At 45.8% G+C, this 72,089-nt stretch overlaps 2 protein-coding genes across 2 annotated transcripts; one reads left to right on the forward strand and one right to left on the reverse strand.

Moving 5' to 3' along the window:
- Nucleotides 1-15,113: 15,113 nt before the first annotated feature.
- Nucleotides 15,114-30,407, reverse strand: LOC142908042 (uncharacterized). Its single transcript, XM_076058200.1, has 2 exons — nucleotides 19,548-30,407; nucleotides 15,114-19,347 (listed from the first exon to the last, which is right to left on the reverse strand). Exon 1 carries the CDS (start codon nucleotides 22,468-22,470, stop codon nucleotides 20,584-20,586), a length of 1,887 nt encoding a protein of 628 aa, XP_075914315.1. The 5' UTR covers nucleotides 22,471-30,407; the 3' UTR covers nucleotides 15,114-19,347; nucleotides 19,548-20,583.
- Nucleotides 30,408-37,013: 6,606 nt separating this feature from the next.
- Nucleotides 37,014-51,924, forward strand: LOC116958001 (aerolysin-like protein). The gene is made up of 2 exons (XM_032980466.2): nucleotides 37,014-37,093; nucleotides 50,018-51,924. The coding sequence occupies exon 2, from the start codon at nucleotides 50,032-50,034 to the stop codon at nucleotides 50,971-50,973; it is 942 nt and encodes a 313-aa protein (XP_032836357.1). The 5' UTR covers nucleotides 37,014-37,093; nucleotides 50,018-50,031; the 3' UTR covers nucleotides 50,974-51,924.
- Nucleotides 51,925-72,089: the final 20,165 nt, after the last annotated feature.

The raw sequence follows: 72,089 nt of genomic DNA on the forward strand, positions 1-72,089 counted from the left end.
CCAATTCGAGTATAGCGTAGCTGGGGACGGCCAGGTTCTTTCATCACGGGGGGGGGGGGGAGGGGGGGGTGATGTAGTGGAGTAGACAATACACATTGGTAAGTTGGCCATATACAGTACCTACAAACAGTGCGAGCCATGTAAGTTCGATCAGGTGATGAAGTCACGGGTGGCGTAAACAAGCCAAAGTAATTAAGGGAGTCAAGGGACGACGGCTGTGATTGGTCGAGAGGCTGATAGCATTAAGTGGCGGCGTCACGGAGTCTGGGCCGTTGGACAGGTGCGGAGCTGGCGGGAAAATGCCAGCGAGGCACGTGGGAATTAATTAAGGCTGATTGGAAAGGGGATAAAAACGCTAGGTGATTGGGACGGTGGGGGAGTTGTCGAGAAGTAGAGACAGCAGCGGGTAGAGAGAGATGCGAAGAGTGGAAGCCGGTAAGTGTTAGTGGGAAATAGATTGAGAGCCGAACCCAGAGGACAATAAATAGCAATAGCGAGAGTTAGCGTTAGCAGAGTGGAGATTACGGTATAGGTAGGTACAGGGAGAGTTAGCGACAGACAAGTCACTGTGTGTGAAGAGATAGAGAGAGAACCACTGTGTGTGCGGTGAGAGAAGAAGAGACTGTGTGGAGACAAGGAGTATGAGCGGATGGTGCTGAGGGGAATTCGAGTGTTTGAGTTGGCGGAGCGCGGAGAGGAGAAATTATAGTGTGTGGAACGACGGAAATAAAAGTGACAGTGGAAGAAAGGCGATTGTCGTCCGAGTGAATCCAAGGCACTACATTTAGTTAGTTTTTTATGTTTAGCTTTTTTAAGTGTGTCCTTCCCCCGCAAATCCAATTAGCACGTTTGGCTATGTAAGGTGCAAAGGAAGTCCAACATACAATATAAGTACAGCAAGTGTGGGTTTTCTACATATAAACCTGGTACCTCTACCTCATCAAGTGGCTGAAATTATCTCAGTAAATATAGAACTGGGAGATTGTTGTTCTATGAAGTATAAAAACTATCAATTGTTTTTATCAACCGAGAGGATGGTTTTAAATTAAGCAATCACTGGAAAGATGTCATAACCCAAGTCAAAACTTCAGCTACATTATAAGCGCACATCCTTTTTTTAACCATTTTTTCATTGCCCCCGTACAGTGAACCACCGCTTCCCCCGAACCTTCAACATAACAAAAGACGGATTAACTTAGCCTCGTCGTCGTTTCCTGCTTGGCTCCCCCCCCCCCCCCCCACCATAACCTGTATATAAGCTCGAGGGTCTCGGAGCTCCCCAATTGATGCAGCTATCTTGCTGTGACTGTTCCATCTGAAGATGGTAGCTTGTGTTGTCTCCGAAACATCGTGATTTAATTTAGTTGTTTTTATTTTAATTTTATTTTATCTACGTGACTTTACCGAAAAAAACAAAGAGTATGAATCCTTGCAGTCACGAAAGCTTCAAATCTGGAATGATTTTATTTTACCAGGTAAGACACACTGAGCTATGTAGCTCTTTTCAGAAGCGACCTTGCTATCATAAATGATAGCTTAACGAAGTGGCTTATCACGTGAAAATGTGTTGCAGCCAAATACTCTAATCGCATGTTCATTCTAATGTGGAGAGAAAAAAACGGACGACCCGGAGAAAAATCCACGCGCCCACGGGTAGAACATGCAAACTACAAATATACAGGCGTCAGGGTCAGGATCGAACCTACGACCTGCTGCATACAAAGCGAGGCAGTTAACATCTCGCCACTGGGGCGAGTTTTTGCGATTCTTTGTGCCTCTGAGTCATTCACTCTTTAGAGGAACCTACCGTTTTTTTTGGTTGGCCATCAAACAAAGACGGTCAATGCATCGTGCGCTTTCAGATGCGTTTCTGCAGCTGTCTGGAACGCTCTTCCTTCCGATATTAAGAAGCCACCAGAGCTATGAATCATCTAGATTGATAACTAATTTATTATAAACTGCATGTTGTGTTTAATTTGTTGTCCTTCCGCACCTCCGATTAGCGCGGTTGCTATGTACGGTGCGAAATAAGTTCAACATACATACATCGTTAGCATCATAATACCACCAGTTTCCTAAGTAGCCCAGTGGCACTTGGATACTTCCGTGTAATGCATGTTACCCGTACAACTACGACCTTGAGATCAGGAAGTTGATTGTGTCGCCATGGTACAATTGATAGCACAAACAAATATAGCCTCCATGTTGAATTTGTTTGAACTCGAGGTGGTCGGGTTGAGCGTAGGTCAAAGTGTTGAACTGTGGCACCGCTCAGATCCTGGGTTGGAATCCAAACAGCCACTTGTGATGAAGCCGAGTTCTGAAGTGTAAGGACTCGACAGTTTAGCCTAATCGCCAATGACTCTACAAAACAATCGGTTCCATTAAATTTAGTTCTCGACTTAATTTTCTGTTCGAAAGGAATACAAAAAAGTGGCTTTGACTATCATACAAAGTTTACTTTTCGTGGCAGGGTATATGGAAAGAATTGCCCCCAAGTGCGTGAGCCATATAATTTGGTATTTTGGGACGTTTATTCCAGTCTCAAAATTATTAACCAATCAAAATGGGTTTTATCCTGCCTGGCAATAAAACAGGAGGTTGTAAGATGGTTCAAGGCTGCATTAACTGCAGGTACTTGTGCCAAAACATGCATACAAACAAACTTGATTGATAATATACTGATTGTTGAATCGAATTATTTGGTGTTACTGTGTTGGCATTGGTGAAAAGCACAAATAACAACAACAAACGAATCGCATTGATCAGTAACGCTTTCTTAAAAATAAAACATACACAATAGGTCACGTTTTAGACAATCACCTTTATTCACAGCACATCGAGAGGCCAGAGAAGTAGAGTGGATATGAAGTGCACTCAGCAATTTATACACCGCGGGGCCTCGTAAGAATCATACAACATCATAAAAAACATCTCCCTAGCATCCTGACGTGCGTGATTGTTACCCCTCATTCTACGGCATTGAGCAGGGTTCGTACGTAGTGACGTCATCACGCCTCCCCCCATCCCCCAACTATCCACCCCGACAGAATATAAAGACAAATGTTTTGCTGGCTGGCTGACTGGAGGAAGAGTAACGTCGACAGGACGCGCTGGCTGATAGTTACATTATATATAGTTAATGATTAATAGTTTTTACATAATCCACTGAACGAAGGATTCCTGGCTTCAAATCTAATTTCAATAGTGAAAGGAAGTCCACAGAAATCGTCCTGATCACGGAATCTGTATTGTTCCCTTCAACACGAACACGACCGCGCATAGGGCAGGGCATCCTTTTCTTAGCCTGTCTCACACCTCTTATTAAACCTCTCTTCCTCTCTTATCTCTTCCTGCCAATGTATTATTTGGATTTTAGCCCAAAGGATGCATTAGCGGCATCCTTTAGCATCTCGCCACCACACTGCGGTAGCGAGATCTTATCTCCCTCGCCTGGTATGCAGGAGGTCGTAGGTTCGATTCTGACGTGGATGCCTGTATATTTGGAGTTTACATGTCTCTCTCCCCATAGTCGCGTAGATTTTTCTCCAGGTGCAATGGTTTTACCCTCCACATTTCTAAATATACGTTTAGAGTATTTGGCTGCTATAAATTCTGCATGATAAGCCACTTCATTGGACTATCATTCGTGGATAGGTCGCTTCTGAAAAAAGCTATATAGTTCAGTGGTCCTTACCTGGTAAAAAAAAGATAAGTTGTTTTAATAGTAAAAAATCCCACATCCCCTTCTCGCACCTTCTTGCCTGTGCCGTTCTTGAACTATTTTGCTGAGAGTGAAATTTCATTCCTTATTTGACCTCCACATTTAATCGCGACTGAGTCCTTGCACGACCCTCAAAACATTCACAAGATAGTCGCATTTGGTGCTTGATAATTCCACCCACATTGATCTGCACTATTCGCGGTGATGGACTAATTGGACGGCGAGTGTGTACTTGAGGAGCAGTCCATTTGCGTGGCTGCCATCACTTTATTGGCCAGGGACGACCGTATAAAGGTCACCGGTTGATGTGAAGGTAGCACGTGTTGCATCTTCTCCAATTACATGGAAGGATGTCTGGCATACTATCATTGCTGGCGCTTCACATTGAGCTGTGTACTGCGGAATGCACGTAAAGTTGGTCCCTTAACGTCGATGGCAGTTTGTGCTCCTCAAAACCTCATCCTCAGTGGTTCTCGTTTGATTAACTGTACAAACATGAAACTGCCCCCCATCTGGAAATTCTAACTTCTGATTGTGACCTATGTGATTTCCTAAACACAGATCTACTTCGCCAGATTAAAGCACAATTTAAATAAAAGTTAGATCAATTACTTGGATGTCTTGGATATTTTCAATGTAGCATTAGAACTGCTTCAGCCAACACGCTTTACTCTTTGGTTCATTTGGTAAAGTCAAGTAGAAAAAATAATAGAATACGACGTGTCAATTACAGCACAAGCAATCGTCATCAGGTACAAATGAATGAGAAAACAAACCTAGTAAACTTAGAAATATAATGCAATACAAAACAGAGAGTCGGCTAACATAGCAGTCAACACCCTACCTGGTTGATTACGTTCTTCCAAAGATTGCTAAATTTGAGAGAGACAAAACACGGACACGGAGACACATAGACAGACACATAAGCAGAGAGAGACAACACATATACACAGAGACACACACATGGGCATACAGAGAAGCAACGCCTCTGTGTCGAAGGCCTTAAATAGAGAGGGGGGGGGGCAGAGAGAGGGGGGCGGGGTAGAGAAATGAGCATGTCAATGAGAGATTTTTTGAGCTTTCGTGACTGCAGGAATCACTCTAGGTTCTTTCAGTAAAGTCACGTAGAAAGAAAATACCTTAAATAAGAAAACAAACTAAGTAAAGTTTGGAAATGTTTTGACTTATATTAGCTGACTCTCTGTGTTGTATTGCATTATATTTATAAGTTTACTAGGTTTGTTTTCTCATACATTCGTACCTGAAGACGATTGCTTGTGTTGCAATCGAAACTTCGTATTCTCTTATTTGATTTATTTTCTTTCTACGTGACGTTACCGAAAGAACCAAATAGTAATTCCTGCAGTCACGAAATCGCCAAATCAAGTTCCAACACGCTTCCATTATAACTGGACGGGGTCACCGTACACAGTAATAGGTACAATGTAGACCAGGACCCGATGTTTCTTTATTAACGTATTAGCACGTCTTTTTATCATATATGTATCTGTATTGCAAAAAACTAAAGCAAACAATAGTTTGTAAAGTATTAACGTTCATGATTTCCAGGACCACGACTAAAAAATATACATTATTGCTGAAAACATCCGAATGATACAATTTGAAAGATAATTCTAGATTTGAAGCTTTTGTGACTGCAAGGATTCATACTTTTTTGTTTTTTTCGGTAAAGTCACGTAGGTAAAATAAAATAGAATAATTAAATCACGACGTTTCGGAGGCAACACAAGCTTCCGTCTTCAGGTGGTTTTATTGAAAGATAATGTTCGGATCAGTAGAGGTAGATGTGGAACAGCACGTATTTAAATGCGCTATAAACCCGATAATCTCACAACTATTTGGTTACGGCCAACATCACTGTTTTTGAGCCAGCTGGCCAGGATTGGGAAAAAATAACCGAGCCCACTTAACACCCAGACAACTGGAGAGCAGCACGGCCTAAGAATGTCTGATATAACATTAACATAAACACATTTAAGAATGAGAGTTAAACGACAAGCAAAATTAAATAAATGATTAAAATAATAATCATAGAAAAATCTTAAAATGGCATTAATGGTACTCAAACTATTCGGGACACTGTTATTCCAGTGGCCAGACAGTCTGCTTTTTATATTTTATTAAAAATACCGTGAGCAACAACTGGACGCCTGTTTACAATTTAAAAGCCGTGAGTTGAACGCCATCGATCTTGTTGAAGGGTTACGGAAGGTCAATGTTCCTAGACAAAACTATGTTAATTTTACCAGGCAAGGTCCACTCAGCCATATAGTTCTCTTTCACAAGCGACTCGGCCATAAACAGTAGCTCAACAAAGTGGATTATACTCTTTGGTTCTATTCGGTAAAGTCACGTAGGTAAATAGAACCAAAGAGTATGGATCCTTGCAGTCACGAAAGCTTCAAATCTAAAAAAGTGGATTATGGCCAACATTTATAGCAGCAAAATACTTTATTACCCTTCAGATAAATGTTTTGATTAAAAAAAATAACCTGGTATATAAACAGGTGGTGCTCCCTTAAATCAGTCATCCCCCCCATCTCCACCATCCACCTCCGATTAGCATGGTTGGTTACGTATGGTGCAAAAGAAGTTCACCTAACACACATACATCCATATTTTTCAACCCACCCTGACGAGCATGATCGTGTATGGTTAAACAAACCCCACGATTGGCAAGCTACAGAAAGCCCCTCATCCAGCAATAGATTAAACGAAAGCTTAAATTACTATATACAGTACCTTCAAACTCTAACTGGGGAGGAACTTGGGCTTCTATAATCTGGACGAACAGCTCAGAGTTTGAGACAGGATGGCCACGGCTGTCGTGTGTGACCACTGTTGTGACGGCCAGACTCCTGCAGCAAGGACCTGCCTAAGATGTGCGATGTCCTACTGTGTGATGTACTGGAGGCCTCACTTGGAGAATCACGGGTTAAGAGACCACGTGTTTTTGTAGATTTGAGGCAATTCAGATCTACAAACACAGACACAATTTCAACTGAGAAGATGGTTTCAAATTAAGCAACCATTGGAAAGATGTTCTAAATCGAACCAAACATGAAACTAATTTTCAATGGTACAGTATATTTTTCAAGTAGTGGTACCCCAAACTTTCGCAGCTCTTAAAAATTCCCTTTTCACACCATCAATAGGTAAACTCCCCCTCCCCCCCTCGCCAACCGGCATGGTCACCCGCATGAACACCACCTCTACACCGTTCATCATGCTAAGTCGGCCAATCAAATGCTATTTTTTATGCGAATTCCTTTGTCAGGGCACCTTGTTTCTTCGCACACTGCTTAAAGGTCGCGGTCTGAGCGTGGCTGTGTTTCATTCCAGTGCTGTCCTCGAGACAGTCTGGTCCCTTCACCTGATGAAGGCCGCTTGTGTTGTGGCCGAAACGTCGTGATTTTTGTTGTTTTATTTTTTACCTACGTGACTTTACCGAATAGAACCAAAGAGTATGGATCCTTGCAGTCACGAAAGCTTTAAATCTAAAATTGATTCTTCATCTGAAGACATGAAACGGACCGTACAATCGGGATACAATAGTAGGAAAAAGTAATAAGATAAATGGATGCATATGCAGACATAATTAATGTATATTGAACTCATTTTCTACCATGCGTAACCAACAGTGCCTACTAATTAATTATTGTTTGCCTGTTTCAGCACGTGCTCATTTCAAATTATAAAGCAGCCACGTGTATTTGTTCTGTATATTTGCAGACCTTTTACATAATTTCCTGGGAATGTCCTCGGCATGATAATTTCTTTTAGGTTAATTCACGAATGATACTCATTTAGATGTATTTATGTTTTCCCAGATAGACTCACAGCAACGTGTAGCTACAAACAGAAGCAATGGCTTCAGTATGTACCATACTATCCTTCCCTATGATATTTTGCTCTAATATCGTATTCTCATTTCCCTGTGTTATATATGTTCTGATGCTCCCAATGCACACGTCTCCCACCTCCGTGTACATAATCAAGGCATGGTAACAATAGCCACATTTCGTTGTTATTTTACCAGTGTGTCAAGAACGCGTCATCGAATCTCTGCTTAGGAATGTCTGCGTGGGACCAAGGAGCGGATCAGCCAAGAATTTGAGCGCAGGAGGGAGCAGCTGAGGGAGGAGGAGAGGGTGGCGCTGGAGTGCGGGGAAGAGGAGGGCCGCTCCGTGCTGTCCCGCATCCAGGCGGACATCGCTTGCTACGAAAACAGAGTACAGGACCTGCAGCAGGAGATCAACCAGCTGCTCGCAGCCCTCACTGTACAGGACCCACTCTCCTTCCTGCAGGTGGCCCCACCTCCATTCACTCACATCCTTGGTTTGTCAAAAGTTTTATATGCAACTAGCAAAGGGTCACCATGTTGTGAAACTTTGACATTGTAGCAAATTTTATTTCAGTGTTTTTCGATCTGGGATGAAGCTGTAATGTCCAGAAACAGACACGCGTCACCTACGTGACTTTACCCAATAGAACCAAAGAGTATGGATCCTTGCAGTCACGAAAGCTTTATATCTAGACACGCGTTTGTTTATGTGTCACATTTAGACCTGAAATTATCCAATACAACCTCGCCTGTTGTGCAGGAGGTCGTAGGCTCGATCCCGACCCTAACGCCTGCTGTATATTTGGAATCTACGTCTCTCTCACGCCTTGATCGTATGGATGTTCTGCAGGTCCTCCGGTGTTTCGCTCCACATTTAAAATCAATAACACGCGCTCAGAGTATTTAGCTGCTTCTATACATTTCGACATGAGCCAATTCGTTGGGGCGATTATTTGTGGCCAGGTTGCTTCTGAAAAAGAGCAAAATTTCTCAGTCGGTTTTACCTGGAAAAATAAAAAGTTTTGTTTATTTAGAGCTCAAAAACACGAGTTGTTGACAATGATTTAACCCATTCGTTTAGGTGCTGCACTCGACCTGTAAAGAGTGGTTTGTCATTTGTTGAAGGCCGTCCGTGTCCAATTAAATGAACAATTTTTTTACCATTCTCAGTTTGCAGATAGTTGTTAATTTCCTTATGTCACGCTATATTGTAAACAGCAGGTAACTGTGTGGAGGTGGGGCATTTGTTAGGATGTCAATGTTAAAGTGAAATGTGGATTTGTGTTTTTCAGGATCCCGTGCATGAGAGGCTCAGGTAAGTACAAATCAGTGAAATGTTGTGATGTCGTGAATCACGACTGCGATGTTTCACTTTGATAACAGCACATTGATTAATTCCCCACGTAACGTGAACCAGTTGGTGAGAGAGAGTCGTTAAAACATCTAAACAGAACAAAAAAACCTTGATACTCTATTACGAAAGATTATAGTGGAATTTGCACACACAGTACCGCGTTCATTCATAGATCCATAAGCAACCCTTATCACGTTGTTAACACATTGGGTCACGGAACAGTTGAGTATTCTGTATAGTACGCGAGTACGTGCAGCGATCAGTAACGAAAGGTGCTTAAAGATTATATGACGATATTCATACGAAAAGGCGATCAAAACAGTTATTATTCCCAAAGGCACAAATATATCAACAGATCCATTAGACAAATGAGATGATTACCGAAATGGCTTAGAGTGAGGGTGTGCAGTGGGTGCACTCTCTCCCCTGATATCCTTATCTTGGGCCAACGTTGAATTAATTGTGGACCAGATCGCCTGATAAGGAAGCCGGTTGGATTCGCTATTCCCCCACGTGAGCGTAGCTCCGTGGCGAAGGTGTCAAGGATTAATTCGGATTGATGGATCGGTTGGTAATTTATGCGATTAGAAGTACAGCCCAAAACAAAATATTAATGAGGAAAATTATGAATATACTTATAAACGACGGAGTGTTCACTCGGTCTGCCGCGATGTCTTCATGGTCAATGATGGTTTACGGACTTGAGTATTGGCTTTTTGGTTAAGGACCCGTGTATGTTTGAGTAATATGAATTGTGTTAAGTCGTCAGTGTTCGGAATTGATTCTTTATGTCAAGCAGACGCCTGATTTGTCGTGTAGTGGGGCAGTGTGCATCATACGTATTAGTTGATTTTCTTCTCACAGTAGTTGGTTAGGTTTGGCCCACACTGGTTGACGTAGGTTGACCAGTTGACACGTTGTTGTAGTTGCCATGGCCCGTCGGTAGAAGGCGCACACGGCTCACTCGTAGCGTGTGTGGTGGTGCCGTCGGCTTGGCTGCTGGCCCACGTTGTGTCGCTGAGTGTTGACCACCGGTTGCGCTATCGGGCGCTGGTGATACACGTTCGTTGCGATGCTACTTTTGATGGTGCCGACTCGCACCGCGTAGCCCCATCGCTAAACAGCGAGTCTCGCCATTCTGGCGGGCAGCAGAGACCTCCTCTCTGCACCGGTGGCGGCCGATCCCCCGCAGGGATACACCGAGCTGGCAAGCTGGTCCTCCGCTTGCTGATGAGTGAGCTTTCAATGCTGTAGTGTCCTCTTTTATGTCAAAATCCCTCCTCTTGGCTCCTCCCTTTTATTTAGCTGTGTGTCGTGGTCTGGAGTGTGTGTCCGTCCGTACGTCCGTATGTGTCCGTTCGTATGTATGTCCGTGTGTGCATCATTTACGGCACAGTTCTGTTGCCCTCCTCTTCCATAAACCATAAAAACAGGTGTTACAAATCGTCTCAAGGGCGTCTCTCTGTCTGTGTTACACAATCTGGAGGGAGGGCGAGATTCCCTCCTGTGACCTTCCCCGACGCACGAAGAAATGGTTAAGGTTTTTTTTAAGTTAACATTTTATTCCATCACAGCTTATTCCATCATAGTCTTACAGTTATGATTCTGTATATGACTCGAGGTCTGTTGTGTTAGTTTTCCATCGATGTGTTTGATTTATTTCAAGGGAAGGTGCTCTCTTGAGCATATGCATATTCTTATCATGTGCTGCAGGAAGACAAAGACGGCTGGGAGACTCTTTCCGCTGCTGGGTGATGAGCTGTGTCGCCCGCGCTCTCTCTGGTTCGCTGACAGCAGGATCTCTCCACTGTTGGATGACTGCGCTGCAGCTGGACTCAACGTAGAATAAAATGTCAGCGTTATCCTGTCTTTTCAGCTCTTTGAAATCACACTCGGTGGCACCTCGCTACCCTGCGAGCCTCGCCATCGTCAGTTGGTCGCGGGGCCCCTTTGGCCTCCGCTCACCGCCCCCTGCTCTGCAGCTCGCTGTTGTTCCCGGTTTGAACTGAACTTTTGAAAATGATGGTTCAGCCGTTATATTCAAAAGAAAATTATCCGCTCTGCGCCGTGGAGGGCGTGGCCGGTGTGTGTGTGTGCACTCGCGTGTGCGTTCGTTTATTAGGTTTAGCTCTCCCTTGAACACAGATAGCCTGTGATAATTCCTTGCCTTCTGATGCTATCTTTGCTCTCTCACGCTGCGGGAAGACAAAGGCATCTCTCCTTCTCTCCGTTGCCCTTGGTTCACCATCACTCAATTATTATTTGTTTTATGTTCAACAGGGTTTTTTACGGAGTCCTAGCTTTGCCGTGAGCATAGGTGGCTGCAATTATTTCTTGGCTCTGGTTTTTATCATTTATGTATATATTTCAATTCAACGGCCCTTCCTCAGTTTTTATTAATTTTCGTGTCTGTGGGGTCGGGTAACGGGCAAGGGCATCGTCCGTTTAAGGTTATTAGTGTTAGTGTCAATGTTCCGTGTGCCCATGTCTTGTAATCTCCCCAACTTAATTTATTTGCTGAGGTCTGCTGACGCCTTCGTTAGCAAGGAATTTCCCCCCCCCTCTCTCCTTGCACGTGTGGTGTGTTATCCATCTAGCTGCGGTGGGGGAGTGTTATCTATGGATTCCCAGCCTTCCCGTGAGCCTATTATTTTTAATTTCAATTCAACAGCCCTTCCATGACCTCCATATGCTGCTTGCTTATGCTTGTCGTTTTCATTCATTATTTCGAAAACAAATATGGGCAAATATTGGTATTGATATTAAAGATGGAGAAAGGGCCGTATACAACAGGATGTTACTGTGAGAGGCTGTGATGACAATTGGACACGTGTCGTGTATATAGAGAGACGCTACAAGAGTGGCATTAACATTTGGTGCTGGCATGATCATTAATGTTCATGGCTACTGCACACAGTCCACGGTGCTATGAGTATGATTCTTTCGTACACAGACCTGTATTCATTAGAATGTGTGTATACACACTAGTATGCGTTAGTATGTGAGTACACATACTAGTATTTGAGACTATTTGTGTACACGTATTAGTATTTGTTAGTGTTTTTGTACACATACTAGCATTGGTTAGTATTTATGTACATATACTAGTATGCCTTTGTCATAGATGTGTAGTGACATCGTTTGATAACATGCTTTGGGTGCAGTACCGGCCCTAGAGGGGCACGGCGTGCGGTGTAACGACATCGTAGTATACCACAATGTTGTGGGTGTAGTACCGGCCCTAGAGGGGCACGGTGTGTGCTGAATAATAGTGCTAAATGGCAGCACGCTTTAAGTGCAGTGCTGACCCTACAGGACAGGGTGTGTGGGTGCCGACCAAAGGATGAGGTTGTGTGAGGCCATGGCACTCTGGTCTACTCTGGAGGACGTGACCGGTTAAGTTGACAAAGGGGCCCCACGAGGGGGCTAGGGGGGGTCACGTGATTGGGACCGAGATCCTTCCCGAGGATTCTGGAAGGTGGACGTGGCCAAGGACGGAGCCGGCCACGCCACAGAGAATATAAGTTGAGTCCCGAGAGGGACCAGGGTTGTTGTTCATCCTGGAAGAAACCCTTTATCTACGTTCTCTGCTCAACGAGTCTCCAACTCGTGGACCCGGGCTGAAGTCGTTGGTCCCAGTCCGTCGTAGCAGTTACGTAGTAACTAGTGTAGTTAGCCGGGTGGTCACCACCTTAGGTTGTTATTCTGTTGAGGGGAAGTTACCCAGTGTGTTGGAACTGAATAAATGTGTTACTCTAAGTCTACATCTGCGACTCAGTTGAACTCATTCCACATGTGTAGTGAATTTCTTGATAGACACACTGATTCAAGAGGCAACACATTTATTCTACGACCACAAAGGGGTAACTACATAAACGGCAACCACAACGGTGTAACTTCACAAACGGGTCAGGTGGCACACTGCCTGACCCACGATGCTGAGCACGAAGACTGAAGAGAAGATGTAGCATGGGGGGTTCCATTCCAGCAAACAGCCCCGATGCAGCCCCGGGACTCCCATTTTATGCCCCTCAGTGTGTCCCTGCTCCGCCCTCGGACACGCCCCCTTCTCGAACTCACTAGAAGGTTCTGGGACCTACAACATGTGTCGCCTCTGTCACCTTTGGCCTAAATCCTCACCTTGCCCTATCACGTGCCATTGCCAGCCATCCTCAAGTGCCCCCCCCCCCCCCCACTCTGCCAGCCCACAGAACCATGACATCGTGTACTCTGATGGCAGAGAGGGCTACTACACACGCAATTCCTCTCTCTGTCAGTAGATGGCGCTTATCACCATAGTGACCCAATAAATGTCACTACACATGTGTGGTGACTGACCCGGAGATACTAATAGTAGAAGGCACTATGTTTATTAACACGGCCTGACAGTTAACATTTAGTAACTACGGTTCCCAGTCAGGACAGCTGGAAGACTGCCTGACTGGCGATGCCGAGATGGTGAAGACGGAGACGTTGGCGAAGACTCCAGCAACACGACGGGATCCCACTCCAAACGATATCCCCGAGGTCTCCTCCAGGGCCCCTCTTATACTGTCAGTGTGGCCTGGCTCCGCCCCTGGCCACGCCCGCTTCTGGAACCTACTAGCGGGTTCTCGATGTGCCCCTTCCGTGACCCTTCCCCGAGATCCCTCTCTGGTCTATCACCTGGCCTGCTGTCAGTCCGGGCTGCTGTAAGCTGCAGATCCCCTTCCCTGCCAGCAGCCAGGGCTATGCTGCTACGTGACCGATTCGATATCACTACACATGTTAAAATCATTGTGCGTTTTTCATGTATTAATGTATGATTTATACATTAATATAAGTATTTTTACACAGTAAGTGTTTTCCTCATGCTGCTACTCCGTATGTGTTACTATGACTGCTATGCGAGTGTCGTTGCTATTGCAGATGGACGCTCACCGACTCTGGATACAAATTCAGCCAACAACAATCATCAGATTTCCTTGGATCTCAGGACGGTGACAATGTGCGGTGTCGCTCAGGGCCGCCCCCATCACCCAGATCGGTGTGAGTGCTGGCCACAAGCCCTGTGTTCCGAGAGCTTCTCATTGGGTCAGCACTACTGGGAGATGGATGTGGGGAGTACGGGGTTGTGGTTTCAGAGTGGAGTTGCGTATGAGACGATCCCACGGAGAGGACGTGGTGCAACCTTGGAGGGAGTGACGTCTCCTGGAGTCTACAGAAAATTGACGACAGCTTCTCAGTGTTTCATGGTGGGGTGAGGACCTCTCTTTCGGTGTCAGAGCCTCCACAGAGAGTTGGGGTTCATCTGGACTGGGATGTGGGGCTTCTGTCGTTTTACAGTGCCAACTCCATGGCGCTGTTACACTCGGCTCATCAAACCTTCGCTCAGCCCCTCCATCCTGGGCTATGGGTGGGGTATAAAGTTGGTGGCTCAGCGATGATTGTGGCTCTTAGTTGTGGATCTTGAGAGAAGTGAACATGAACACCATAGAAAGCAAAACACCATGACACATGACACTTAGACTATCGTTAACTTTACATGAAGTGCCATGTCCGTGATTGATTAGTGAGTGCTGTGGTTCGGAGTGTGTGGTTCTCGATTAGAAAGTGGGTTGAGAGCAAATCCTCACCCAAAATAAAAAGAATATACCCTGTATCTATTTTTTGGAATTCTGCAAAAAAAGACCCTCAATATTTCAATAGGCACAATGCATGTCGTGAAGACGAGACAGTGGTTCTTAATAAACAACGCCACGAAGAAGTCACTTAAAGAGCCACATGCAGCCCTGGAGCCGCTGCTTGCTGACCACTGGTCTAGGTGGTGATAAAATATCTACCAGTATGAAAAATAATAGGTTTTATCCTTTCTGTTAATACAACGGTAGGTATTAAGATATTCAAACACCAAATAGATACCTTTTGCAAGGAATCAAGTCCGCATTAACCACACGTATCTGTGAAAAAAACATGGAAACAAACACTCTAATAAAATGAATGCATTGTCTTTGAAACAAATTGGCCTACACCAGCGACAGCCTTCTTCATGGCCTCGTTTCACCAGTCATACCACTTTGTGTGTGAAGCCAAAGTGGATGTATTCACCCTGCCAGAGGATTGTGATTATCGTGGAAGGGTGCAATGTTTATACATGGTGAACTGGGATGTGTTTATATGCTGGCGGTGTTATGAATTGTGGGAGAGATACAATAATAACATATATATTAAAAGTATCAATCTACACATACGAAAATTGCATTATACATTTTTATCCTTGATTCTATAATAAAAATACGGAATATAATTAATAATTATTTAATATTGCGTCAATCATGGTCATTGCATCCCAGAACGCTGTACATTTGTAGTGGGTATAATTGGAGACATAAACTTCTGTTGGATGCAACACGTTTATTTAACAATAGCACTAACATAAAGGGGTAACTGCCCCTTCTACCAGATAACCTGAGGAGGTATATTCTCCGGGCTAGCTACTCTGAACACACGAGGTGGCTATCACGGACCGGACCCCTGCTCAGGTCCGGGTCCCGTAGTTGGAGCTCCTCTTCCAGGCGACGATGTAGAGCTCTTCAGTCGGACAATGGCCCTGATGCCGCTCAAGGCTCCCGCTTATATCCCAAGTCCCCGGGGCTCGCTCCGCCCTTCCACGCCCACCTTCTCGAAGCCTCGAGAAGGACCTGTCCCTGGACACATGGTCCCCCCCCAGCCCCCTCTATGGGGGTCCCCGGGTCGGTTCCTCCGGTCACCAGACCTCCGGGTTCAACCAGAGTCCATGGCCCCCTCTGAACCCCGTACCTGGCAATCTCGCCCCCTATCTCTAGGCGCTGGCACTACATCCAGAGGCGTGCAGTGACATCCAGAAATACCACTATACATTAATTAAATTACGAACAAATTTTAAATACAGCCACTACCAAGCATATTTAAATATAAAAATGAATAAACAACTAATGAAATTACACCAAACAAAAGTCACAAACAAAAAAAATCGAACAATTTCCGATGATCTATGACCCTTGAGCTACACCCATTTCAAACCTTTTTAAAATAGTCTGCCTCAGCAGCAGACCATGTTTTTCCCACCTGATGACAGATGCTTGTGTTGCGCTCGAAACGTGATTTATTTTGTTTCATATCTACGTGACTTTACCGAGAGAACCAAAGTATGGATTCTTGCAGTCATGAAAGCTTCAAATCAAAATCTCCTTGTCGCTGGAAAAACGGATTGCACAGCTCGTTTTTAGGGCACGGGTCAAAAGTGCAGGAAGAATGAAAGCACAATCCAGGAGCTGATCAGCCCAAGCCTGGGCAGACTGATGCAGACAGAGGGTATTGTTGAGGCTGCATGGGAATACTGCGCAGAACTGTATGGATGTAAGACGACAGAGGCAGGAGCCCGATACTTCTTCCTTGGGGAGATCAAGGCTCCTGAGGAGATGAATAAACACATTCAGATGGAGGAGCTGGACGAGGCAGTAAGAGGTCTATGTCGGCACAAGATGCCAGGACAGGACAGAATACTGGCTGAATTTTACGACAAATTCTGGGACACCATCAAGCACGACTTGCAGTTGTATAAAGAGGTCTTGGCAGAGGGTCCAGTGCCAGAGCCTTATTTATATTTATAAGGGGAAGGGGGCCCGCAGCGACCTTTGGAGCTAGCGCCCAATCACCCTGTTAATACCTAATAAGTGAAACTTGAGGTCGGGGGGTGAGACAAGAATGCCCCACGTCGCCGGTCTTATTTGTCATGTGCATGGAGCCCTTTGCCCAGGCAGTCAGAGCTAACCAGAGGATCCGAAGGGTGCACATCCATAGGTGTAGCGAACAGGCAAAAATACCTATGTATATGGATGACATCGTGTTTTTTTGCAGAGAGGCATCCTCGGTGTGGGAGGTGCTGAAGCTCGCCAGGCTTTTTTATTTGGCCTCGGGATTCAGGATTAATCTGGGTAAGAGCGAGATGATGATTTTTAGAGACCCTAGGCTTTTTTATGGTCAGCCAACAAAACTGAGAGTGAAGGAAGACGCGATTAAGATCCTGGGGGTCACCTTCTAGCGACAGGAATCTGCAAAAAAGAACTGGAAGGAAAGAATAAAGGAAGTGAAGGGCAGGCTGGCTAGGTGGACAACCAGAAACCTTGCCATGGAAGGGAGAATATTGGTGTTGAAGGTAGAAATGCTTCCTCCGCTCAACTGCCTGGCGCACATCTTCCCACCAGGCGCGAATATGTTGCATCGTATGGAGACATTGTTTTTTTAGTTCATTTGGAGGTGGGATGGACCAGGTGAAGAGGGAGACCATGTACAAACATCCTGCGAACGGTGGGAGGGGAGCCCCTAACGTTGCTCTTACCGTGACTATGAATTTTGTCTGTAATACGCTCTGCTTATTTTTTTCAGATGGGTCCCAGGCAAAGGCCTCATATTTTTTACAGTATAGGCTGGCATGACTCCTTTGAAGATTAGGGATGGCTCCATTGCCTCGTGGAAAGCCCCTCACCTGGCTGCAAGGGTGGCTATGTGATGCGATAAACAAGAACATCGCAGATTACGTACCGACCCTGGTAAGGGAGTCATGGCACCCACGGAGTGTCTTTGTCGAGATTGGCAAAAAGGAAACCTGTGCAGAGGTACCAGGGGCGTGGAGTGCCCTCCACCATCAAATATTGGAGAACGTGGCGTCTGAGGCCTTAACGAAGACACAAAAGGACATATCTTGATTGGCGTCCTGGGACAGGTTGCCATGCAGGGCGTTTATGCATTCCCGCCATATGGCTGTAATTCGGACGAATACACGAGTCATCTTTTTGTGCAGTGCCCCTTTGCGCTGGAGGTGTGAGAACTATGCCAGCCTAGCCCGATTTTATCTAGTCAAGGTCACAATGCCAAATCTGATTTGGGGAATTTTTCGGCGAAAAGCAGGAAGGGCTTGGGCCCAGACATGGGCAGTTGTGAAGGCTATAAAATAAGCCTTTTGGAAGGCGAGATGTCTGCTTCAAGGTACCTATATGATGCCTACCGAGGTTTACCACCTAACCTGATGGCTGATTGGCCGGGTGGTGTAAGTAAACAAAGCAAAATTGGGCTGTGACGCAGCAAGAAAAAAATGGCAGTGGCTTCTGCCTTTTTGTGGTATGGGTTGACACAAACAGCACTAGGAAAAGTCCTCTGCCACAGCACCGGGAATTAAAGAAAGAGACTAAGTTCAGCAACCGCGGGCCCTTGTTTTGAAATATAGTGGACTGGCCAGCAAAATTTGTCGTGATCGGTGCACTCCATGGTGTAAGGTGTTGTAAAATACCCTGTATTCGCGGCAATGTTTCTCGTGCGGGTTGTTGCTGTTAGTTCTCTTCGGCAATTGGTTCGATACAGTGGATCGTATACAGTTGGAATTAAACTTTTAAATACGTTGTCGTGATCTTCTTCACTTTGAAAGCCGTGGGTCTGGCAGAATGCTGGCTGTCCCGTCCCAGTGTGGAGTTACCCCCGAAGGCTGTGAAAGCCGAAAATAAAGTAATACAGAGGGATCTGGTTTCAACCTGACTTATGTATATGTGTTGTTTGCATGTTTTTTCTCTTCCAAAGTGATCACTGGGATTTTTAACTGGGTCCTCCAGTTATCCCTCCACATTTAGAGACATGCGTTTATATTATTTGGCTGTTATAGATCTTTATATTATAAGCCACTTCATACTCTATGGTTCTTTCGGTAAAGTCACATAAGTATAAAATAAAATAAATTAAATCACGACGTTTCGGGCGCACCACAAGCGTCCGTCTTCAGGTCGTACAACCACAGCAAGAAACGATTGCTGAAGTGGGCTTTCTTGCTTTGTTTCTTGATTTGTTTCTTGCTGTGGTTGTCCCACCTGATGACAGACGCTTGTGTTGTGCCCAAAACGTCGTAATTAAATTTATTTTATTTTATACCTACGTGACTTTACCGAAAGAACCAAAGAGTATGGATCCCTGCAGTCACAAAAACTTGATTATAAGCCACTTCGTTGAGCTAGAATTTGCGGCCAGGTCGCTTGTAAAAAAAGCTATTAGCTCAGCGAGATCTACCAAGTATTCATCTTCTTTGGTTCTTTCGGTAAAGTCACGTAGAATGAGAATAAAATAATAAATTGATAAAATAAAATAACGCAATAATATTAATGTTAGTAAAAAAAAGTAAGTTTTGCTCATGGCTTTGGAGAGAAGCTGAATGTTTGATCAAGTGTAATTCCCGAGGTATTCGGGGTGTTGGTCATTGTTAAGGAGTGCTTCACAGTCTAAATAAAAATTCTGATTTGACCTTGAAGGGACTTGACGCTTCGATGTTTCTCAAATGCAAGGAGGATGCTTACGTTGTCCCTGCATTGGGCTTTAAGTACCTCGAGTATTTTCAGGTCCAACCTTCAGGGAGACACGAAGACACGCAGACATACACGGATACACACGGAGCCAAAGTGTAACACAATTTGTTGTGATTTTTTTCTAAAGATAGAATTTCAGTCATGACTTAAGATATCAACACTATCACGGTTATTTATTGATAAATTATTCGTTAACTACTGGAGATCAATGTCAACAAGCAAATATAGAATTCACAATACCCCACGGCATAGCGATTATCGTGTCCAGTGACCGGAAAGCCAGGAGCTGTTTCATTCAGCCTCGTCGTCGATCGCCTGTTGACAGCTGATGGAAGAGAAGAGACGACTATACCAGCACTTCTTACACTACACATCTGCTTACCACAATGTGTTTTTGCTACTCGTGACAGCTTGCTCACAAGGTTACTTTAGTAGCATATTAATCAGCGTGGGGATGCTCATGATTATTAACTTTTTATTTCGATGCCAATTGTTGCTGTTTAACCTATCCAACCTATTCCATTTGCCCATCTAAAATCCAATTCGTAAGAACTCGTCTAACATGCCCTGACTCGTATGTTCTGTCTCTGCTGTTTGTCTCATTTGCATTGAATAATTTTCTATATCGTGTTACTTACACGTGCATTTATTCCTTATTTGTATTGTGTCATATGGCTTGATTCGCAACATCTGTCTGCCTCGATTGTAGTGTTTCATTTATCACGTATTTTTTCTGCCAATTTTTCAACACAAAATGCAATCCTCTGCAAAAATCCAAAACAACAACAGACTACATTAAGACAAGAATAACAACAGTCCCACACATCAGCAGCCCTTCTTTGAGGAGCACTCGGGACATTTCTTGTCGCCCTTTTCTATCCGCCGCCTTTCTGACGTGGAGTCTCCGTTTAATCTTTGCACGTGTAGTGTTGTAAGGACGAGCAGACTTCTTTAGGAGGCACACTCTGTTTATTGTATTATTTCCTTATACAACGCTTAACACACACAGAGGGATATTCGATCCCCTCACCCGATACCCTAGGGAGGTACAGCCTCCGGACCTGGCGGGACTCACACGTCTACCGCTAACCTCCTTGATACCTAAGGAGGTACAACCTCCGGACTTGGCGGGACTCACACGTCTACCGCTATCCTAGTCCTCCGGCTAGGACCTAGGGGAGGCTATCTGACCCACCGCTGGCCCGGTGGGTCCTGACCACTGGGTATGCCGAGCCTTAGCCCTTAGAAGGGCTGAAAGGCTGGTCCAGGGTCCTAGCTAGGCTTCAGCCCAGTCTTCTGTCTTCGTGCAGGGAGAGAACTCCCCGAGGTCCGTTGGGTCACCCGTCTTATACCCCTTCGTGGCCAGGTAGAACCAATCATACATTCCCACGTGGAACCGTCTGATTGGTTCGCACCAAACCCTGGCCACGATCTGTTTCACCTCGACTGACCCCAACCGTTGTACCCAGGGGTAATGCTGCACTGCCCTGGTGGCAACGCAGGTTACGCAACAGCGCGTAGTTAACACCTCTACATCACCCCCTCCTTCGGAAGCTCCAGCCGTCCCGGCTGCAACAATGGGAAACTCTGAAATTATCGTAGCCGACGCACCAGTATCGACCAACACGCGAAATTCCACACCCTCGATTGATCCGACAACCACGGACGAACCTGCCGTCGCCGCGACTACCCTATGGGCCAACTCAGACCACTGCCCAGGTCCGAGTGGCCGCGAACAAACGCCAGAATACCCCCCATCACACGCCGAATCGCGAGCCCTTCTTATGGTGCGTTGCAGTGTGTATGGTGTGAATGAGGGCCGAGCGTGAGAGGCGTCGCGACTTGCCTGGTTTTGCCGCGATGCCGTGGACGTCCTGTAGTCCTGGCCCCGGGATGCGGAGGGGCGTCGTCGAGGCGCACGGCAGTCAGAGGAGATGTGGCCTCGTCGGCCACAGTTGAAGCACGTCACGTCGCCGCGTAGAGCAGGCCGTCCCCGCTGCTGGTCGTTGCGGCGACCACCGTGGTCGGACGATCGCCGGCCCGTTGACCTGGTCGCCATGAAGGCCCGGTCGGGGGAGAACTCGGCGTCCCTGCTGGCAGGCTCCGACGTCGAAGCCGAGGCGGCGATGGTCGATCCCGTGAGGAGCAGCAGATGTGCGTGGATGCACCGAGCGGCTCGTAGCGAGCACATACTGTCGTCGTCCACCGCTTGGATGACGATGCGCAGCTCGCGCGCCAGCTCCAGCATCTTCTGGAGAACGATGGCATCGATGGCCTCGTCGTCCATGCGAGGGTAACCCGCTCTTGCCATCGCCAGTAGAGCGCTCCGGAATGCCAACGGAGACTCTTTAGGGCGGCGTCGCCTGTCGTAAAATCGGCTGCGGACGTCGGATGGAGGCCCGTACACGTCGGACATCCGTCGGAGGGCCGATTGAAGAGTCGCCCTTTGTTGCCTGGGGATGGTGAGGAGCGAGGCGAGAGCGTCGTCATTCAAAGTGGCCGGTAGTGCTCGGAGCGCCTGTGCGTCCGACCAGCCCACCATCTCTTGGTGGCTCAGGAAGCGACGCTGGAACGCCGCCCAGTCGCCCCCTTCAGATGTGAATTCTCGGAAGATGGGCAGGCATTGTTGGAGGGCGGACGTCGTCTCCCCCTCAGCTTGTACCGTCTCGAGCCGGAGATCGGCGATTTCCCGGCCGATAGAGTCTACTGTACCGTGTCGGTACAGTGATGACGCGGCGTCCGCTGAGGAACTTGAATTCGCAGCGTCGTGTGCTGATGACGTTGCGGGTTGTGATTGGCCCCCCGCGTTCCCAGGATGCCCCTGGCTTCCGCTTCCGGCGGAATCACGTGGTTCCCCGGCGGGAAAATCAAAATGTCTGCCCCGGCCGATGGCGGGACCGTCTGCCGGCGGTTGACTCGGCCTGCCCGCAACCTCCAAGTTGATCTCTTCGAGAATGGAGGCCGCGGCGTGTAGGAGTTGAGCGAGACGGCCGTGTGCTGCCCTGAGTCCGTCCCCCATGGCAGGGGGAGCAACCGGCTGCTCAACCGGTGGCTGGGCGGCCGTCAACGCGGCAGCGTTTTCAGCGGAGCTGGCGGTGCTTGCAGGTGAGACAGCGTTATCTTCGTTCTGGCTCCGTGCGTGGGCTGAACTTCTGGTTTCCATTTCCAACCACTTCTGACTCCAGTTGTAGTGTTGTAAGGACGAGCAGACTTCTTTAGGAGGCACACTCTGTTTATTGTATTATTTCCTTATGCAACGCTTAACACACACAGAGGGATATTCGGTCCCCTCACCCGATACCCTAGGGAGGTACAGCCTCCGGACCTGGCGGGACTCACACGTCTACCGCTAACCTCCTTGATACCTAAGGAGGTACAACCTCCGGACTTGGCGGGACTCACACGTCTACCGCTATCCTAGTCCTCCGGCTAGGACCTAGGGGAGGCTATCTGACCCACCGCTGGCCCGGTGGGTCCTGACCACTGGGTATGCCGAGCCTTAGCCCTTAGAAGGGCTGAAAGGCTGGTCCAGGGTCCTAGCTAGGCTTCAGCCCAGTCTTCTGTCTTCGTGCAGGGAGAGAACTCACCGAGGTCCGTTGGGTCACCCGTCTTATACCCCTTCGTGGCCAGGTAGAACCAATCATACATTCCCACGTGGAACCGTCTGATTGGTTCGCACCAAACCCTGGCCACGATCCGTTTCACCTCGACTAACCACAACCGTTGTACCCAGGGGTAATGCTGCACTGCCCTGGTGGCAACGCAGGTTACGCAACAGCGCGTAGTTAACACCTCTACACACGCATCGGCCGTATCGGGGGGGTTAGTCATTTCCCAATGCCACCCATGTGTGTGGTGATCCTATAACCAAGGTACATTACACCTGGCACAGAGCATACTTGCACACCAGCACCCTTTTTATCAGCCTTTCCGACGCGGCATCTCCTTTTAATTTTCGCACGCGTCAGCCATATCGGGGAGTTATTTTCAACTGGCACTCTTACCAGGGCTCGCATTGCAGCGGTTAGCTGTACACAATCAAACGGAGAGGACAAAACGCTATTTGACGGCCAGATGACAGCCCAACGCACCCTCAACCCACCAAGGTCGTAAGGGGCATTCTAGCACAAACAAATTAGTCGAACAACAGACAGGATACAGCCAGTGACATTGAAGCAAGCACCGGACTTGCCCTTTGGATCTCCCAATAAATTGGTCCAGCAACAGGCAGGATACAACCAGTGACTTTGAACAACACTGGACCTGCCATTTGGATATCCCCATTAAAAACAAAAAACGGGATTCCCACGGGACACAGAGCACTCCACTCGACGGCAACACACCACACAGTCCCCACAATCATCGACATTCCCGAGCAATGCACCACACAGTCCCCAAAATCATCGACAATCCCGAGCAATGCACCATACAGTCCCCCCAGAAATTAACGATCCCAACGCCGCAACTTCCACAAAAAAAACGATTTGACAACGTAGAACACTGACACGGACGCCATGGCCATCCAACACCCGATGCAACCCTATTCTGATGCTCTACAAACCCGGCGAGTAACAACACATAAATCCGACGCGATGCACGAAAACGATGCCTGATGTGTCTGCAAGGGCCGGTTTTGGGATGTATCACAACTCGCCTGAGGACCCAGAGGAGCGGAGGACGGCAGGGTAGAAGATGACGGCGTCATGAAGAATCTTGCTTAGCCAGCGCAGCATTCTCTTAAGACGTGACCCGGCATGCTGCACTCCAAGCAGACGATGGGGGCACGCCTGGGAGGAATGGAGATCCCCCTCTGCTGGACTCGGCCCAGGCAGGAAGCACTTTTTGGCGGGAACCCTGTCCTGCCTGGGCCGACAAAATGGCGGCCATGCAAGTGTAGTGGAGTAAGAAGGTGCGTAGTGGAAACAGCTTGATAACGTGATAACACAGACAGTAAGGGTTATGTTGGGTCAGCCTGTAGTGAAGGCAAATACAGTACAGGTTATGATAGGGCAATTAAGCTGGGAGAGCCAAGGATGGCTGGGATTGGTTGGTGCTGTTGCCAAGGCTGGAGGGGCGTCTTGAAGTCTGGCGAGGAAAAGGTGTAGGGTCACGCGGAGTGCCGTTGGGACGTGGGTTAATTAATTGGGGAGTAATGAGAGGGGGATAAATTGGGGGGTCGGCAATTGGAGCGAGGTTGTTGAAGTTGGGGAGCTTGGAGTGGACAGCGGGGAATTGAAGTTGGAGTCAACAGCGGGGAATTGAAGTGTGGGGAGCTTGCAGACAGAGAGTTGGAAGGACAGAGTTTGGGAGACAGAGTTGGAGACGGAGCTTGGAAACAGCGTAGCGATAGCGGAGCTGAAGAAGAGAAGCAGCTAGCAGTGAAGAGAGCGTAGCGATAGCGGAGCTGAACAGAGACAAAGCAGTTAGCAGTGGAGAGAGCGTAGCGATAGCGGAGCTGAAGGAAAGAAGCAGCCAGCAGTGGAGAGAGCATAGCGATAGCGAAGCTGAACAGAGACGAAGCAGTTAGCAGTGGGGAGAGCATAGTGACGGTGATAGCGGTGAACATAGACGAAGCAGTTAGCAGTGGGGAGAGCATAGTGACGGTGATAGCGTCGAACAGAGACGAAGTAGTTAGCAGTGGAGAGAGCATAGCGATGGTGATAGTGGAGCGCGGAGATGAAGAAGTTAGTGGCGGAGTAAGCGAAGTAATCATGGGGAGTGGAGAGTCAAAGGTGGCGAGCGAGCCGTGGTGACATGGATACTGTGAAGTATTGAGGACATGCTAAGAGTTGTAAATAAAGTGGTGTTCGAAGAAAGACAAAAGTTGTCCGAGTGAAATCGAACACTACATTTGGTGTCAGAGTGACTACGAACCACGCCGAGATGTCAAAGAAGGCGGCCAAGAAGAAAAACGTGCCGGTGGACTCGTCCGACGACAGCAACGACGAGGACGTGCTGCCCACGTCCGGCCAAGTGGCTGATACTCCTCCGGATGACTTGGTCGAACTAGAGTCTACAGAATGAAACAGCGGTTCGAGCGGGGCCGAGACCCCGGGACCATTGGGAGATTGGAGAGTCCTCATGGCCCAGTGGGAGGCCAGGATGGTGATATTGACGGAGGCGTTTAACTGCTTTGTGACATCGGACCAGGTACAACCGACGGTGTCAAGTCGACCAGCAGATGTTGCCGCAGGTGTCGGAGTGATTGGAGAAATCCGACGAAGATGAAGCGTCGCCGTCGGGAACAGCACGGCGACTTAATGTGCAGCGGTTCGAGGCCAAAGTTGGGGATTGGACGGTTCCGAGCGGCTTATCAATCTTTGGAGTGGACTGAGGGTGCTGCGCTGCGGGCACTGCCGACGGCCCTCGATGATGATTCCTTGGCAACATTTAATGGATTCCATGCCACCATCAAGGCCAACGCTGGACGGGGCATTCGCGGCAATGAGAAAAGTGTACGAGCCACGGTCGGTCGCCAAACGTAGATTCCAGCAAAAGGAAGCGGAAGGGCACGGAATCCCCTCTTGCGTTCCGCAGCGCGCTGTTGGCCCTCGCTCAAGTAGCATACCCGGCGATGGACCAGGAGGCCCTAGATTCCTTGCTGCAGGAGAAACTTTAGCAGTTGGCGAAGGAGCTGCGAGTCATCCTTTCGCTTCCTGACAGCAACACCGACGACGACATGTCATCTCTACAGATTGCCAGGAGCATCCAAGTCAACCTGGACCTCCGCGACGAGCCAGCAGTGGTGGGTGCGCAGCCCCTGCTGATGAGTGCTGCCGCGTCCGAGAGCGCGGTGGCGGTGGGTGAGGTGCCGCCGATTGCAGCGGCGGCCGGGGTGCCACCCGTGGGCATGCTGCGTCACCCCGCGGTGTATGGAGGTGGCACGCAGCGGGCGTGCTACGAGTGCGGACGGAGAGGACATCTCACCCGCGACTGCTGGCGGCGCAGGGGTGGCCTTCCAAGGGCACTGACCAGCTACAACCGAGGATTTCCCCAGGACCGAGGATTCTGGGTGAGTCGCGATACATTCAATACACGGCCACTCTTTCCACATCACCCATCTGCCTCAACTCACCCATTCACATCTCATTCGTATGTTGCGCACGGTCAGGACGTGTGGGGTGCGTTGGTGCATCGTGTTTTGGGAGCTGCGCCTGGGTCGTCGGATGTGATGGCACTTATTCAAGGGGTGATGGTCAGGGTTATTGTTGACATGGGGGCTTCTGCGACCCTTATCTCGTTACAAACTTTTCGCTTATTGCCAACTTCGCCCCAGGCCCTAGAACCGGTTGACGGGCCGTGCATAGCAGCAAATGGTGGCAGCCTCGGTATTATGGGTTGTATGGTCGCGACGATTCAAATTGGGGAAGTGAGCGTTATGGGGAATGTTTTGGTTTCCACGGTCTTGGCGGTACCGTGTTTGTTGGGAACGGATTTTTTGCAAAGGATGCCGCTTAAGATTTCTATAGAGAAGGGGAAAATGTCTAAAATTTTGGGAACGCCTTCTAAGTTCGCAGTTGCGAACGCCGTGGTGCAGGCCGTGGTGAGCCGCACCGTTCGCGTTCCGCCTTCCACGCAGATGCTTGTGCCGCTGCGCTTTAAAAAAACAGTTGCCTTTCAACGAGCAACAGGAGGGCATATTGCTGATGCCCTCAAATGCTGTATCACGGATGCCCACTTTGGTAGGGGCTTTGACTATTGTACCGGAAAATTGCGACCCTTTCATACAAATTGTAAACACGGGACATGAACCGGTCGTCATTCAGGAGGGTACCACGTTAGCGCATGCAACGGCAGTGCTGGGTCCGGAAGGGGAGGCGTGTTTGGCAACGGGACAGAGTGAGATGTTGCCGGGTGATGGAGATGATCCGGACTGGTTGCGAGATGCAAAACCCCGAACTAACGCCTGTGCAGCGGTCGTGTCTCCATGGGTTGCTCGTGGAATTCAAAGATGTGTTCAGTTCAGGTAAATATGATGTGGGTCGTACGTCATTGTTGTGGCATCACATTGAAACTGGGAATGCACCCCCAATCAGATTGAATACCCATCGTGTAAGTCCGCTGGAGAAAGATTGTATTCGGCGAGCCGTTGATGAGATGTTAGAACAGGAGATCATTTCTCCTTCGTCCAGCCCGTGGGGAGCTCCTATCGTACTCGTTAAAAAGCGCGACGGGGCCATGTGATTTTGTATTGACTACCAAAAACTAAATAAGGTTTCTGTTGCGGAAGCGTATCCGCTCCCACATATTAATGATTCACTAGACGCCCTGTCTGGCACAAAAAAAATTTCGACCCTCGATCTGTTGTCGGACTTTTGGCAATTGCCCCTGGATGAGGAGTCTAAACCCAAGACCGCTTTTCGGACACCACAAGGGTTGTTCCAATACAATGTACTCCCGATGTGGCTCCACTCCACCTTCCAACGATTAATGGAACTCGTGTTGTCAGGATTGTAGTGGGAGTCGTGTTTAATATCTGGACGACATCATTGTTTTCAGTAAGGATTTTGATGAACATTTGCAACGGTTGTGTGCCGTTTTTGGCCGAGTGCGGCGCGCTGGTTTGAAATTTAAACCCCAAAAGTGCCATTGGTTAAGGACGTCGGTTAAATATTTGGGGCACGTTGTTAGCGCATCTGGGGTAGCCACCGATCCTGAGAATACGAGTTGCGTGCGAACGTGGCCGGTACCGAAAACGGTAGGGGAGGTGCATAGCTTCGTGGGCTTCGCGTCTTATTACCGATGATTTGTTAAGGATTTTGCCACGATTGCGAGGCCGTTGCACACGCTCACCAGTAAGGGTGTGAAATTTCAGTGGGGAGATGTAGAACAACGATCGTTTGAGGTGCTGCGGGCCGCGTTGGCGGAAGCACCGCCGCTTGGATACCATGATTTTACAAAAACCTTTATTCTTGGCACAGATGCCAGTGATACAGGCATAGGCGCGGTTTTGTCGCAAATGGTGGATGGTGTTGAGAAAGTTGTGGCATATGGCAGCCGGGTGTTGTCTCTGGCTGAACAGAAGTATTGTGTAACGCGCAGGGAGTTGCTGGCCATCGTGCACTTTGTTCGATTGTACCGACCGTATTTGTACGGCAGAGATTTTTTGATCCGCACTGATCAAGCGGCACTACAGTACTCGTTGCGGGTTGACCAGCCGTCGGGACAGATGGCCCGTTGGCTCGAGACCCTGCAGGAGTACTCTTTCACGATCCAGCATAGGAAGGAGATGCGTCATGTGAACGCTGACGCCTTGTCGAGATTGCCGCAACCAACTGGCTCATGTCGGTGTACGGAGGGCTCGCTGCGTTGCGGTCCGCCACTGCAGGACGTTCCGGCAATGGTCGCTGCAGCAGATTCAATTCGGCCAGAAGCGATTCCCGCTGTGGGATCGGGGTTGTTGGGGTTGACGTTGGGTCAGTGTAAACGCTTACAGGTGGATGACTCCTCCCTGACCAGGATGAGGCTTCGCGCCTCTCGCTCAATGGGATGGGAAGATCACCCCTTTCTAAAACTCGTCGATGGTCTCCTCGTTCACTGGGATGTTGAAGCACAAAAGTTCTGTATTGCTGTTCCGATTGTTTTGCGCGGGAAGCTCATTAGTGATACCCATGACAAATTGATGCATTTAGGGGAAAAAAAGACCGCGCTGACCTTGGGGAAAGAATTCTACTGGCCGGGGATGTATAACAATGTTCAGTGAGTTGTAAAAGCATGCCATGAATGCGCCCGGCGGAAGGCGCCGGCGCGACCCTATCATGTACCGTTGCAATTGATACGGGTTTCGCGTGTCAACGAAATTGTCGCCCTAGATATATTGGGTCCGTTTCCCGTCACCCCCCAGGGGCATAAGTATTTGCTCGTTGGGGTGGAGTACCTTACTCGCTGGCCTATGGCATGGCCACTGGTGGACCAATCTGCGGAGTCGATCGCAGAGGCTTTCTTGCAGGGATATGTTTACGATAAGGGCGCCCCGGAGCACTTGCTCACTGATCAAAGCAGAAATTTTTTGTCACGATTGATTAAGGAGGTATGTGATTCATTAAGGGCCAAAAAGATTCGAACGTCCCCGTACCACCCGCAAACTGACGGGATGGTTGAACGCCTGCATAGGACGCTGACGTCTATGCTTTGCCACCAGGTTAATGCCTCATAGGATGATTGGGACTTGCATGTTGCGACGACTCTGGCCGCTTATAGACTGGCCCCGCATGCCTCGATGGGGTACTCACCATTTTATTTGATGTATGGGCGCGAACCAGAAGTGCCAGCCTTGGTCAAATTGGGTGTGCAAACACAGGGGAAGTCATCGACGGTGCCTGCTCCTATGCAGGTGGCGTTGGACCATCTAAGAGAGGCGCGGGAGGCCTCGCTGGGTAACAAGGTGCGGCAACAAGCCGCCAACGAACGGTTGCATCGTACGCAGCAGCCTCGAGAGCCGTGGTGTGTTGGGGACAAAGCGTGGTTGCATTGCCTCATGGTACCCGTGGGAACGTCTCCAAAGTTTCATCCGCCCTGGCAGGGGCCCATTGGGGTCATTGAGGTTCTCCGGGACCTAATTGTACGGATTCGATTCGGTCGTCGAATATGGTATGTTCGTCCGTCACGCCTTAAGGAATTTGTATTGCCATATGACGCGTCATCTCCCATCACAGAGCGGCCTGTATTGGATGTGTCCGATGAGCCTGTGAGGCGGTCGCATGTGTACGCGCCTCAGAAATCTGCCTCCCGTGTGCCTGCAGGACCATCCCTATTGACTCGACGAGGGGGTTCTGACAGATTTACTGGCCAGACACCGGTTGACTGGCTGCAACCTCGAGATCCTGTCCGGCCCGCGCAGGGACGAGGGACGGTCCCGCCGGCAGATGGTCGCTATGACAGGGACGGGTGTGTGTCGAGGACCAGACGAAGGCCTGACTTAACGGAGGAGCGTGGCCCGCCCTTGCCTCACGGTGTCCCGTATAGGAGACATGGGCCGGCAGCTGGAACTCGCTCCTGAGGACGGATCTTTCATTGACTCTGCGTTTTGCGGTTCTTGTACAAAGTTGTTATGTTGTGTTCATTGTTATGTCCTAGGTACTCCACTACCCAGAGGTCAAAGTGTCGTCGTAGCCGGGACGGTTAGATTTTTTTCATCACGGGGGGGGGGGGGGGGGGGTGATGTAGTGGAGTAGGAAGGTGCGTAGTGGAAACAGCGTGATTACGTGATAACACAGACAGTATGGGTTATGTTGGGTCAGCCGGTAGTGAAGGCAAATACAGTACAGGTTATGTTAGGACAATTAAGCTGGGAGAGCCAAGGACGGCTGGGATTGGTTGGTGCTGTTGCCAAGGCTGTCAGGGGCGTCTTGAAGTCTGGCGAGGAACAGGTGTAGGGTCTCACAGAGTGCCGTTGGGACGCGGGTTAATTAATTGGGGAGTAATGAGAGGGGGATAAATTGGGGGGTCGGCAATTGGAGCGAGGTTGTTGAAGTTGGGGAGCTTGGAGTGGACAGCGGGGAATTGAAGTTGGAGTCAACAGCGGGGAGTTGAAGTGTGGGGAGCTTGCAGACAGAGAGTTGGAAGGACAGAGTTTGGGAGACAGAGTTGGAGACGGAGCTTGGAAACAGCATAGCGATATCGGAGCTGAAGAAGAGAAGCAGCTAACAGTGAAGAGAGCGTAGCGATAGCGGAGTTGAAGAAGAGAAGCAGCTAGCAGTGAAGAGAGCGTAGCGATAGCGAAGCTGAAGGAGAGAAGCAGCCAGCAGTGGATAGAGCATAGCGATAGCGAAGCTGAACAGAGACGACGCAGCTAGCAGTGGCGAGAGCATAGTGACGGTGATAGTGGTGAATAGAGACGAAGCAGTTAGCAGTGGGGAGAGCATAGTGATGGTGATAGCGGCGAACAGAGACGAAGCAGCCAGCAGTGGAGAGAGCATAGTGACGGTGATAGCGGAGAGCAGAGACGAAGTAGTTAGCAGTGGAGAGAGCATAGCGAAGGTGATAGCGGAGAGCGGAGACGAATAAGTTAGTGGCGGAGTAAGCGAAGTCATCGTGGGGAGTGGAGAGACCACGGTGGCGAGCGAGTCGAGTGAAGCACGGCGAGTGAGCCATGGCGACATGGATACTGTGAAATATTGAGGACATGCTAAGAGTTGTAAATAAAGCGGTGTTCGAAGAAAGACAAAAGTTGTCTGAGTGAAATCGAACACTACACAAGCAGGCCACGTTTTTTGGGGTTTCCCGCGGCCCCAACACACTGAGTTCTCCCACCTGCTCCTCCATCCTGAGCGCGGTGAGCAGTGCTGCTGCCGCGGAGAAAAATACAAAAATCGGCGGGGTAGCACAGCATGTGTGGTGCTCTCTCTCTCCAGCGGCGATGGCATGGAGACGTTGCTTTCCACGCGCTGTAGAGCCTCCATGCAGTGTGTAGCTGGGCTGCAATCCCCCGGTGCTGTCTGGGGAATCACCCCTCGTCGTCCTTTTCATCCATAGACAACTTGGTGAGTCGGTTTTGTATTCTTTCTCGCAACTATCGTACTACACTAGGGCTCTCTCTAGCTATTTTAACACTTCTGACGCCAGATGTAGTGGGTTCTACGGAGACACACACTTGAACTTGGAGGCAACACCTGTATTCTCACACTCCAACAGGGTAACTACATAAACGTACAACAGGTTCTATATATAGGTGATAACTACACGGTTAACTAGACCACAATGGGGTAACTTCATAACCGGGTCAGTCAGTAACACACTGCCTCACTCACGATGCCGAGCATGAAGACCAACGACCGAAAACCGAGGACCGAGGATCTAAGAGATGTAGCACCGACGGATTCCATTCCAACAGACACCCGCCATTGCTCTCGGGACAACCCCTTTATGCTCCCGAGTGTGGCCTCTCTCCTCTTTCGGCCACTCCCCCTTCTGGATCTTACCAGAAGGCTCTCGACCGAGCATCATGTGTCCCTCAAGCCCCCCTTTGGGCCCCCTCACTACCCGGTCATGTGCCCTCTCGGGTTCACCCAGACTGTCACGTCCTTACTTGCCCTCTCTCTGACCATCACCAAAACCATGCCCCCTAGGGCCCACTTCCATGCCATACCCACTCTAGTGCCAGAGAAAAGCTCAAGATGCACAGTTCCTCTGTTGTGATAGTAGCTGGCGCTAAACGCCACAGTGACTCAATTTACGTCACTACACATTTAGAATGTAATTGTTTTTATGCTTACTCTTTGGTTATTTCGGTAAAGTCACGTAGGTATAAAATAAAATAAATAAGAGAAGGAATTAGAGATTAATCTTTCACATTCACATTTACGTACAGAGGTTAATCTCTCACATATACATTTACGTACAAATTCATTCTCTAGCTCCGCCCACTTACCTTTGGGTTGAGCCCACCAAAATCCGATATAAACTCTTGTTGCAGAAGCTCTTTCTCCTATGTCAGCAGTTCTCCTGCTGTATCTGTTCCACCTGATGACAGTCGATTGTGTTGCGATCGAAACGTCGTGATACTTTATTTATATACCTATGTGACTTTATCGAAAGAACCAAAGAGTATGGATCCAGGAAGTCACGAAAACTTCAAATCTATATTATTTTTATACTGCGTGTCTTGCGCTGCTGTGTCCTCGACCCCGCTTTGAGATCATTGATGAAAAGCGCAACATGAATGAAATTATTATAATCATATGCTTAGCTGTCACCTGACGGGAAGAAAATACTTCGCTGTCGATATCCATAAGAAGATCGCGTCTACACTTCGTTACTGCTATTTGCAGCAGCATCGCTGTGCTGTCATTAACGGACCGCGACTGCGTCAGCACTCTGACGGAGCCGTCGTTCATCAGATGCCAGGTGCCACTGCTGGCGTATGGCCGTTTCGTTGCGGCATCTTGCTGTGAACAGTTATCTGCACTGCACTGACTGCGACGAAGCATACAGGATAGTGCGGAAGGTCCATGTTCAAGAAGTATCACAACTACTTCGGGTCTGTGGTGTAGCTATCCAGAACAGCCTCGCTTGCCTTGCGGTGGCTGAGGTAACATTGTTTCACAGTGCATGCGCGTTCTAGAATGGTACAAGGGCATAAGTGTGAGAGTGTGGGTTTGGGTGTACTTTCTTAGGAGTTGTTGGGATACATTCAACCTTGTCCCCTTGCTCCATAATGCTGCATGACTCAGTGGTGGCCTGTCTACAAAACGAAGACAAACCGCCCTTAGCCAAGTGTAATCAAAGGTGAAAACTAGTCTCTTGTCCGTGCGCCGCCACCCATCACACATGCACCAAGTGACCTGGCTAACCAAATCAAGTAAAACTTCCTAGATGCTCGATTTCCTGTCAAACTTTGTATTTCCCTTGACAGATGGCAGACCAGCCAGCCAATCACAATGGTGGCTACTTCTGTCAACCTTTGAGGTTCTTGAGTCAGAGCAGTGCCACCCCTCCCCATTTCCCATGGTGTATTTTTTTGTGGACTGGGGAATTTTCTAGACCAAAAAATCCTAAAAGAATACTGTCTAAATAAAAATGATAGTATAAATGGACACGATGTGAATCAGGACCGATGAGACAGACAATGCACACAAGGCAGAAAAAAACAGGTAATATACAAAACATACATAAAATGCAGTCAATGCTAATGAGACCGACAACACAGACAGGAAATAAGTCAGAGCATTTGAGATGGCTTATGACAAATTGAATATTAGATGGGCAAACGTAGTAGTAGTAACAAGTAATAACTTAATTAACATATAAATAATCAAGGCTATCCCCGCGTTGTAAAATAAAATAAAAACAATCTTGTGAGAAATTCTTCATAATAACCCAAACATGGTTGGTTAAGTAGACGTGTATTGTAAGTAAATACAGTTGTCTTCTTCTCTTCCATTAGTTGTCAACAGGTGGTCGAAAATGAGGCTGAATTAAATGTCAGTTGTCTCTGCAGTGGGCAGGGATTGGCAACCTGCGGCTCAGGAGCTGCATGCACCCCTTGAAGGACTACTTCGTGACGATGTTTATAAAGTCCCGCCTGGTATTCCCATGCATTGAGGCTCTTAAAATAAAGTGGGGTTTTTTTAACGAATTCTAAAACAATGGCTCTTCTTATTACGTTGGTTTCCGACTCCTGGCCATGGATATCTCTTTCCACAGTTCTACGTTTTCCTGTTTGAAGTCCTCTGTTGTCTTGTAGATCCACCTTATTCACGGTCGACCTCTACTTTCTACTCCTTTCACATTACGGTGCAAAGCCACTGTTGGTAATCTGTTGCCCTCCATCCTTATTACAAAGCCAAACAAGTTTTGCTTAAGTGGTGACTCAATACATCAAAACTATCACGGTTCATACTCTTTGGTTCTATTCGGTAAAGTCACGTAGGTAAAAAATAAAACAAAAATCACGACGTTTCGGCCACAACACAAGCAGTCACGAAAGCTTTAAATCTAGAACTATCACGGTTATTTACTTATTATTTATTCGTTAAATATTACATATCAATGTTGCCAAGCCAATATTGAATTCACCATGCCTCACGGCATAGCGAACGTCGTGTCCAGTGACCGAAAATCAAGGAACTATTTCATTCAGCCTCGTCGTCAACCACCTGTTGACAGCTGATGGAAGAGAAGAGACAACTATATCGGTACTTCTTACGCAACACGTCTGCTTAACACAACATGTTTTTGCGACTCGTAACAGCTTGCTCGCAAGATTGCTTTCTTTGCAGGTTTCTCAGAGTGGGGATGCTCATGATGATAAAAAAATGTATTCGCTGTCAATTGTTACTGTTTAACATATCCAACCTATTTCATTTGCCCATCTAATATCCAATTCGTAATAACTCATCTAAAATGCCCTGACTCGTATGTTCTGTCTCTGCTGTTTGTCTAATTTGCATTAACTAATTTTATATATCGTGTATCTTACACGTGCATGTCTTCCTTATTTGTACTGTGTCATATGGCTTGAAACACGATTTTAGTTTTTTATTTGTCACGTCTCGCTTTTATGGTCTGTTTATTTGAAGGGTTTTTTAGAAGTAGAAACTATTAAATAAAACCAAACGAGTTATTGGGTATAAAGTGGACTGACACTCTGGGAATGGGGAGCCTAAACGTTCGGAGAAATTACTGTATTAATCTTCTGTTAGTGGCTGTCTGTTGTACCATCTCCAGAAGGGGTATGAACAGGAACTGTAAAGTAAAATTAGGGATGATTTGCAGTAGATTATGTGCTGGTCATGGAATGGGGACAGGTGATAGGGCTGGGAGGTGTACACATCAAACACACTGGTTGGGAACGACTGGTATAGCAGATTAATGTAATTAACCAGTTATGGGTTATATGTTTTACTAAATGTTCTACATAATACTTAGGCATTCTGATGGTAAACTTTAGTCATAATCCAAATTCATTGCACGGGGGCTTTTTTTCTTCCCAATTCGATTCAATTCGGGTATTCAATTAGACAGGCGGGGTGGCACAGTGGTAACACTTGTGCCTCACAGCTGAGTCGTTCTGTGTTCGGTTCCTGACTCTGGTGCCTTTCTGCGGGGGGTTTGTGTGTTCCCCTCCGCTGTTGGATGGGTTTCCTGTGGGTTCTCCGCTTTTCTTCTTTCCCACTTCTTTTTTTTATGTTACTGGTTTGGCCGAACATTCAAATGTTGGAAATGTATCTGCAAATTACTCAAATGGGATCATACAGAGCAGCTACATCGCTCCCTACTGTGAAACTTAGAGAGGCCCTTTTGAAAATGTATTTTTAGAGTCAGTATGGATATTCTGGGTACACCAAGGGAATACAAATACAGGAAAACCTTCCCATCGAGGATTTATAGAACTCGTTTTTCAGCCCAACATGCGTTAAATAATGAGCTCTCTTTTGAGGAACACGAGGGGTATGTATCGGCTAAACATTGTTTAGCGCTGCTTAAGATTATCATAAGTGCAACTAAAAGTATTTCAGTGAGAGTGTTGCTCGTGTTGGAATAAATTAATCTCGATTCAAATCGCTCGTTATTGCGAATTATCAGAGATAGAATGCTCATTAAGTGAGATACGCCTGTATAGATGTACAAATTGCGCAAGAACATACATTCCTGCCAATTTATTTTACACCAAATGCAAGCCTGGGGCAAAACAACAACAACAGCAAGAGTCCCGGACTACACCATGACAAGAATAACAACAGTCCCAAACAAGAGAACAACAGTCCCCAACCACTCCAAGACAACACCAACAATCCCACACCAAGACAACAACAATAACAGTCCCAGACCATTACCGGATATGTACAACAACAGTTCCAGACCACACCAAGATAATAACGTACCTCAATTACATTTTACATTCACATTAAAATATTGCTACACGGTGAGTAAGGATCAATGTTACAAAACACATTTCCAAATGTGGCTGATGTATCTGGCACTACTAACCTTCTGCTTCAGAATATTTTTAAGGGAAGGTGAACGATGTTTGGCGAGGAAACAAGGTTGTTCCATAACGTTGGAAGAACCTTGTTTGATACATACTACAGCACTCACTGATTCACTACACCTCGTCATCATAAAAAATAGAGGTTGACGTTTGAAAAATGTATATGTATGATAGATTCAATATTAATAATGTATGAATGACATGCTTAAATATATTTACATAAACTAATCTGACGTGAGTGACGCGAAGCGAACTATAATTTCTGCTGTGGCTGGGTCACGTGGCCCGTGCAACAGTAGTATAAATGACAGTGTTCTGGGGATAGAAGATCATGCTCTGGGAAGAGAACCTTAAGGTGAGTGTGTGGGTTACTCCTGACTGGTCTCGTTATTAACAATTCAGGTGGTGTGTGTGGTGGACAGGTGACTCGCAGGTAAGTGCCTCTGAGCTGGCACCCTTTGAGACCCTGCCTGCCTGGTGTGATGTTGGCAAACAAGATGTTGATATCGGATGTTTGTGTTTCTTTTCATTACAAATCCGGTATGTAAAGCACTGCCTCAAAATCAATGAAAAAAACAACGGGCAACAGCATCAGCAGAAAGCAACGCCTGAATATAAAGATGTGAATTTAAGTGGCAATTATGCAACGTTAGTTTGAATGTTCAATAAAACTTTACTGACAAATCCACTGATTGCGTTTGTCTAAACGTGACGTCGATTGCACAAATCTCGTGCTTCCTCTCTCTTTTTGCTCTCTTCCTGTCTCTCTCTATCTCTACTCATTGGTTTTTTCGGTAAAGTCACGTATGTGGAAATCCAATAAAATTATATTAAAACAAAAACAATCACGACGTTTCGACCACAACGCAAGCGATCTCCATCAGGTGTCAAGAACAAATCACGGAGGTAAATACAACAAAAAGATGAGAGACGAGAAGTCAACAAACCTGAAAAAACATTATGTGAAGCACATCCAGTCAGGCCAACAACACAGACACTTCCTGGCGGATCACGAATTTCAAAAGAGTGTTAAATTTCGTGTTCAACCTTTGGATTGCACATACCAGCATAGATAGAATGAAAAATACGAGGTACACGGTCAGTAGAAATACATATACAAGTCCACCAAGAGGTAAGGAGGGAGGAAAGACGGACAGGGAGGCAAAGAGAGAGGGGGGCGGGGGGCGGAGGGATGAACAGAAGCTTAAATAGGAAATACGGTTGGAGGGGGGGAGGGGCCAGAGAGAGCGGCAGCTCAAACACGCACATCTTACACATACAAAACGGCAGCTCAAAAAGGGCCACCTCTTGAAAATACAAAACGGCAGCTCCTAAAAATTACCACCTCTTGTAAATACAAAATGGCAGCTCAAAAAAGGGCACATCTTACACGTAATTAGAATGGTAACTTCCCCGTAGAAGTGTGATAATAAAGTATTAAAGCTTTCGTTACTGCATAAAATTACTCATTGTTTTTTTTCGGTAAAGTCACGTATGTAGAAATACAATAAAATTATGTTAAAACAAAAACAATCACGACGTTTCGATCACAACTCAAGCGATCTTCATCAGGTGTCAAGAACAAATCACGGAGGTAAATACAACAAAAATGAGAGACGAGAATTCAACAAATCTGAAAAAACATTATGTGAAGCACATCCAGTCAGGCCAACAACACAGTTAGACACTTCCTGGCGGACCACGAATTTCAGAAGAGTGTTAAATTTCGTGTTCAACCTTTGGATTGCACATACCAGCATAGATCGAATTAAAAAATAAGTGGTACACTGTCAGTCGAAATACATATACAAGTCCACAAAGAGGAAACGGGGGAGGAAAGACGGACAGGGAGGCAGAGAGAGGGGGGGGGGGGCGGAGGGATGAACAGAAGCTTAAATAGGAAATACGGTTGAAGGGGGGGGGCGGGGCCAGAGAGAGCGGTAGCTCAAACACGCACATCTTACACATACAAAACGGCAGCTCAAAAAAGGACCACCTCTTGTAAATACAAAACGGCTGCTCAAAAAATGACCACCTCATGTAAATTCAAAACGGCAGCTCAAAAAGGGCACATCTTGCACATAATTACAATGGCAACTTCCCCGTAGAAGTGTGATAATAAAGCATTAAAGCTTTCGTGACTGCATAAAATCACTCATTGGTTTTTTCGGTAAAGTCACGTATGTAGAAATACCATAAAATTATATTAAAACAAAAACAATCACGACGTTTCGATCACAACGCAAGCGATCTTTATCAGGTGTCAAGAACAAATCACGGAGCTAAATACAACAAAAAGATGAGAGACGAGAATTCAACAAATCTGAAAAAAACATGTGAAGCACATCCAGTCAGGCCAACAACACAGCTAGACACTTCCTGGTGGATCACGAATTTCAGAAGAGTGTTAAATTTCGTGTTCAACCTTTGGATTGCACATACCAGCATAGATAGAATGAAAAATAAGAGGGACACGGTCAGTAGAAATACATATACAAGTCCACCAAGAGGTAAGGAAGGAGGAAAGACGGACAGGGAGGCAGAGAGAGAGAGATGGGGGGGGGCAGAGGGATGAACAGAAGCTTAAATAGGAAATACGGTTGGAGGGGGGAAGGGGCCAAAGAGAGCGGTAGTGCAATCCAAAGGTTGAACACAAGATTTAACACTCTTCTGAAATTCGTGATCCGCCAGGAAGTGTCGAACTGTGTTGTTGGCCTGACTGTACGTGCTTCACATGTTTTTTCAGATTTGTTGAATTCTCGTCTCTCATCTTTTTGTTGTATTTACCTCCGTGATTTGTTCTTGACACCTGATGAAGATCGCTTGCGTTGTGATCGAAACGTCGTGATTGTTTTTGTTTTAACATAATTTTATTGTATTTCTACATACGTGACTTTACCGAAAAAAACGATGAGTAATTTTATGCAGTCACGAAAGCTTTAATACCTTATTATCTCTCTATCTCTCTTTGCTATCCACACTGCATCACATGAAGAATAAAAACGACTCTTGATGTCTTTGGTCAATCGTCCACAATTTATTTATCCAATACATGATTTATTTTTGTGATCAAGAGCTCAGAACACAGACATCACAGAGGGAGATACAAATTACGAACATGTGTCGAACCCGGTACAATAAACCTTCAAATGGGGGCCCGTCTGAAGGCCCTTGGGCTCGCTGCTCTACCACAAGTAGAGGCAACAATCGGGAGCAGCATATTCACTGGGAAGGGAAGAATAAGGAAGAGGGGGAGGAAGGAGAATAATTTAACCAAACTAGACAGGAAATAAAGTAACATAAGCGCAATGTCTGGGGTTATCCTTCTTGTTTTCCCCCAGGAGCAACGGTGCCTACTACAAAGTTTAAGCGTCAAGAGTTCTTCCCCGCGCCCCATCCATTATTGTTCTGGTTATTCACGCAGGGTTCACTAAAAATGGGGACCACATAGCCTCATACGCCAATTATTTTCCTTTCATCTCCTGGCTAAGGTGTTCCATTCCCGCCAAAGCAAGGGGAATGCTGTACCACAGACCCCAAGAGGGGGTTCATGATTTTCCAATTCACCCATATGGTCTTTCTTTCTACATTATAAAAGGTTTGGAGGAACGCATGTTGGTATCCCGATAGCCCTCTTGGTTTAAAGCTCCGCAAAGTTGAGTCCACTAAGAAGCTCGGCTCTGTGCCCCAGATCCAATTAAAATAATCCTTTATATCCTCGAAGAATTCTACAATATCTGGGCATGTCCAGAAGGCATTTTGTTACATCTGTACCATGCCTTGCGGGCATGTAGGGCAATTACAAAAGGAATTTATTAATGTGGCTCTCCTGTCATTGGTCAGGTAGGACCCATGCCTGAATTTGAATTAAATTATTTTTAGCGGAAGTGGCCTGGGGCCTGTTGTCCTGCCCCAACTATATTTGAGTCCTTTTCTGGTGAGGGATGTCCTTTCCCAGCAGCCTTTCCCTCTCAGCTTTCTAGTTTTGGCTCTAACCTGGTATCGATCTCCAACAGTAAGGTGGTATACATGCGGAAACTTGAATTTTCATTTTTGTCCACCAGACCATCTAAGATGGGGTGAGTGCTGTGGTCAAAGTTTGTGTTTGTAGCTTTGGAGATGTTATCCCTCATCTTAGGTATCGTTTTTCAGAAGGTCCCTACCCTTTCCAGTCCTGTCGCTCTCCAGCCAGGCCAGTTAGCCCTTGTGCATTCTATTGTTAGTGATTGGTTGCCCAACAAAGGCAATTGTCTACGTATGGAGGGGAATGAGATTCGCCTGTTGTTGCATCTCCCCAAGGTGTAAGAAACCATCCATAATGGTTTAGGACACGGCATCTATCTTTGATATGGGCATAGGTAACTACAGCAAATGACCAGTGGCTCACCGAGCCTTCTTCATACTTTTTCCATGTCCCTTTCTTTTTCGAGTTGATGCAGTGTCTAACGTTCTGAAAGCGATTCATTTGTCTTATTTTCGGAAATCTGAAAGAGCCAAGCCCCCTTCTCTCCTCAATAACGTAAGGGAATGATAGTCCATTTGCTCTATTTTGTGATTCCATATGAATGAGGGTATGTGTGAATGAAGCGTTTTAAAGAAAGCTTTCAGAATACCATCTACGATTAGCCTCCTCCCGTCAAGGTGCATCTGCAATGCCATCATCTTGAGTAGGTGTGCCCTGTTGGAAAGGGAAAGGTGAATATCCGTCCATGTCTCCAGTGAGGTAGTGATTTCCTGGACCATGGGGGGGGGGGGGGGTTCTGAAGAGAGATGCGAGACAGGAAGGGACCATTATCTAAAGATACTTAATTGGCACTGGGCACCACCTGAAGGGCGAGAGGGTGAAAACCCTTCAGTTGGCTTCGTGGTAGCAGGGGATAAGGGGACCAACTCTGATTAAGTTATGTTTATTTTATACGCTGGTTCTGTTAGGGTGATGACGACGTCATCCGTGTACAGATTGATTTTATTTTCCTCTTTCCATTTTCTCACCCTACCACCTGTTGGTGTTTCAGAATGCTCTCAGTAGAGGGTTCAATAGCCCTTTGAATATTAGCAGCGAGAGGGGATAGCCTTGGCTGGTGCCCCTACCCAATGTAAAGCCATCGAAAGTTAAGCCGTATAGAGGCGATTTGTGTCCGGTTCCCCCGAGATTGAACCAGCCTCGCCAGGATGTTGTTTGTAGAGGGAGAAGGATCATGGAAGGGGATCCTGGCTTTCGTATATAGGAGGATGTCTTGGTCATTTAAACTTTCTCTCGTTCCAGTTTAGTTATGTTGATCTCTTTCATGGTACCTTGTGATTGCATGGTTTTGTAGTCTTCATGCAGCACACGTTGCTTGTTTCTGATATTTGAATTGATTGACATTAATTCCCTGACCTTCTTTCCGACTTCCTCCTTAATCAACTTATGATCCAGGACTTGGTTTTCCAGCAACCAGGAGCTACGTGCCAAACACCAATCACGGGCACCAGGAATTATTTTATAACCATGCGCATCACCGATGCTACCGAATGACTGAGCAAACCGGGAGGGATAAGGAACAATGATAAATAAATAATCACGATCCCGGTGTGCATAAACCCAGAGATGGGGATGGGGAGGGTGATAGGGGAGGCCATGAGTTTCGAATCGCGAGAGGAGGGGAGAATTTAGCGGCTCTTCCTCCCCATTCTACTTCTGAGCGAGGTGCATAAGTGGAGGGGCATCATCCAATTGGCTTCCCTGCAATGTTCTATGCAAAACTTTATCATCAGCTCTCTTGCATCTGGAGTCATTAATCCTTCGTCATATTATGTGGTTGTTGTGTTTGTTTCCTGTTAGTTCGCTTGTGACTTACAAGACCAACGTTTGAGCGACACAACCTTCTGCAAAGATCATGTGTGTGGAGAAATAACGCGAGCTGCTGGCGCAAAAGTGTAACTGCGATGTATGACAGTACTTACACCAGGAGGCGATAGTATAGATGGGAGGGGGATATCTGGGGGAAAGGTCACAGAAAGGGCACATAGGGGAAGCCCCGGGAACCCGCTCGTAGTTTCTTAGAAAGGGGCGTGGCCAGGGCGGAGCAAGGCAACACTGGGAACATAAAAGGGGGCCCTGAGCGAGAGCTCGGGGCTGCTGATTGTAAGTGAAGTCCCTGCCGTGCTGCTCAAGTCCATCATCGTGCTGCTCAAGTCCATCGTCGTCATCATCACCATTCTTCTCTTAGTGGCCGCTGCCATCGTCGCCTGATATTGCGCTGTTATGTAGTTTTTGGCTGTATCGGTCAGCGCCACCGGTGTTAGAAGGCTAGTGTTGTGTATAGGCTAGGGTGTGTGTAGTCTAAGCGACTGTAGGGTGTGTGAAGGGAGAATGTGAGTATAATAAAATAAGTTCCTCCAAGAATTACCGCATCTAAGTTGAACCACTACACATGCACAGTGGCCTGAAGCGGAAAACTTGATCAAGGAAGCAGGAGCGCTGTACAGCATATCACATGGGCCAGTTCTGTTGCGCATGTATCTCGTAGAGACCAGGCCGAAGGCAATTTTGGAGGGGTGGTTCCAACTTATGTTAAAGGACAGTGAATTCCACCCTTGCTTCCACAGTATGCTTGGTGCTGCATATCTCGCCTAAAACACCACCACCACACGTGGCTATCGACATACTTTTTAAGTGTCTGGAACAGCTAATCTATGCACAAAAAGTGCAACTGGATCTTGTAAACTTGATATATGTGCTTGTGTGTTTATACATTTTGTTTAGATCGACTAACTCACAAATGAGTACCTGGTGCAGTGTCTAAACATCGCTACTAGCGAGACAAAGGCGGCCCGGTGGGCATGGTGCTAGAAACCCACCCCCTTGTGTGCCACGCTGACCTTCATGGGTGCCCGCTAACAGCACTTTCCCAAAACGTTTGTTAAGGGCTAGACAGGGGATATTTTCCTTCGTAACGTATGTAATTGAAACTTTTATTAGTTGCTAATATTCACGCTAAAACATTGATTCTGTTATTCCCAAAGTGGTTGGAAAAAATGTGGGTGTGCCCATTTCATCTAAACATCGATCCTCATGGTGGTCCTATCACCCTATTTCTGACTATCGGAAATCAAAAACTAAACAATCACCCTCCCTTATCATAGATTCGTGTGTTTTACGAAATCATTGTTTAAATATTCTGTCTTTCATTCATTGGAGTGGGATGCTGTAAACTTTCCAAATATCCATAGCTGTATGCAATGCCTGCAGCTACTCCTTAAATTCGGTAAAAATTATCAAATTGCGTGATTGCTCCCCATTACCAGAACGTCAATTTACCAGTGCGCCTGCCTCTCTGTCATATATTCGGAAGAATGGCGAGCACCCCATGGCGGGGTGTGGAGTTGAGCAGATGATAGGGGTAGCAATAAGGGGTAGGATAACTACCTACAGCCCTGTCACTACCTACCCCGGTCACTACTGTTTCATTACACTACCTGCCCCAGTCACTACCTACCGCTGTCAGAATCTGCCCATGTCACTACCTACCCCTGACACTACCTACCCCTGTCACTATCTACCCCTGTCACTACCTACCCCTGTCACTACCCACCTCTGTTACTACCTACTCCGGTCACTACCTACCGCTGTCACTACCTAACCCTGTCACTACCTACCCCTGTCGCTATCCACCCCTGTCACTATCTACCCCGGTCACTAACTACCCCTGTCGCTATCCATCCCTGTCACTACCTACCCCTGACACTACCTACTCCTATCAATATCTACCCTGTCACTACCTACCCCTGTCACTACCTACCCCTCTAACTACCCACCCCTGTCACTACCCACCTCTGTCACTACCTACCCCTGTCACTATCTACCCCTGTCACTATCCACCCCTGTCACTACCTACCCCTGTCACTACCTTCCCCTGTCCCTACCTGCCCCTACCTTCCCCTGTCACTACCTACCCCTGTCACTAGGTAGGTACTACCTACCCCTGTCACTACCTACCCCTGTCACTACCTACCCCTGTCACTACCTACCGCTGTAACTAGCCATCCCTGTCACCACCCACCCCTGTCACTACCTACCCCTGTCACTACCTACCACTGTCAATATCTACCCCTGTCACTACATACACCTGTCACTACCTACCCCTGTCACTACCTACACCTGTCACTATCTACCCCTGTCACTTCCTAACCTTGTCACTACGTACTCCTGTCACTAACTACTGATGTCACTACCTATCCCTGTCACTACCTACCCCTGTCACTACCTACCCCTGTCACTACCTACCCCTGTCACTGCCCACCCCTGTCACTACCTACCCCAGTCACTGTCTACCCCTGTCACTACCTACCCCTCTCACTACCTACCCCTGTCACTGCCCACACCTGTCACTATCTACCCCTGTCACTATCTACCCATGTCACTATCTACCCCTGTCACTACCTACCACTGTCACTACCTACCCCTGTCACTACCTACCCCTGACACTACCTACCCTTGTCAATACCTACCCCTTTCGCTACCTACCCCTGTCCCTACCCACCCCTGTCACTACCTACCCCTGACACTACCTACCCCTGTCACTACCTACCCCTTTCACTACCTACCCCTCTCCCTACCCACCCCTGTCACTATCTACCCCGGTCACTATCTACCCCTGTCACTACCTACCACTGTCACTACCTACCCCTGTCACTTCCTACTCCTGTCACTACCTATCCCTGTCACTACCTACCCCTGTCACTACCTACCCCTGTCACTACCTACCCCAGTCACTGTCTACCCCTGTCACTACCTACCCCTGTCACTACCTACCCCTATCACTACCTACCCCTGTCACTAACCACACCTGTCACTACCTACCACTGTCACTACCTACCCCTGTCACTACCTACCCCTTGCGCTACCTACCCCTGTCCCTACCCACCCCTGTCACTACCTACCCTTGACACTACCTACCGCTGTCACAACCTACCCCTTTCACTACCTACTCCTGTCCCTACCCACCCTGTCACTACCTACTCCTGTCACTATCTACCCCTGTCACTATCTACCCCTGTCACTACCTACCACTGTCACTACCTACCCCTGTCACTATCTACCCCTGTCACTACCTACCCCTGTCACTACCTACCCCTGTCACTATCTACCCCTTACACTAACAACCCCTGTCACTTCCTCCCCCTGTCACTACCTACCCCTGTCACTACCTACCCCGGTCACTGTCTACCCCGGTCACTGTCTACCCCTGTCACTACCTACCCCTGTCACTACCTACCCCTGTCACTATCTACTCCTGTCAATACCTTCCCCTGCCACTAGCCACCCCTGTCACTACCCACCCCTGTCACTACCTACCCCTGTCACTTTCTACCCATGTCACTATTTACCCCTGTCACTACCTACTCCTGACACTACCTACCCCTGTCACGACCTACCCCTTTCACTACCTACCCCTGTCCCTACCCACCCCTGTCACTATCTACCCCTGTCCCTACCCACCCCTGTCACTACCTACCCCTGTCACTACCTACCCCTGTTGATGGGCGGGGGGAGGGGCGTGTGGGGACCAGGGCAAATCCGACTACGTGGGCCTGCCTGATGCATTCAAACCAAACTGGAAGTAGTACATTAGAGACCATCATGTCGAAGCACGCCCCCCGCCCCCCCAAAGCGCGGGGCCCGGGACTGGTCACCCCAATTCGCCATACCCTAGGGACAGCTCTGGCCACCTGAAGCGATATCCCCTTAAGTGGCAGTTATTTTTACATGAGGAATAATTAATAGTGGTTGTTCAATCCAATAATTTTATAATTGTTTGTATATGAGCGTAGACTGTTTTACATTTTTTTTAAATAAATGTGTTGTTTTTATATGGTATGTCTTTAAATAAGATATGTGTGACAGCCATTCATTAAAATATGAAGTGTGTGAGAAGAGGTATGACGAGTTAAACAAGATAAAGGAGTGAGATGACGCTATTCACACAATGATGCTGGAACAAAGACTGAGGAGGAAGAGGAAGGAGTGTCGTGCATCATAGCGCACATCACTACTACAGTTGGAGTACTATAGCACTATAGTACCAGCTCGCTATAACGCGAATCTAGCATGTGATGGATTACTCGCGACAATGCGAGTTTAGAGCGCAATTGACTACTCGCTATAACGCGAGTCTAGCATGTGATGGACTACTAGCGACAATGCGAGTTTAGAGCAATGGACTACTCGCTATAACGCGAGTCTAGCATGTGATGGACTACTCGCGACAATGCGAGTTTAGAGGGAGATGGACTACTCACTATAACGAGAGTCTAGCATGTGATGGATTAATCGCGACAATGCGAGTTTAGAGCGCGATGGACTACTCACTATAACGCGAGTCTAACGCGTGACGCATTACTCGCATTAACGCGGCTCTAGCCTGTGACGTACAACTCGCTATAACGCGAGTCTAAAATGTGGTGAACTGCTCCCAAAAACGCGAGTCTAGCATGTAAAGGACTACCCGCTATACCGCGAGTCTTGTGTTTGACAGACTTTTTTCTGGCCGGCGTATTTGTTGGCAGCATTGTTCGGTGACGCTGAAAGCTTGTAGTTCTGGATTTGCAATTCCGCATAATCATCAGTTACTAAATGTAGACGAATCCCCTATTTGCGACCGACCAGGCCCCAGTATTCGTGAGTGGACATGCCGGACCACCGGCACCAGGGAGATGTGTGCAGAATGTTACATTCGAAACTGCAAATAGCTCTGAACTTGCTATTGTGCATTTTTACTTTATACATACGTACTTCCAGGCGACTCGTTTATACATTTTGGTATAAATAAGTCGTTCGTGAGATCAATGAAAGAGAACGCGAATGCAATAAGGGAAAGTGTAATGACAAGTGCTCCCGAAAGTGCTAAAATGATAACTGCATTATCTCCCAATGAGGCATCGTTCCTGAATTCCTCACAATCACCACCACCTCAATCGTCGTCAAAGCATCATGATCAAAGGTAATAAAAAAAACATTGGACTACCTGGCTTCGCCCGGGACTTGGATTCACCACACCCGGCCGCCTTTGTCTCCCCAGTGGCGATGTTCACACCACAACAGTTACTCCTTTGAGGCTGAGTCGACCTAGGGGAGGCCCAGGACCGGTTCAAATAATCGTCACCGGTAGTGGCCGTGTGCGGGAATAGAACTTGGGTCGCCGGGTTCGTAGCACGGCGCGCTAACCACTCCACTACAATGTGTTACGCCTCCACATGCGAGGGTCACGTGACAGATTTGACGTCACAGCTCACTTGCCGTGAAAAAAAATCCATAACTGAGCTCCCACCCCCTAAAGAAAAAGTGTATTTTTATAATGTTTACATGGTGTACAGTCTGGAAAGTACCCACATGGCAAATTTCAAGTTTGTTGCATGTCGGGAAGTACACTAAACATTTTGAACAGATACACATATTCACAACTTTGCCTTTTATACATATGGAGACTAGCTGTACTACCCGGCTTCGCCCGGGACTTGAATCCACCACACCCGGCCGCCTTTATCTCCCCAGTGGCAATGTTCACACACCACAGCGGTTGCTCGTTTGAGGCTGAGTAGACCTAGGGGAAGCCCAGAAGTGGTTGAAATAATCGTCACCGGTGGTGGCCGTGAGCGGGAATCGAACTCGGGTCGCCGGGTTCGTAGCGCAGCGCGCTAACCACGACACTACAATGCGTAACGCTTCCACATGCGCGGGTCACGTGACAGATTTGACATCACAGCTCACTTACCGTGCTAAAACTGTCTTTTCATGATTTTTGCATGGTGTACAGTCTGGAAAGTACCCACATGGCAATTTTCCAGTTTGTTGCATGTCGGCAAGTACGCTAAACATTTTTAACAGACACACATATTCACAACTTTGCCTTTTATATATATGGAGATTATTTGCAGTCATTGTTATCAAACATTTACCATCTTCAAACTATGTTCACTGATACCAGAAACATAACCATTTTTCCAATGGAAGGTTTCTGCATTCGTGAACGTTATCAAGATTCTAACACTCACGGATAGACAGGGTTTGCTGTATTGTACTGATGCGTACTGTACTGCACTTGTTCTGTTGGAAGCATTTTTTAGGTTTTAATTTGAAGTGAGCTTCCCTCAAGCAATGAAGGAACCTGTTTTAGGTGGAGTGATAAGTTCATTGACTAGATCACGTCATCTAAAACTCAAAGCCAAATAGGAAAACTAGGGATTAGTTCACGATTTGTAATACGACTCTCCCTCATTATGTTTCATGTACACCCTACATCAACCTAAACATTAAACGTGAAGTATTTTGAATGTAAAATAGGATTAATGTGTCCTAGTTTGAAAAATAACTCATAGAGTATATATATTCATAATACAGGTTTTTGTGGTTAGATCGCGTAAATATATAAAATTGTCTTAAACCCGCCACCACCCGACAGGGCCAATTAGTAAGGTGTTTGACGTAAACAGCACATGCCACTTCGTTACTAGTACAGCACACGGTGTGTTGGCCTTGCTCTCTAACACACCGGTGTGCTGTACTAGTAACCAACAGCATGTTTGTTTATGTGACAAACCTTACTAATTGGCTGTGTCGGGTGGTTGCAGGTTTGATGACACATTTATATATTTACGCGATCTAACAAAAAAAACCTGTATTAAGAATGATTTTGGTCCTGACAGCCTACTTGTTAAAGTAAATAGAATGAAAACAACATGTAGTGTACAGGAAGTAAAAATTGTGAGCGGCTGAACCTCACTGCCTCCCCACTGGAGGCTGGGAACACCACGTGGCCTGCGAATGGTCGAGCCATAGGGGCACAATCGGTGAATAAAATTGACCCAAAACAGCAAAACCGCGAGGAAAGCGTTTGCTGTACTGTGTTGTATCAACATTTATTTCAGAGGAGCTGTATTTCTCTTGCAGACAAGGCTCTCTGAACCTCAGTCATACTTGTCAAGTATCAAACCTTGTCATTGTCTGCTGTTCTTTCATTGTCTTTATCTATAATTTAGCTATTGCTAGTAAATAATCTGACACAATGTTTTTTTTACAATTGCCCAACATGATGTTATACTGCTTTTTCACCGTTTGTTGTCAATAGTGAAGTTGTTATTGAATTGTCGATAACTTCTGAGTCGACATGCAAAATTTTAAGTGCACGACTATTACAAATGTGTCAATAAAATGTGGTATTGAAAGTCAAAACTGTGAAAATCACAATGTTGAAATTCCTTTCATAATTTTACCAAATCTGTATCTTGTAATGTGCAGGAAGAAAGGAGAAAATGCCTTATCCATTGGCCTTACACACCTGTGGAGGACAAGGAGGAACAGACTTCAACTTTGATGGGAGGAACAATGGAGCAACGCTGGAAAAAATATGGGTGTGGGTTGGAGGGTGGCAGATCAAGTGCGTGAAGGCCTGGCTGACGGACGGAAGGTCTGCACAGTACGGCAGTCCCTCGGGATCTCAGAAAGAGTTTGTGTTCCAGCCCGGGGAGCTGTTTTCGTCCCTCTCACTGTGGGGGAATGGGGCTGGCACACGCATGGGCGCCTTCAAGTTCAGGACAAGCAAAGGCAGGGATTTCTTCGTGCAGATGACAGACTGGGGCCTAAAGACAGAGTACCCAGTCGACATCGGCTCTGGTATCTGCCTTGGACTTCAGGGCAAAGCCAGTTCAGACATCGACTGCATGGGCTTCATCTTCATTAATTCGGTGAAACGTTCAGAATTGATCAACGTAACATACCCTACACTACACAAAGAGCTTCCAAAAGTCCAGATGGAAGAGATCAAATCAATCAGTTACAAGAATAAGGGTTCTGTCCCCCAAACCTATAAAATGGAATCCTCCAAGACCTTGACCAAAACCTCCTCCTGGTCGATCTCAAACAAGCTGGAGGCAACCGTGAGCATCAGCGTCAAAGCCGGCATTCCGGATGTCGTGGAGGTTGCAAGTGGCTTTAGTTTCACCGTTGGCACCGAGAGTACGCGCGGTGTGGAGAATTCAGAATCGAAAACCGAGCTCCTCTCATTCGACGTCACGGTTCCTCCAGGCAAAACCACGGTGATCGACGTAACCATCGGTCGTGCAGATATCGATCTCCCGTACAAGGGAACGGTGCGCATGTCCTTATTGAACGGCGCCACCTTCGACATCCCAATGGAGGGTGTCTACAAGGGCCTCGCCTACACCAAAGCGACTGCAGAAACAAAGGAAAAGTGACACGGCATTGCAAAAGCACGCACGTACTGCGCTTTACCAGCTGCATGCTGCATGCAACGCTGCCTGTCTTTAAAAAATATTCATTGAAACCTGCGGTATAAAATATGATGCAATACATACGCCATTTCAGAGAGTACAGTTCTTGCAATTAAGGAACCTTTGAATCGGTGAAAAAAGAATTAACACAAAGATGCAGTTATTTCAACGACTTTTTCTCGCACATACCGTGCATAAGCGAGTGTGTTCGCTCAGAAATCACAATGAAATGATCATAATCATAATGTTTATTTATCCTGGAGGAATCCGATGATCTATGAATCGCTTTTTTACAGATGTCCAGAAGGGGCGAGTCAGCAAGTTACAACAACAAACAATACAAAACACGATAGGAGTCCAAAGTAGAGCAATGGTAAGCAAGTAGCTAAAACATAAATAAGTAAATAACAATAAAAAAGTATATACGTACAAATAGCATAAGTATATTCCTGACGATTTTTCAAAACTAAATGCAAACTTGGGCAAGGCAACAAAACGACGACAAAAACAGTTCCAGACCAAACCAACACTGCAGAGCGTATCTTCATAATATTGTATATTACGACATCCACGTTTGAATGATACCAAACGAAACGGTGACAGAAAGACAAAGATTCCTCAAACAATCAACCAATCTTCATTTGTGTTGGGACAGCTATTTTCAGAAACGCTCATATTTGTTTTCCATTTCACACTGCATGGAAAATTCAAATTATGACAACTGGCCTCGAATTAGCAACAGTTTCTCCAAAGTTGACATCCACAAATTCAGTATCATCACCACCACCATCTGGATTTTTGTATATTGATTACAATTGCATGCTCTTTTATTATAGGAAATTGCATGCAAATAGTCATTTGCATGTTATGCAATGCTTTGGGATGGATATGCAAAATAAAATATCTTCAAAAATACATTGGATTGTGTTTGTATTCAGTATCGCCATTAACACATCCACAAACGTTTGAGCCAGCATCACTGAAAACCTCAGTTCGAATCCAGGCAGTTGCCTGTGATTAAACTGCACACTCAACTGTGGTGAGTTGGTGGTCTTAATCCGGTCACGAATCACTGCATGAAGACAAACCCTTATGTCAGTTTTAAAAAGGTAAGCTTGTAAGTGTGCACATAACTCGTAGCAGAAGTGAGAACTTGTTTTTTAATTAGCATTTCAATCGCACGTGATCAACCTGGAATATCGATTCTCGACAGAGAGAGATGTACACGTTGCTCAGAGGTCAAAGTGCTGACCTGATTTCGAATCCAGGACCTTAGCAGTGTCAGCTCAGCAATCAAACCTCTGAGACACCTGACCACCTCCTCTCCAAAGCATCTTAGGGTTGCTTGATACAGTCTGATTATTTCAGGCAACTTCAAATTTGTCGTGAATTCATCTTCTTTGGTTCTTTCGGTAAAGTGACGTAGAATGAGAATAAAATAATCAATTGATAAAATAAAAAAAAACACAATCAAATTCTCACGACGTTACGGCCACAACACAAGCGGCCTTCATCAGGTGAAGGGACGAGACTGTCTGGAGGACAGCGCTGGAGCGAACAAAGCCAAGCTCAGATCGCGACCTTTAAGCTGTGTGAGAAGAAACAGAGCGCCTTGACAAAGGAATTAGCATATAATTTAGCATTTAAATAGCTGAGTGATTAGCTTGTGACTGGTCACAGAAATGTCTATGTTAAAGTCAAAGCATATACATTCACAGAGGCACCTAGTACAAATGAAACAGGAGAAAAAAGCATTGAAATAACTAGGAGAATTTAGCATTGAAATAACTGAGTGATTAGCTTGTGACTGGTCACAGAAATGGCTATGTTAAAGGCAAAGCCTACACATCTGAGCTAGTAACAGTAACTGGGTATACACTACACTATATAATGAATACTATATAGTAAACCAATAAAAAACTAAAATATTAATTACCTCAATGTTATCAATAAACTCTATATAGTCTCCAATCAGCTAAGCTACCAACAATAAGTCGTTATATATCACAATTTCGATTTAAAGCTTTCGTGACTGCAATGATTCATCTTCTTTGGTTCTTTCGGTAAAGTCACGTAGAATGAGAATAAAATAATAAATTGATAAAATAAAATAACACAATAATATTCTCACGACGTTTCGGCCACAACACAAGCGGCCTTCATCAGGTGAAGGGAGCGAGACTGTCTGGTAGGACAGCGCTGGAGTGAGAGAGCCACGTTCAGATCACGGCTTTTAAGCTGTGTGAGAGGAACAAAGAGCCTAGACGAAGGAATTAGCATAAAATTTAGCATTGAAATGGCTGAATGATTAGCTTGTGACTGGTCACAGAAATAGCTATGTTAAAAGTTAAAGCATACACATCCGCAGAGGCACCCATTGTTAAAAGGAATTAGCATAGAATTTAGCATTGAAATAGCTAAATTAAGGCATACACATCCGCAGAGGCACCCCTTGATAATGGGATTAGCATAGAATTTAGCATTGAAATGGCTGAGTGATTCGCTTGTAACTGCTACAGAAATAGTTACGTTGAAGTCAGAGCATACACATTCACCGAGGCACTTAGTACAAATCAAACAGGAGAATTTAGCATTGAAATAACTAGGCGAATTTAGCATTGAAATAACTGGGTGATTTGCTAGTGACTGGTCACAGAAATGACTACACATCTGAGCTATTCACAGTACTATATAGTGAACCAATAAAAACTAAAATATAAATTACCTTCATGTTATCAATAAACTCTATATTCTCCAATCAGCTAAGCTACCAACCATAAGTCGTTATATATCACAATGCTATATGGCGAAAAAATGGGTGGATTCTTACCCTCAAATTTCCGTACCAAGGATAGCTACGGGCCCCGTTCAGACGGACGAGTTCGTCCATGGTCGGAACAGAGGAGGGGGAGAGAGACAGCTGCGAAGCCCTAGTATACTCCATGTTGTAAACCATACCATTAACCGTGGTGTGAGAAGTATTAAGAGGCAATGCTGGCGAAAGAGCTGCGGTCTGAAGGTCATCGAAAAAACTACAATTAATTAAGACAGAGTGGCTCATTGAACCATCATGTCTCCTTTTAATTAAGACATCCAGAAAGGGTAGTTTGCCATCTTTTTCGACCTCCATGGTAAATCTGATGGCTGGGTGTATGGAATTGATGTCTACAGGAAAGCTACCCATACAGATGCTTACTTGAAACCGGATTCCCACCACCATCCATCCCAGAAGAACTGCCTCATCAAGACTCTATACCATAGAGCCCAATGCATTTCCGACCAGGAACACATTACCAGTGAACTCAAGCACGTACACCAGGCTCTCAGGGCTAATGGCTACTCCGACTACACAATCCGCAAAGCCATCACTCCAGTCATGAAGAAGGATCCTCTTGTGGAGCCACTCAGAACCATCACCTTACCCTACATTGCAGGGGTCACTAAAAATATCTCCAAAATCCTGAATAAACACAAGATCCAGGTCCGATTCAACACAGTACACAAAATCCGTGATTTAGTTCCATCTGTAAAAGATGCTCTTCCAGACATACAGTACCCGGGCGTTTACAAACTAAAGTGCCTCTGTGGTAGTAGCTACATTGGAGAAACCAAAAGACATATCTCGGACCGCATCCGCGAACATAAAGCAGACTTGAAACACGGTCAGACGAACTCCTCTGCCGTGGCAGATCACTGTTACAATTCAGTGGGCTCACATGACATTGACTTCTCCAAGACGGAGGTTCTTTGCAAACCAACTGGCTACCATGAGAGATTCGTTCATGAGGCCATTCACATATACAAGCACAGAGACAATTTCAACCGAGAAGATGGATTCAGGCTTAGTAACCACTGGAAAGATGTGTTAAATCATTTCTGTTCTTAATTAATTGTAATTTTACGATGACCTTCAGACCGCAGCTCTTTCGCCAGCATTGCCTCTTAATACCTCTCACACCACGGTTAATGGTATGGTTTACAACATGGAGTATACTAGGGCCTCGCAGCTGTCTCTCTCCCCCTCCTCTGTTCCGACCATGGACGAACTCGTCCGTCTGAACGGGGCCCGTAGCTATCCGTGGTACGGAAATTTGAGGGTAAGAATCCACCCATTTTTTCGCCATATAGCATTGTGATATATAACGACTTATGGTTGGTAGCTTAGCTGATTGGAGAATATAGAGTTTATTGATAACATGAAGGTAATTTATATTTTAGTTTTTATTGGTTCACTATATAGTACTGTGAATAGCTCAGATGTGTAGTCATTTCTGTGACCAGTCACTAGCAAATCACCCAGTTATTTCAATGCTAAATTCGCCTAGTTATTTCAATGCTAAATTCTCCTGTTTGATTTGTACTAAGTGCCTCGGTGAATGTGTATGCTCTGACTTCAACGTAACTATTTCTGTAGCAGTTACAAGCGAATCACTCAGCCATTTCAATGCTAAATTCTATGCTAATCCCATTATCAAGGGGTGCCTCTGCGGATGTGTATGCCTTAATTTATCTATTTCAATGCTAAATTCTATGCTAATTCCTTTTAACAATGGGTGCCTCTGCGGATGTGTATGCTTTAACTTTTAACATAGCTATTTCTGTGACCAGTCACAAGCTAATCATTCAGCCATTTCAATGCTAAATTTTATGCTAATTCCTTCGTCAAGGCTCTTTGTTCCTCTCACACAGCTTAAAAGCCGTGATCTGAACGTGGCTCTCTCACTCCAGCGCTGTCCTACCAGACAGTCTCGCTCACTTCACCTGATGAAGGCCGCTTGTGTTGTGGCCGAAACGTCGTGAGAATATTATTGTGTTATTTTATTTTATCAATTAATTATTTTATTCTCATTCTACGTGACTTTACCGAAAGAACCAAAGAAGATGAATCATTGCAGTCACGAAAGCTTTAAATCGAAATTTAACCGCCTCTACGGGGAGGGATTCCACACTTCCTTAAGATCATTCAACAGACTTCGGGATAAGAAGGCTCAACTAATCGAGTCTCTCACCTTTCTGAAGAGATGCCGCGACTCTAAGGTAATACCAACCGCATTTACACTAACCTCTGCTGTTGCAACTTCTCTCAATGCAAAACGAATTCTAGCTAGAACTAGCTTCGCTCTTATCTCGGAAAAAATCAGACTTACACGCACCGAACTCGATCAGTTAGACAAGACACTCTACAAATCACACTTAAAATTGACAGCAACAATGTCTACATCGGATTGGGAACATGTAGACAATATGACTACCTCTTCGGCTGCCACTATGTCGAACAAATGTAGGGACAATTTGATTTCCAAATTCAATCACCTCTCCAGCAAAAAATCGGATCCACACACCGAAAAGATAGACGTCAACAAAGTCGTAATTAATCGCAGTAACAGTTCCATTTCTGATGGTCTGAAATCCGTTTTAGCTAAAGGTCTAAACTTTGCTGTCACACCGAGACACTTACCGGTTAATGATATCATTGCCCATGTCGACGTTGCACTCAAGGGCTTGAGTCACATCTCTGCAGACGTAGCAAGATCTGAAATCGCTGCAACCCTCAAAAACGCTAAGTTGCCACCTAGCAACATCAGCAAAGACGAACGTTTTAAATTATCTCAATTAAAAAAGAGGGATGATATTGTCGTTCTCTCAGCCGACAAAGGCAATTCCACTGTCATCATGGACAAAACAGAATATAACAACAAAATTTAAGAACTACTCAACGATGGCAGCTATACAAAAATAAAAAGAGATCCCACCAACAGCCTGGTCACCAAAACGAACAAAATTATCTCTGATTCAACAGCATTAATTGATGAGAACAAACAGTTCTTGTTGAAACCCTCTGCTGCCAGACCACCAAGATTATATGGCCTTCCAAAGATACACAAAGAAGATACACCCCTTCGTCCCATCGTCTCTACTATCAGCTCCCCCACCTACAAACTGGCACGTTTTCTGGCTGATATACTGCGACCTTTCACTGGAAAAACCACCTCTGCGGTACTAAATTCTACTCACCTGGTATCGACAATCAAAGACATTTCCCTGTCCCCAAACGACCTGCTTGTCAGTTTTGATGTGGTGTCCTTGTTCACCAAAGTCCCGGTACCTGACACCATCGCTATCATTGAAGACCTGGTTCATCAAGGACTGCATACTGATGTACCCCCCCTGGTGAGACATTGCTTAACCAACACATACTTCACCTGGAATGGAACTTTCTACAAACAAACTGAGGGCACCCCAATGGGCTCCCCCCTATCTCCGGTTGTAGCCAACGTATTCATGGAAAAATTTGAAACTGACGCCATCCAGACTGCCACTCTACGCCCGACCTTATGGAAGAGGTACGTTGATGACACCTTTGTCATCTGGCCACATGGCCAGCCTGCTCTAGACCAATTCCGCGACCACATCAATTCCATACACCCAGCCATCAGATTTACCATGGAGGTCGAAAAAGATGGCAAACTACCCTTTCTGGATGTCTTAATTAAAAGGAGACATGATGGTTCAATGAGCCACTCTGTCTACAGGAAAGCTACCCATACAGATGCTTACTTGAAACCGGATTCCCACCACCATCCATCCCAGAAGAACTGCCTCATCAAGACTCTATACCATAGAGCCCAATGCATTTCCGACCAGGAACACATTACCAGTGAACTCAAGCACGTACACCAGGCTCTCAGGGCTAATGGCTACTCCGACTACACAATCCGCAAAGCCATCACTCCAGTCATGAAGAAGGATCCTCTTGTGGAGCCACTCAGAACCATCACCTTACCCTACATTGCAGGGGTCACTAAAAAGATCTCCAAAATCCTGAATAAACACAAGATCCAGGTCCGATTCAACACAGTACACAAAATCCGTGATTTAGTTCCATCTGTAAAAGATGCTCTTCCAGACATACAGTACCCGGGCGTTTACAAACTAAAGTGCCTCTGTGGTAGTAGCTACATTGGAGAAACCAAAAGACATATCTCGGACCGCATCCGCGAACATAAAGCAGACTTGAAACACGGTAAGACGAACTCCTCTGCCGTGGCAGATCACTGTTAAAATTCAGTGGGATCACATGACATTGACTTCTCCAAGACGGAGGTTCTTTGCAAACCAACTGGCTACCATGAGAGATTCGTTCATGAGGCCATTCACATATACAAGCACAGAGACAATTTCAACCGAGAAGATGGATTCAGGCTTAGTAACCACTGGAAAGATGTGTTAAATCATTTCTGTTCTTAATTAATTGTAATTTTACGATGACCTTCAGACCGCAGCTCTTTCGCCAGCATTGCCTCTTAATACCTCTCACACCACGGTTAATGGTATGGTTTACAACATGGAGTATACTAGGGCTTCGCAGCTGTCTCTCTCCCCCTCCTCTGTTCCGACCATGGACAAACTCATCCGTCTGAACGGGGCCCGTAGCTATCCGTGGTACGGAAATTTGAGGGTAAGAATCCACCCATTTTTTCGCCATATAGCATTGTGATATATAACGACTTATGGTTGGTAGCTTAGCTGATTGGAGAATATAGAGTTTATTGATAACATGAAGGTAATTTATATTTTAGTTTTTATTGGTTCACTATATAGTACTGTGAATAGCTCAGATGTGTAGTCATTTCTGTGACCAGTCACTAGCAAATCACCCAGTTATTTCAATGCTAAATTCGCCTAGTTATTTCAATGCTAAATTCTCCTGTTTGATTTGTACTAAGTGCCTCGGTGAATGTGTATGCTCTGACTTCAACGTAACTATTTCTGTAGCAGTTACAAGCGAATCACTCAGCCATTTCAATGCTAAATTCTATGCTAATCCCATTATCAAGGGGTGCCTCTGCGGATGTGTATGCCTTAATTTAGCTATTTCAATGCTAAATTCTATGCTAATTCCTTTTAACAATGGGTGCCTCTGCGGATGTGTATGCTTTAACTTTTAACATAGCTATTTCTGTGACCAGTCACAAGCTAATCATTCAGCCATTTCAATGCTAAATTTTATGCTAATTCCTTCGTCAAGGCTCTTTGTTCCTCTCACACAGCTTAAAAGCCGTGATCTGAACGTGGCTCTCTCACTCCAGCGCTGTCCTACCAGACAGTCTCGCTCCCTTCACCTGATGAAGGCCGCTTGTGTTGTGGCCGAAACGTCGTGAGAATATTATTGTGTTATTTTATTTTATCAATTTATTATTTTATTCTCATTCTACGTGACTTTACCGAAAGAACCAAAGAAGATGAATCATTGCAGTCACGAAAGCTTTAAATCGAAATTTAACCGCCTCTACGGGGAGGGATTCCACACTTCCTTAAGATCATTCAACAGACTTCGGGATAAGAAGGCTCAACTAATCGAGTCTCTCACCTTTCTGAAGAGATGCCGCGACTCTAAGGTAATACCAACCGCATTTACACTAACCTCTGCTGTTGCAACTTCTCTCAATGCAAAACGAATTCTAGCTAGAACTAGCTTCGCTCTTATCTCGGAAAAAATCAGACTTACACGCACCGAACTCGATCAGTTAGACAAGACACTCTACAAATCACACTTAAAATTGACAGCAACAATGTCTACATCGGATTGGGAACATGTAGACAATATGACTACCTCTTCGGCTGCCACTATGTCGAACAAATGTAGGGACAATTTGATTTCCAAATTCAATCACCTCTCCAGCAAAAAATCGGATCCACACACCGAAAAGATAGACGTCAACAAAGTCGTAACTAATCGCAGTAACAGTTCCATTTCTGATGGTCTGAAATCCGTTTTAGCTAAAGGTCTAAACTTTGCTGTCACACCGAGACACTTACCGGTTAATGATATCATTGCCCATGTCGACGTTGCACTCAAGGGCTTGAGTCACATCTCTGCAGACGTAGCAAGATCTGAAATCGCTGCAACCCTCAAAAACGCTAAGTTGCCACCTAGCAACATCAGCAAAGACGAACGTTTTGAATTATCTCAATTAAAAAAGAGGGATGATATTGTCGTTCTCTCAGCCGACAAAGGCAATGCCACTGTCATCATGGACAAAACAGAATATAACAACAAAATTCAAGAACTACTCAACGATGGCAGCTATACAAAAATAAAAAGAGATCCCACCAACAGCCTGGTCACCAAAACGAACAAAATTATCTCTGATTTAACAGCATTAATTGATGAGAACAAACAGTTCTTGTTGAAACCCTCTGCTGCCAGACCACCAAGATTATATGGCCTTCCAAAGATACACAAAGAAGATACACCCCTTCGTCCCATCGTCTCTACTATCAGCTCCCCCACCTACAAACTGGCACGTTTTCTGGCTGATATACTGCGACCTTTCACTGGAAAAACCACCTCTGCGGTACTAAATTCTACTCACCTGGTATCGACAATCAAAGACATTTCCCTGTCCCCAAACGACCTGCTTGTCAGTTTTGATGTGGTGTCCTTGTTCACCAAAGTCCCGGTACCTGACACCATCGCTATCATTGAAGACCTGGTTCATCAAGGACTGCATACTGATGTACCCCCCCTGGTGAGACATTGCTTAACCAACACATACTTCACCTGGAATGGAACTTTCTACAAACAAACTGAGGGCACCCCAATGGGCTCCCCCCTATCTCCGGTTGTAGCCAACGTATTCATGGAAAATTTTGAAACTGACGCCATCCAGACTGCCACTCTACGCCCGACCTTATGGAAGAGGTACGTTGATGACACCTTTGTCATCTGGCCACATGGCCAGCCTGCTCTAGACCAATTCCACGACCACATCAATTCCATACACCCAGCCATCAGATTTACCATGGAGGTCGAAAAAGATGGCAAACTACCCTTTCTGGATGTCTTAATTAAAAGGAGACATGATGGTTCAATGAGCCACTCTGTCTACAGGAAAGCTACCCATACAGATGCTTACTTGAAACCGGATTCCCACCACCATCCATCCCAGAAGAACTGCCTCATCAAGACTCTATACCATAGAGCCCAATGCATTTCCGACCAGGAACACATTACCAGTGAACTCAAGCACGTACACCAGGCTCTCAGGGCTAATGGCTACTCCGACTACACAATCCGCAAAGCCATCACTCCAGTCATGAAGAAGGATCCTTTTGTGGAGCCACTCAGAACCATCACCTTACCCTACATTGCAGGGGTCACTAAAAATATCTCCAAAATCCTGAATAAACACAAGATCCAGGTCCGATTCAAAACAGTACACAAAATCCGTGATTTAGTTCCATCTGTAAAAGATGCTCTTCCAGACATACAGTACCCGGGCGTTTACAAACTAAAGTGCCTCTGTGGTAGTAGCTACATTGGAGAAACCAAAAGACATATCTCGGACCGCATCCGCGAACATAAAGCAGACTTGAAACACGGTAAGACGAACTCCTCTGCCGTGGCAGATCACTGTTACAATTCAGTGGGCTCACATGACATTGACTTCTCCAAGACGGAGGTTCTTTGCAAACCAACTGGCTACCATGAGAGATTCGTTCATGAGGCCATTCACATATACAAGCACAGAGACAATTTCAACCGAGAAGATGGATTCAGGCTTAGTAACCACTGGAAAGATGTGTTAAATCATTTCTGTTCTTAATTAATTGTAATTTTACGATGACCTTCAGACCGCAGCTCTTTCGCCAGCATTGCCTCTTAATACCTCTCACACCACGGTTAATGGTATGGTTTACAACATGGAGTATACTAGGGCTTCGCAGCTGTCTCTCTCCCCCTCCTCTGTTCCGACCATGGACGAACTCGTCCGTCTGAACGGGGCCCGTAGCTATCCTTGGTACGGAAATTTGAGGGTAAGAATCCACCCATTTTTTCGCCATATAGCATTGTGATATATAACGACTTATGGTTGGTAGCTTAGCTGATTGGAGAATATAGAGTTTATTGATAACATGAAGGTAATTTATATTTTAGTTTTTATTGGTTCACTATATAGTACTGTGAATAGCTCAGATGTGTAGTCATTTCTGTGACCAGTCACTAGCAAATCACCCAGTTATTTCAATGCTAAATTCGCCTAGTTATTTCAATGCTAAATTCTCCTGTTTGATTTGTACTAAGTGCCTCGGTGAATGTGTATGCTCTGACTTCAACGTAACTATTTCTGTAGCAGTTACAAGCGAATCACTCAGCCATTTCAATGCTAAATTCTATGCTAATCCCATTATCAAGGGGTGCCTCTGCGGATGTGTATGCCTTAATTTAGCTATTTCAATGCTAAATTCTATGCTAATTCCTTTTAACAATGGGTGCCTCTGCGGATGTGTATGCTTTAACTTTTAACATAGCTATTTCTGTGACCAGTCACAAACTAGTCATTCAGCCATTTCAATGCTAAATTTTATGCTAATTCCTTCGTCAAGGCTCTTTGTTCCTCTCACACAGCTTAAAAGCCGTGATCTGAACGTGGCTCTCTCACTCCAGCGCTGTCCTACCAGACAGTCTCGCTCCCTTCACCTGATGAAGGCCGCTTGTGTTGTGGCCGAAACGTCGTGAGAATATTATTGTGTTATTTTATTTTATCAATTTATTATTTTATTCTCATTCTACGTGACTTTACCGAAAGAACCAAAGAAGATATATCACAATGCTATATTGCGAAAAAATGGGTGGATTCTTACATAGCATTGTGATATATAACGATTTATTGTTCGTAGCTTAGCTGATTGAAGAATATATAGAGTTTATTGATAACATTGAGGTATAATCTTAGTTCTTTCGGTAAAGTCACGTTGAAGGGAAACAACAAAATAATGAAATATATATAAAACAATAAAAAATTTCTCACGACGTTTCGACCATAACACAAACGGTCGTCTTCAGGTGTGTTGGTTTGCATAAATGTATTTTTAAACGGTGTATTTATTTATTTATAAAAAACGTTAGCGCCACGCGCATCGATTTGGCAGTTTATTTAGGACTAGTCCATCTATATTCTGAAAAGAGGAGGGGGGAGACGAATTTTTTTTTTATGTATGCTGTCTGAAAGCCACTGTAAGCGTAAACAATCAATTAAGACCTGAAATGGTTTATCAAATCTTTCCAATGATTGCTAAGATAGAATCCATCTTCTCGGTTGAAATTGTCTCTGTGCTTGTATATGTGGATAGCCTCATGAACAAATCTCTCATGGTAGCCAGATGGCTTACAAAGAACCTCTGTCTTAGAAAAGTCAATGGCATGTGAGCCTACTGAATTATAACAATGATCTGCCACGGCCGAGGTGTTGGTCCTACCGTGTTTAAGGTCTGCTTTGTGTTCACGAATGCGGTCCGAGACATGGCGTTTGGTTTCTCCAATGTAACTACTACCACAGAGGCAACTTAGTTTGTAGACACCAGGGTATTGTATGTCCGGAATCACATCTTTTACAGACGGAACCAGATCACGGATTTTATGTAATGTGTTGAAACGGACCTGGATCTTGTGTTAAGTCAAGATTTTGGAGATCTTTTTTGTGATCCCCGCAATGTAGGGTAAGGTGATGGTTCTGAGTGGCTCCACAAGAGGATCCTTCTTCATGACTGGAGTGATGGCTTTGCGGATTGTGTAGTCGGAGTAGCCATTAGCCCTGAGAGCCTGGTGTACGTGCTTGAGTTCACTGGTAATGTGTTCCTGGTCGGAAATGCATTGGGCTCTATGGTATAGAGTCTTGATGAGGCAGTTCTTCTGGGATGGATGGTGGTGGGAATCCGGTTTCAAGTAAGCAGACAGAGTGGCTCATTGAACCATCATGTCTCCTTTTAATTAAGACATCCAGAAAGGGTAGTTTGCCATCTTTTTCGACCTCCATGGTAAATCTGATGGCTGGGTGTATGGAATTGATGTGGTCGCGGAATTGGTCTAGAGCAGGCTGGCCATGTGGCCAGATGACAAAGGTGTCATCAACGTACCTCTTCCATAAGGTCGGGCGTAGAGTGGCAGTCTGGATGGCGTCAGTATCAAATATTTCCATGAATACGTTGGCTACAACCGGAGATAGGGGGGAGCCCATTGGGGTGCCCTCAGTTTGTTTGTAGAAATTTCCATTCCAAGTGAAGTATGTATTGGTTAAGCAGTGTCTCACCAGGAGGGGTACCGCAGTGTTTAGTCCTTGATGAACCAAGTCTTCAATGATTGCAATGGTGTCAGGTACAGGAACCTTGGTGAATAAGGAAACTACATCAAAACTGACAAGCAGGTCGTCTGGGGACAGGGAAATACCATTGATTGTCGATACTAGGTGAGTAGAATTTTATACCGCAGAGGTAGTTTTTCCAGTGAAAGGACGCAGGATTTCAGACAAAAAACGAGCTAGTATGTAGGTGGGGGAGTTGATAGTAGAGACGATGGGACGAAGGGGTGTATCTACTTTATGTATTTGTGGTAAGCCGTATAATCTTGGTGGCCTGGCAGCAGAAGGTTTCAACGAAAACTGTTTAGATTGATCAATTAATGCGGTTGAATCAGAAATTATTTTGCTGGTTTGTGTGACGAGGCTGTTGGTGGGATCTCTTTTTTTTGTATAACTACCATCGTCGAGTAATTCTTTAATTTTGTTGTTGTATTCTATTTTATCCATGATGACAGTAGCATTGCCCTTGTCAGCTGAGAGGACTACAATATCATCCCTCTTTTTTATTTATATAATTCAATACGCTCATCTTTGCTGAGGTTGCTAGCTGGCATCTTAGCGTTTTTGAGGGTTGCAGCGATTTCAGATCTTGCTACGTCTGTAGCGATGTGACCCAGGCCCCTGAGAGCAACGTCTACTTGGGCAATTATATCATTAACTGGTATGTGTTTAGGTGTGACTGCAAAGTTTAGACCTTTAGCTAAAACGGATTTCAGACCATCGGAAATAGAACTGTTACTGCGATTAATTACGACTTTGTTAACGTCTAACTTTTTGGTGTGTGGGTCCGGTCTTTTGTTGAAGAGGAGGTAAAATTTGCTTTCATACGGATGCTTATCTGAAACCGGATTCCCACCACCATCCATCACAGAAGAATTCTCTCATCAAGACTCTGTATCATAGAGCCCAATGCATATCCGACCAGGAACACATAGGCAGTGAACTCAAGCACGTACACCAAGCTCTTAAGGCTAATGGTTACTCCGACTATACAATCCGCAAAGCTATCACTCAAACCATGAAGAAGGACCCTCTTGAGGAGCCTTTCAAAACCATCACTTTACCCTACATTGCGGGGATCACAAAAAAGATCTCCAAAATCTTGAATAAACACAAGATCCAGGTCCGTTTCAACACATTACATAAAATCCATGATCTGGTTCCGTCTGTAAAAGATGTGATTCCGGACATACAATACCCTGGTGTCTACAAACTAAGTTGCCTCTGTGGTAGTAGTTACATTGGAGAAACCAAAAGCCATGTCTCGGACCGCCTTCGTGAATACAAAGCAGACCTTAAACACGGTAGGACCAACACCTCGGCCGTGGCAGATCATTGTTATAATTCAGTAGGCTCACATGACATTGACTTTTCCAAGACAGAGTTTCTTTGTAAGCCATCTGGCTACCATGAGAGATTCGTTCATGAGGCTATCCACATATACAAGCACAGAGACAATTTCAACCGAGAAGATGGATTCTATCTTAGCAATCATTGGAAAGATTTGATGAACCATTTCAGGTCTTAATTGATTGTTTACATTTACAGTGGCTTTCAGACAGCATACATAAAAAAAATTCGTCTCCCCCCTCCTCTTTTCAGAATATAGATGGACTAGTCCTAAATAAACTGCCAAATCGCTGCGCGTGGCGCTAACGTTTTTTATAAATAAATAAATACACCGTTTAAAAATAAATTTATGCAAACCAACACACCTGAAGACGACCGTTTGTGTTATGGTCGAAACGTCGTGAGAATTTTTTTATTGTTTTATATATATTATTATTTTGTTGTTTCCCTTCAACGTGACTTTACCGAAAGAACTAAGAATATGAATTACTGCAGTCAAGAAAGCTTTAAATCAAAATTTAACCGCCTCTACGGGGAGGGTTTTCACATAACTTTAAGATCCTTCAACAAACTCCGGGATAAAAAAGCTCAGCTGATCGAGTCTCTCACCTTCCTGAAGAGATGTCGCGACTCTGGGGTAATACCAATCGCATTTACACTGACCTCTGGTGCTGTAAATTCTTCTAATGCGAAACGAATTATTTTCAAAACTAGCTTAGCTCTTATCTCAGAAAAAATCAGAATTATACGCACCGAACTACATCAGTTAGACAAGACACTCTACAAATCACACTTATCATTGACGGCAACAATGTCCACATCGGATTGGGAACATGTAGACAATATGACTGCCTCTTCAGCTGCTACTATGTCGACCAAATGTAAGGAAAACCTGATTTCCAAATTTAACCTCCTCTTCAACAAAAGACCGGACCCACACACCAAAAAGTTAGACGTTAACAAAGTCGTAATTAATCGCAGTAACAGTTCTATTTCCGATGGTCTGAAAACCGTTTTAGCTAAAGGTCGAAACTTTGCAGTCACACCTAAACACATACCAGTTAATGATATAATTGCCCAAGTAGACGTTGCTCTCAGGGGTCTGGGTCACATCGCTGCAGACGTAGCAAGATCTGAAATCGCTGCAACCCTCAAAAACGCTAAGATGCCAGTTAGCAACCTCAGCAAAGATGAGCGTTTTGAATTAAATAAATTAAAAAAGAGGGATGATATTGTAGTCCTCTCAGCTGACAAGGGCAATGCTACTGTCATCATGGATAAAATAGAATACAACAACAAAATTAAAGAATTACTCGACGATGGTAGTTATACAAAAATAAAAAGAGATCCCACCAACAGTCTCGTCACACAAACCAACAAAATAATTTCTGATTCAACCGCATTAATTGATCAATCTAAACAGTTTTCGTTGAAACCTTCTGCTGCCAGGCCACCAAGATTATACGGCTTACCAAAAATACATAAAGTAGATACACCCCTTCGTCCCATCGTCTCTACTATCAACTCCCCCACCTACAAACCAGCTCGTTTTTTGTCTGAAATCCTGCGTCCTTTCACTGGAAAAACTACCTCTGCGGTACAAAATTCTACTCACCTGGTATCGACAATCAAGAGTATTTCCCTGTCCCCAGACGACCTGCTTGTCAGTTTTGATGTAGTTTCATTATTCACCAAGGTTCCTTTACCTGACACCATTGCAATCATTGAAGACTTGGTTCATCAAGGACTAAACACTGAGGTACCCCCACTGGTGAGACACTGTTTAACCAATACATACTTCACTTGGAATGGAACTTTTTACAAACAAACTGAGGGCACCCCAATGGGCTCCCCCCTTTCTCTGTTTATAGCTAAAATTTTCATGGAGAAATTTGAGACTGACGCCATCCAGACTGCCACTCTGCACCCAACCTTATGGAAGAGGCATGGGGATGACACTTTTGGCATATGGCCACATGGCCGGCTTGCTCTAAGACCAATTCTTCGACCACATCAATTCCATACACCCAGCCATCAGATTTACCATGGAAGTCGAAAAAGATGGCAAGCTACCTTTTTTGGATGTCCTAATTAAAAAGAGACCTGATGGTTCAATGAGCCACTCTGTCTACAGGAAAGCTACCCATACGGATGCTTACCTGAAACCGGATTCCCACCACCATCCATTCCAGAAGAATTATCTCATCAAGACTCTGCACTATAGAGCCCAATGCATATCCGACCAGGAACACATAGGCAGTGAACTCAAGCACGCACACCAAGCTCTTAAGACTAATGGTTACTCCGACTATACAATCCGCAAAGCTATCACTCAAACCATGAAGAAGGACCCTCTTGAGGAGCCTTTCAAAACCATCACTTTACCCTACATTGAGGGGATCGCAAAAAAGATCTCCAAAATCTTGAATAAACACAAGATCCAGGTCCGATTCAACACATTACATAACATCCGTGATCTGGTTCCGTCTGTAAAAGATGTGATTCCGGACATACAGCACCCTGGCGTCTACAAGCTAAGTTGCCTTTGTGGTAGAAGTTACATTGGAGAAACCAAACGACATGTCTCGGACCGCATTCGTGAACACAAAGCAGACCTAAAACACGGTAGAACCAACACCTCGGCCGTGGCAGATCACTGTTATAATTCAGTAGGCTCACATGACATTGACTTCTGCAAGACAGAGGTTCTTTGCAAGCCATCTGGCTATCATGAGAGATTCGTTCATGAAGCTATCCACATATACATATACAAACACAGAGACAATTTAAACCGAGAAGGTGGATTCTGGCTTAGCAATCATTGGAAGGATTTGATAAACCATTTCGGGTCTTAATTGATTGTTCACGCTTACAGTGGCTTTCAGACCACATCCATTATTTTTTCGTCTCCCCCCTCCTCTTTTCCGAACATAGATGGACTCGTCCATCTGAACAAACTGTCAAATCGCACTCCGTGGTGCTAACGTTAAAAATAACCGCCACTTTTTTCAAATTTTCTTGCTGTGATTTTCATACCTGATGATGATTGCTTGTGTTGCAGTCGAAACGTTGTAAAAATTTTATTGTTTTATATTTTTATTATTTATTGTTTCCCTTCTACGTGATTTTACCGAAAGAACCAAGAATATGAATCCCTGCAGTCACGAAAGCTTTAAATCAAAATTTAAAACAATTGCTGTTGTATTTTGTTACCTTTAGATGGCTCCACAGGCCATAACATTTTGAAATATCATTACCTGTAGTCCTCGACTTACAAAAAATCGAATTACAAACATCCACACTTACAAACCAACTCCCATGAGATTTGTTTTACATCGACTTTCAAACGCGAACTTTAAAATTGCGAATAGTACTGCAGAACTATTTTGTTCAGCGGATCAGTCCTCCGTGAAATGTAATGAGTCAGCATCCCGTTGGCAGTGAGTGTTTGTGTGTGTGCGCACGTGTGTGTGTGCAATTGTGGGGAGCGATAGTGTAGCGGTTAGCGCGCTGCGCTATGAACCTGGCGACCCGGGTTCGATTCCCCCTCACGGCCAACACCAGTGACGATTATCTGAACCGGTCCCGGGCCTCCCCTAGGTCGACTCAGCCTCAAATGAGTACCTGGTGCGGTGTGTTAACATTGCCACTAGGGAGACAAAGGCGGTCGGGCGTGGTGCTGGCCACCTACCCTCGTGTACCGTTCCGGCCTTCATAGGTGCTCGCTAACAGCACTTGCCCCTACAGTCTGTTAAGGCTATATGGGGGATCTTTGATCTTTGTTGTGTGCAATTGTGGGGGCTCATGTAATTTTCTCCGGTCCCACATGACGCCAACTTCTCATCAATGGAATATATGGCCACGCATTACAATGTGGCACCATCCTCCTACAGATTGAGTACTGAGACTGAGTGAGGTTCTCATGGGTAATTAAAGGACACTGTTGTTGTTATTGTCTTTGGCCAATTCCATGACGGTGTACGTCGACCAGCAGTGGATGTGATTTACATCGCGATGTCCATGCACATTGCGCCCCCCGCTCGTGGCCTCCCTCTGTTCGATGGTGCAACGTGCTTCGCGTTGTCCACTCGGAACGCCTCGTGTACATCGTGTACAAATGAACTCAGGGGGCGTTGTATAAGTGGTGAGGCAGAAGTTTAGCCCGTGTTTCAAATAAAAAATAGGAGAACGTGAACCATTTAATTAATGAGATCCCCTCAATTGTATCCATGCCCTCCACACTCAGTCACCCACCTCAAAACACACACAGATTACAGACACACAGACACACATACAACACAAAAACTACAGACACATACACTAGACAATGTGTACTATTGAAATTACTTCTTTAAACCGTGCATAGTCTAAGATTTATTATATTAAGCCATCAAAATCGAAAGTCCTTTACCTCTCGGTTTATGGGGTCATGGGACCCACTGGACAATGACGATAGAGTCACTGTCCATGTGTTCATAAACGCACCACACCACAGCATTTGTAACGAATCGTTACCGTGCCCATCTGCTGATGGACTAACGTGTTATTTTATGTTTATAGACCATACAATAACAATTAACAGAAGTAAACCAATCCCCTCATAGCCTTAGAGAATGCTGGGGCAAGTGTGGTTTAGCGACAAAAGCACCTATGAAGGTCGATAAGGCACACTGGGGGATAATGTGTCTTTCATTCGCACAGTACACAGCCAACTGTGCTAATCATAGGTGCGGGAGAAGTACACAAACTTAACACAAAAATCAGTTCGAAAGAAATTAGTTTTAAATCAAGATTTAAAACTGCATCGCTCCAGTGGCTTCCTAATATCAGAAAGAAGAACATTCCAGATGACCGCGGAAGCGTATCTGAGAGGGCGTGTTGCAGTAACAATGTTTGTTTGATGGCTAGCCAAAAGCTGTTTCGAGGATGACCGGAGTTTGCATCGTGGTTTATGCTCCTTTTATGAGATCAGCAAGGTATTGTGATTCATTTGTAGCAGGCACTTTGTGTGTATTGAGTGCGACCTTATGTATTCGTTTGGCAACCAGAAGCCAATGTAGCTCAATGAGCACTGGACGAACATGAACACCCATACCTCTGCCACCGACGTAGCTACCAGGGTCTCGAGTTTTGCATTCGTTCCAGGTTAATCAAACTCATTTGGGAGACCGGGAGAATGTGTTGCCTTCAAGTTAGACACTGCCGTCTTGATCGTCACTATTTTATTGGCATAGAACGTTGCTTTTACTATGCACAGACCGGGTTGATTGGTGAAGGCGTGGTTTGAGTGCAGGAGGCCCTTCATGAGGCCTCATAGAGCACGGGGGTTGCGAGCCGACTCATTGACGCGCAGAGCATAGAACGGTCTTCGTGACTTAATAATGAGTCGGTTGGCAGATCTGCAGGCGCCTCTGTAAGCGAGTCGGACAGTCTCGAAACCATGTGGTGGGGGGTAGTTAGCTGGGGTGGGGTCTGCGAGTGGAGCATGGGGATTGACACTGGAGAGGGGGGCACCTAGGGATTTGGGGTGAGGCGAATGGTTGTACTGCCAGCACCGTTCCAGAGTTTAAGCCTGAATCATGAATCGTGACCGATTCCAGACATCGTTTGGTCCCAGCAGGGCCTGGAACTGTGTTGGTGCGCGCCACTTCAGGCGTGTCTCGCTTAACGAGCGAGCTACATTCCGTTAAAGTTGTTCAGTAAGTGAACACTCTTTAAACTACCATCGTTTTCCCATTGACTTCCATATTAAGATACGTTTCAACCTCAACATATTCCACATCTGAACAACCTTTTGACCATCAGACATATACAATTACCTATCATTTTGAAATAAAGTAATAAAACAGCAAATGTAACACTTACCGCACCTGAAGAACCACAGTGCAGGGTCCCCCATACAGCCAATGATATCACCGACGTACATGCACATTTAAATTCAAGACTCTCACACACTCTCTAGCTCCACTCCAGCACACAGCCCACTCACACTCTCTCTCACTCTCTCCGTCTCCCCCACAAAGCCAAATATTCCCCGTATAGCCTTAACAGGGTTGTTGGCCCAAGTGCTATTAGCAAATACCTATGAAGGCTGGTACGGCACACGAAGGGTGGGTGGCCAGAACCACCACCTGTCTGAGTTATCTTAGGGGCCATGAGCAGGAATTGTATTGTGTCACCGGGTTCATAACGCCTGCTATGCAGGAGGTCGTGGGTTCTATCCCAACCCTGACGCCTGGATATATGGAGTTTGCATGTTCTTTCTCTCTCCCCATGGTCGTGTGGATTTTTCTACGTGCTCTCCAGTGTTTCCCTCCACATTCAAATTCATGCGTTTTGATTATTTGCCTGCTATACATGTCCACGTTATAAGCCACTTCGTTGAGATTCCATTTGTCATAGCCAGGTCGCTTATGAAAAAGCTAATAGCTCAGTAGGCTTTACGTGGTAAGTAAACATAGTTTAGTTTTCGTTTAGAATGTTGTCTTTTGTGCTGGAGGCTTTGAAGTAATGGAGATAAGCTGAGAGTCTGGTCAAGTGTAACTCCTGAGGTATCGGGGGTTTTGGTCATGGTTAAGGTGGGCATCA

Source organism: Petromyzon marinus (assembly GCF_048934315.1).
Source record: "Petromyzon marinus isolate PM22_M1 ecotype Great Lakes invasive population chromosome 68 unlocalized genomic scaffold, UKy_Petmar_22M1.pri1.0 chr68_unloc.1, whole genome shotgun sequence".
NCBI classification, from domain to species: domain Eukaryota; kingdom Metazoa; phylum Chordata; class Hyperoartia; order Petromyzontiformes; family Petromyzontidae; genus Petromyzon; species Petromyzon marinus.

Coding starts and splice junctions, on each gene's coding strand:
- LOC142908042 (XM_076058200.1), bottom strand. CDS start 22,470: ATGGAAACCAGAAGTTCAGCCCACGCACGGAGCCAGAACGAAGATAAC.
- LOC116958001 (XM_032980466.2), top strand. CDS start 50,032: ATGCCTTATCCATTGGCCTTACACACCTGTGGAGGACAAGGAGGAACA.